This window comes from Loxodonta africana, chromosome 12 (assembly GCF_030014295.1).
Source record: "Loxodonta africana isolate mLoxAfr1 chromosome 12, mLoxAfr1.hap2, whole genome shotgun sequence".
NCBI classification, from domain to species: Eukaryota; Metazoa; Chordata; class Mammalia; order Proboscidea; family Elephantidae; genus Loxodonta; species Loxodonta africana.
The window spans coordinates 76,492,135-76,564,223 of record NC_087353.1 but is presented as its reverse complement, the minus strand read 5'-3'; the positions used below and the strand labels follow the sequence as shown (position 1 = coordinate 76,564,223).

At 42.3% G+C, this 72,089-nt stretch overlaps 1 protein-coding gene across 2 annotated transcripts; it reads right to left on the bottom strand.

Annotated features, from left to right (window-relative positions):
- Positions 1 to 16,201: 16,201 nt before the first annotated feature.
- Positions 16,202 to 67,053, bottom strand: ACSM1 (acyl-CoA synthetase medium chain family member 1). Of its 2 annotated transcripts, XM_023558812.2 has the most exons (14): positions 66,703 to 67,053; positions 58,339 to 58,549; positions 51,137 to 51,344; positions 50,427 to 50,567; positions 49,428 to 49,437; positions 48,023 to 48,166; positions 44,120 to 44,199; positions 40,378 to 40,501; positions 36,523 to 36,603; positions 35,626 to 35,727; positions 22,154 to 22,281; positions 20,218 to 20,317; positions 18,626 to 18,745; positions 16,202 to 16,371 (listed from the first exon to the last, which is right to left on the bottom strand). In XM_023558812.2, the coding sequence occupies exons 1-14, from the start codon at positions 66,892 to 66,894 to the stop codon at positions 16,285 to 16,287; spliced, it is 1,728 nt and encodes a 575-aa protein (XP_023414580.1). In that variant the 5' UTR covers positions 66,895 to 67,053; the 3' UTR covers positions 16,202 to 16,284. The 2 variants fall into 2 exon arrangements, with proteins under 2 accessions (XP_023414580.1, XP_003418931.1); XM_003418883.3 differs by lacking the exon at positions 49,428 to 49,437 and having other exon boundaries at positions 48,023 to 48,182.
- Between the last annotated feature and the right edge of the window lie 5,036 nt (positions 67,054 to 72,089).

Sequence of the window (72,089 nt, the reverse complement as noted above, 5' to 3'; positions counted from 1 at the left end):
GAAGTATAAGGAAGCTGGTTGGTTGGTCCTACTTTCGCTAGACAAACTGGTGAAAGAAAGAGATGTGCTCAGGGCTTCAGAGTCAAAGCTGAAGTGCTGCATAAACGACCTCAAAGTTTCCACTTGTGCCTTGAAAGAAGGCCTTATTACCTTGTAGAAACAGAGCTGATATTGATGAAAATCAAACCCAGAGTCTTATTGTAAGAGTCGCTGAATTACAATGCAACTCAACTGTCAATTTCAAAAGGTGCCTGAAGTTAAAGTGAGGGCATTTGTTTGGGTAGAAATGGGATTCTGAAACTTGGGATGGGGACATATGGGCAGATAATTGGGAAGCTGGAGACAATGAGCCCTTAAATTCGGTTGAATCACTCCTGCCAACAGAACCAGCCCTCTCCCTCCCATCTGAAGAGATTATTCTGTGTTTGTCTGCTAAACCACCCTGCCCAGTAAAACCATTAGCCCCTCCAGTCCCATCTAATGAGATTAACCAAGGTATGTCTAAAGTGCCTTTGTCTGAGTCATTGCCCGGGGCATCACCTGAGGCAGATGCTTTACAAGACAATGCTGAATGTTCTCAAAACATTTCCCCACCAATTTTGGCTTCTAGACCTGTACCTAGACTTGCATCCCAGCAAGCCCCAAAAGGTAAAGTACAAAGTGTGACCCAGGATGAGGTATGCTACACTCCAAAAGAATTGCTTGACTTTTCTAATACATACAAACAGAAACCTGGGGAATATGTGTGGGAATGGCTGTTAACAGTGTGGGATAATGGTACAAGGAACACAAAGATGGATCAGTCTGAGCTTATTGATATGGGTCCACTAAGCACAGATTCTTCATTCAGTGTTTCAGCTTGAGAAGTTAGGAAAGGATCTAATTAGTTTATTTGGTTGGGTTGCTAAAGCATGGATTACGTAGTAGCCTACACTAAATCAAGTTGAAGTACCAGACTTAGTATACTGCAGAAGAAGGTATCCAAAGGCTTAGGGAAACTGGCATGCTAGAGTGGATTTATCAGGTTGATGCACAGACCCACACATGGAGTGCCCAGAGGACACATTTTTTTTTTTCAATTAATTTTTATTGGGCTTTAAGTGAAAGTTTACAAATCAAGCCAGTCTCTCATACAAAAATTTATACACACCTTGCTATATACTCCTGATTGCTCTCCGCCTAATGAGACAGCACTCTCCTTCCTTCCATTCTCTCTCCTCATGTCCATTTGGGCAGCTTCTTGTCCCCTCTGCCCTCTCATCTCCCCTCCAGACAGGAGATGGCAGCACGGTCTCATGTGTCTACTTGATCCAAGAAGCCCATTTCTCACCAGTATCATTTTCCATCCCTATTCCAGTGCAATCCCTGTCTCAAGAGTTGGCCCTGGGAATGGTTCCTGTCTTGGGCTAACAGAAGGTCTGAGGACCATGACCTCCAGGGTCCTTCTGGTCCCAGTCTGACCATTAAGTCTGGTCTTTTTACAAGAATTTGGGGTCTGCATCCCACTTCTCTCCTGCTCCCTCAGGGGCTTCTCTCTTGTGTCCCTGTCAGGGCAGTCATTGGTTGTGGCCAGGCACCATCTAGTTCTTCTGGTCTCAGGCTGATGTAGTCTCTGGTTTATGTGGCCCTTTCTGTCTCTTAGGCTCATAGTTAAACCTTGTGTCTTTCGTGTTCTTCATTCTTCCTTGCTCCAGGTCGGTTGAGACCAATTGATGCATCTGAGATGGCTGCTTGCTAGCGTTTAAGACCCCAGAAACCACTCTTCAAAGTGGGATGCAGAATATTTTCTTAATAGAATTTATTATGCCAGTTGACTTAGATGTCCCCTGAACCCATGGTCCCCAAACCTCCGCCCCTGCTTCACTGGCCTTTGAAGCATTCAGTTTATTCAGGAAACTTCTTTGCTTTGGATTTAGTCCAGTTGTGTTGACCTCTCCTGTATTGTGTGTTGTCTTTCCCTTCACCTAAAATAAAACTTATCTTTGGGTCGGTATGAGTCGGAATCAACTTGAAGGCAGTGGGTACTATCTAATTAGTGAAAACCCCTCTCCCTCCCTCCCCCCTCTCATAACCATCAAAGAATATTTTCTTCTCTGTTTCAACTATTTCTCCAGTTCTTATAATAGTGGTCTCATAAAATATTTGTCCTTTTGCAACTGACTAATTTCACTCAGCATAATGTCTTCCAGATTCCTTCGTGTTATGAAATGTTCCATGGATTCATCATTGTTCTTTATCAATGATAGTATTCCATTGTGTGAATATACCATAATTTATTTATCCATTCATCTGTTGATGGGCATCTTGGTTGCTTCCGACTTTTTGCTATTGTAAACACTGCTGCAGTGAACATGGGTTTGCATATATTTGTTCGTGTAAAGGCTCTTATTTCTCTGGGATATATTCCAAGGAGTGGGATTGCTGGATCATATGGTAGTTCTATTTCTAGTCTTTTAAGGAAGCACCAGATCGATTTCCAAAGCGGTTGTACCAGTTTACGTTGCCAGCAGCAGTGTGTAAGTGTTCTAGTCTCTTCATAACCTCTCCAACATTTATTATTTTGTGTGTTTTGGATTAATGCCAGCCTTTTGGAATGAGATGGAATCTCATTGTAGTTTTGATTTGCATTTTTCTAATGGCTAATGATCATGACCATTTCCTTATGTATCTGTTAGCTACCTGAATGTCTTCTTTAGTGAAGTACCTGTTCATATCCTTTGCCCATTTTTTTAAAAAAATATTTAATACATTTGTTTTTATCCTTGTTTTTTTTTTAATAATTTTTATTGAGCTTTAAGTGAACGGTTACAAATCAAGTCACTCTGTCACATATAAGCTTATATACATCTTACTCCATACTCCCACTTACTCTCCCCCTACTGAGCCAGCCCTTCCAGTCGCTCCTTTTGTGACAATTTTGCCAGTTTCTAACCCTCTCTACCCTCCCATCTCCCCTCCAGACCGGCGATGCCAACACAGTCTCAAGTGTCCACCTGATACAAGTAGCTCACTCTTCATCAACATCTCTCTCCTACCCACTGTCCAGTCCCTTCCATGTCTGATGAGTTGTCTTCAGGAATGGTTTCTGTCCTGGGCCAACAGAAAGTTTGGGGACCATGACTGCCGGGATTCCTCTAGTCTCAGTCAGACCATTAAGTCTGGTCTTTTTATGAGAATTTGGGGTCTGCATCCCACTGATCTCCTGCTCTCTCAGGGGTTCTCTGTTGTGCTCCCTGTCGGGGCAGTCATCGATTGTGGCCGGGCACCAACTAGTTCTTCTGGTCTCAGGGTGATGTAGGTCTCTGGTTCATGTGGCCTTTTCTGTCTCTTGGGCACTTAGTTATCGTGTGACCTTGGTGTTCTTCATTCTCCTTTGCTCCAGGTGGGTTGAGACCAATTGATACATCTTAGATGGCCGCTTGTTAGCATTTAAGACCCCAGACGCCACATTTCAAAGTGGGATGCAGAATGTTTTCATAATAGAATTATTTTGTCAATTGACTTAGAAGTCCCCTTGAGCCATAGTGCCCAAACCCCCGCCCTTGCTCCGCTGACCTTTGAAGCATTCAGTTTATTCCGGAAACTTCTTTGCTTTTGGTCCAGTCCAGTTGAACTCACCTTCCGTGTATTGAGTATTGTCCTTCCCTTCACCTAAAGCAGTTCTTATCTACTAACTAATCAGTAAATAACCCTCTCCCACCCTCCCTCCCTCCCCCCCTCATAACCACAAAAGTATGTGTTCTTCTCAGTTTATACTATTTCTCAAGATCTTATAACAGTGGTCTTATACAATATTTGTCCTTTTGCCTCTGACTAATTTCGCTCAGCATAATGCCTTCCAGGTTCCTCCACATTATGAAATGTTTCACAGATTCTTCACTGTTCTTTATCGATGTGTAGTATTCCATTGTGTGAATATACCACAATTTATTTACCCATTCATCCGTTGATGGACACCTTGATTGCTTCCAGCTTTTTGCTATTGTAAACAGAGCTGCAATAAACATGGGCGTGCATATATCTGTTTGTGTGAAGGCTCTTATTTCTCTAGGGTATATTCCGAGGAGTGGGATTTCTGGGTTGTATGGTAGTTCTATTTCTAACTTTTTAAGAAAACGCCAGATAGATTTCCAAAGTGGTTGTACCATTTTACATTCCCACCAGCAGTGTATAAGAGTTCCAATCTCTCCACAGCCTCTCCAACATTTATTATTTTGTGTTTTTTGGATTAATGCCAGCCTTGTTGGAGTGAGATGGAATCTCACCGTAGTTTTAACCTGCATTTCTCTAATGGCTAATGATTGAGAGCATTTTCTCATGTATCTGTTGGCTGCCTGAATATCTTCTTTAGTGAAGTGCGTGTTCATATCCTTTGCCCACTTCTTGATTGGGTTGTTTGTCTTTTTGTGGTTGAGTTTTGACAGAATCATATAGATTTTAGAGATCAGGCACTGCTCGAAGATGTCATAGCTGAAAATTCTTTCCCAGTCTGTAGGTGGTCTTTTTACTCTTTTGGTGAAGTCTTTAGATGAGCATAGGTGTTTGATTTTTAGGAACTCCCAGTTATCTGGTTTCTCTTTGTCATTTTTGGTAATGTTTTGTATTCTGTTTATGCCTTGTATTAGGGCTCCTAGTGTTGTCCCAAATTTTTCTTCCATGATCTTTATCATTTTAGTCTTTATGTTTAGGTCTTTGATCCACTTGGAGTTAGTTTTTGTGCATGGTGTGAGGTATGGGTCCTGTTTCATTTTTTTGCAAATGGATACCCAGTTATGCCAGCACCATTTGTTAAAAAGACTATCTTTTCCCCAATTAACTGACACTGGGGCTTTGTCAAATATCAGCTGCTCATATATGGACGGATTTATATCTGGGTTCTCAATTCTTTTCCATTGGTCAATGTGCCTGTTGTTGTACTAGTACCAGGCTGTTTTGACTACTGTGGCTGTATAATAGGTTCTAAAATCAGGTAGAGTGAGGCCTCCCACTTTCTTCTTTTTCAGTAATGCTTTACTTATCCGAGGCTTCTTTCCCTTCCCTATGAAGTTGGTGATTTGTTTCTCCATCACATTAAAAAATGACATTGGAATTTTGATTGGAAGTGCATTGTATGTATAGATGGCTTTTGGTAGAATAGACATTTTTACTATGTTAAGTCTGCCTATCCATGAGCAAGGTATGTTTTTCCACTTAAGTAGGTCCTTTTTAGTTTATTGTGGTAGTACTTTGTAGTTTTCTTTATATAGGTCTTTACATCTTTGGTAAGATTTATTCCTAAGTATTTTATCTTCTTGGGGGCTACTGTGAGTGGTATTGATTTGGTTATTTCCTCTTCGATGGTCTTTTTGTTGATGTAGAGGAATCCAAGTGATTTTTGTATGTTTATCTTATAACCTGAGACTCTGCCAAACTCTTCTATTAGTTTCAGTAGTTTTCTGGAGGATTCCTTAGGGTTTTCTGTGTATAAAATCATGTCATCTGCAAATAGAGATAATTGTACTACCTCCTTGCCAATCCGGATGCCGTTTATTTCTGTGTCTAGCCTAATTGCTCTGGCTAGGACCTCTAGCACAATGTTGAATAAGAGCGGTGATAAAGGGCATCCTTGTCTGGTTCCCATTCTCAAGGGAAATGCTTTCGGGCTTTCTCCATTTAGAGTGATGTTGGCTGTTGGCTTTGTATAGATGCCTTTTATTATGTTGAGGAATTTTCCTTCTATTCCTATTTTGCTGAGAGTTTTTATCATAAATGGGTGTTGGACTTTGTCAAATGCCTTTTCTACATCAATTGATAAGATCATGTGGTTTTTGTCTTTTGTTTTATTTATATGGTGGATTACATTAATGGTTTTTCTAATATTAAACCAGCCTGCATACCTGGTATAAATCCCACTTGGTTGTGGTGGATTATTTTTTTGATATGTTGTTGAATTCTATTGGCTAGAATTTTGTTGAGGATTTTTGAGTCTATGTTCATGAGGGATATAGGTCTGTAATTTTTTTTTTTTTTTTGTGATGTCTTTACCTGGTTTTGGTATCAGGGAGATGGTGGCTTCATAGAATGAGTTAGGCAGTATTCCGTCATTTTCTATGCTTTGAAATACCTTCAGTAGTAGTGGTGTTAACTCTTCTCTGAAAGTTTGGGAGAACTCTGCAGTAAAGCCATCCGGGACAGGGCTTTTTTTTTTTGGGAGTTTTTTGATTACCGTTTCAATCTCTTTTTTTGTTATGGGTCTATGTTGTTCTACTTCTGATTGTGTTAGTTTAGGTAGGTAGTGTTTTTCCAGAAATTCATCCATTTCTTCTAGGTTTGCAAATTTGTTAGAGTAATTTTTCGTAATAATCTGATATGATTCTTTTAATTTCATTTGGGTCTGTTGTGATGTGGCCCATCTCGTTTCTTATTCGGGTTATTTGTTCCCTTTCCTGTATTTCTTTAGTCAGCCTGGCCAATGGTTTATCAATTTTGTTAATTTTTTCAAAGAACCAGCTTTTGGCTTTGTTAATTCTTTCAGTTGTTTTTCTGTTCTCTAATTCATTTAGTTCAGCTCTAATTTTTATTATTTGTTTTCTTCTGGTGCCTGATGGATTCTTTTGTTGCTCACTTTCTATTTGTTCGAGTTGTAGGGATAGTTCTCTGATTTTGGCTCTTTCTTCTTCTTGTATGTGTGTATTTATTGATATAAATTGGCCTCTGAGCACTGCTTTTGCTGTGTCCCAGAGGTTTTGATAGGAAGTATTTTCATTCTCATTGCATTCTATGAATTTCTTTATTCCCTCCTTAATGTCTTCTATAACCCAGTCTTTTTTCAGCAGGGTATTGTTCAGTTTCCAAGTATTTGATTTCTTTTCCCTAATTTTTCTGTCATTGATTTCCACTTTTATGCCTTTGCCCATTTTTTGATTGGGTTATTTGTCTTTTTGTAGTTGAGTTTTTCAGTATCATGTAGATTTTAGAGATCAGACGGTGATCGAAAATGTCATAGCTAAAAACTTTTTCCCAGTCTGTAGGTAGTCTTTTTACTCTTTTGATGAAGTCTTTAGATTAGCATAGCTGTTAGATTTATAGGAGGTCCTAGTGATCTGGCTTCTGTTCTGCATTTTTAATAATTTTTGTATGCGGTTTATGCCACGTATTAGGGCTCCTAGCATTGTCCCTATTTTTTCTTCCATGATCCTTATCGTTTTAGATTTTCTATTTAGGTCTTTGATCCATTTTGAGTTAGTGTCTGTGCATGGTGTGAGGTATGGGTCTTGTTTCATTTTTTTGCAGATGGATATCCAGTTATGTCAGCACCATTTGTTAAAAGACTGTCTTTTCCCCAATTAACTGGCTTTGGGCCTTTGTCAAATATCAGTTGCTCATAAGTGGATGGATTTATGTCTGGATTCTCAATTCTGTTCCATTGGTCTATGTATCTGTGTTGTACCAGTACCAGGCTGTTTTGACTACTGCGGCAGTATAAAAGATTCTAAAGTCAGGTAGAGTGAGGCCTCCCACTTTGTTCTTCTTTTTCAGTAATTCTTTACTTATCTGGGGTCTCTTGCCCTTTCATATGAAGTTGGTGATTTGTTTCTCCATCTCATTAAAGAATGTCATTGGAATTTGGATTGGAATTGCATGGTACCTATAGATGGCTTTTGGTAGAATAGACATTTTTACAATGTTAAGTCTTTCTATCCATGAACAAGGTATGTTTTTTCACTTATGTAAGTCTCTTTTGGTTTCTTGGAGCAGTGTCTTGTAGTTTTCTTTCTATAGGTCTTTTACATCTCTGGTAAGGTTTATTCCTAAGTATTTTATCTTCTTAGGGGCTACTGTAAATGGTATTGATTTGGTGATTTCCTCTTCGATATTCTTTTTGTTGGTGTAGAGGAATCCAACTGATTTTTGTATGTTTATCTTGTATGGTGATACTCTGCTGAACTCTTCTATTAGTTTCAGTAGTTTTCTTGAGGATTCTTTAGGGTTTTCTGTGTATAAGATCGTGTCATCTGCAAATAGAGATACTTTTACTTCTTCCTTACCAATCTGGATGCCCTTTATTTCTTTATCTACTCCAATTGCTCTGATAGGACCTCCAGCACAATGTTGAATAAAAGTGGTGATAATGGGCATCCTTGTTTGGTTCCCATTCTCAAGGGAAATGGTTTCAGACTCTCCCCATTTGGGATGATGTTGTCTGTTGGCTTTGTATAAATACTGTTTATTATGTTGAGGAATTTTCCTTCTATTCCTATTTTGCTGAGAGTTTTTATCATGAATTGAATGGGTGTTGAACTTTGTCAGTTGCCTTTTCTGCATCAATTGATAAAATCATGTGGTTCTTGTCCTTTGTTTTATTTATGTGATGGATTATATTCATTGTTTTTCTAATGTTGAACCATCCCTGCATACCAGGTATGAATCCCTCTTAGTCATGATGAATTATTTTTTTTTGATATGTTGTTGAATTCTTTTGGCTAGAATTTTGTTGAGGATTTTTGCATCTAAGTTCATGAGGGTTATAGGTGTGTAATTTTCTTTTTCTGTGGTGTCTTTACCTGGTTTTGGTATCAGGGATATGATGGCTTCATAGAATGAGTTTGGTAGTATTCTGTCCTTTTCTATGCTCTGAAATACCTTTGGTAGTAGTGGTGTTAACTCTTCTCTGAAAGTTTGGTAGAGCTGTGTAGTGAAGCTGTCCAGGCCAGAGCTTTTTTTTTTGGGAGTTTTTTGGTTACCTTTTCAATCTCTTCTTTTGTTGTGGGTCTATTTAGTTGTTCTACCTCTGTTTATGTTAGTTTAGGTAGGTAGTGTATTTCTAGGAATTCATTTCTTCTAGGTTTTCAAATCTGAGTACAATTTTTCGAAGTAATCAGATATGATTCTTCTAATTTCAGTTGGGCCTGTTGTGATATCGCCCATCTCATTTCTTATTTGGGTTATTTGCTTCCTATCCTGTTTTTCTTTTGTCAGTCTGGACAATGGTTTATCAATTTTGTTAATTTTTCAAAGAATTAGCTTTTGATCTTGTTAACTCTTTCAATTTTTTTCCTGTTTTCTAATTCATTTAGTTCTGGTCCAATTTTAATTATTTGCTTTCCTCTGGTGCCTGAGGGTTTCTTTTGTTGTTCTCTTTCTAATTGTTCATGTTGTAGGGATAGTTCTTTGATTTTGGCCCTTTCTTCTTTTTGTATCTCTGCATTTATCGATATAAATTGATCTCTGAGCACTGCATTGCTGTGTCCCAAAGATTCTGATAGGAAATGTTTTCATTCTCATTGGATTCTCTGAATTTCTTTATTCCATCCTTAATGTCTTCTATAACCCAGGCTTTTTTGAGCAGGGTATTGTTCAGTTTCCAAGTATTTGATTTCTTTTCTCTGCTTTTTCTGTTATTGATTTCTACTTTTATGGCCTTATGGTCAGAGAAGATGCTTTGTAATATTTCAGTGTTTTGGATTCTGCAAAGGCTTGCTTTATGACCTAATATGTGGTCTATTCTAGAGAATGTTCCATGTGCACTAGAAAAGAAGGTATATTTTGCAGCTGTTGGGTGGAGTGTTCTGTATATGTTTATGAGGTCAAGTTGGTTGATTGTGGCAATTAGATCTTCCATGTCTTTATTGAGCTTCTTACTGGATGTCCTGTCCTTCACCGAAAGTGGTGTGTTGAAGTCTCCTACTATAATTGTGGATCTGCCTATCTCACTTTTCAGTGCTGTTAGAGTTATGTATCTTGCAGCCCTGTCATTGGGTGCGGAACTATTTAATATGGTTATATCCTCTTGGTAAATTGGAGGACACATCTTTTACCACAACAGAGAGGAACAAATTTCTGAAGGGGTCCCCAGTGTCCTTGAAGACTGCTGTGATTGCTATATCATATATGTCAGATTTGACAGTGGGAACTGCCCTAACTCAATTAAGACACCTAAGTTTAATGGGGCTGACTGGATCCCATGGTGGTAGGGGCCAAGCGGTGGCACTCAATCAACAAAGACAAGGTGGGCTTGATTATAGTAATGGACATCGGAGTCAAAGAATAATTGGACTAGTATGGACTTACGGCATTGGCTACTTAGTCTTGGTGGCCCTTGGAGTGAAATAGATTGGAAATCTACTGAATATTTACTTGATCTGTACAAGTGAATGAATTCTAGGTCAAAGAAACAGGAGCCTAACTTGAATGACCAGAATGGAGAGTCACGGCTCCTCAATCAATTCCCAGACTTGAGTGAGCTTAAAGACCCACAACCCCTTGAATGAAGGGGAGGCTGGGTCCCCTTGAGGAAGGACTCCAGTACACTGCCAAAACACTTACAGTTTTACTGTTTCTCCCAGCCTTCCCTAAAGGGATCTATGGCCTTTTAGGAGAGTGACTGTTCATTGGGGAAGAGGAAATAACCAGACTTTTTGGGGATTACTGTGCACTGACTCTGAACAGACACTGATTCCAGGAGACCCAAAACGTCACTGTGGCCCACCAATCAGAGTGGGGGCAGATGGAGGTCAGGTTATTAATGGAGTCTTAGCTCATGTCCATCTCATGGTAGGTCCATTTGGTCCCCGATTCTAGCCTGTAGTGATTTCCCCAGTTCAGGAACACATAATTTGAATAGATATACCCAGCAACTGGCAAAACTCCCACATTGGATCTCTGACAAATGGAGTAAGGGCTATTATGGTAAGAAAAGCAACGTGGAAGCCATTAGAACTGCCCCTACCTTGGAAAATAGTAAACCAAAAGCAATACCACATTCCTGGAGGCACTGTGAAGATTACCGCCACCATCAAGGAATTGAAGGATGCAGGGGTGGTGATTCCCACCACATCCCCATTCAACTCATCTATTTGGCCTGTGCAAAAAGCAGATGAATCTTAGAGAATAACAGTGGATTATTGAAAACATAACCAGGTGGTGACTCCAACTGCAGGTGCTGTTCCAGATGTAGTTTCATTGCTTGAGCAAATTAATACTTCTCCTGGTACCTGGTATGCAGCTATTGATCTGGTTAATGCCTTTTTCTCCATACCTGTTTTGAAGGACCATCAGAAGCAGTTTCCCTTCAGCTGGCAAGGCCAGCAATACACCTTCAATTGCCTACCTCAGAGCCACATCAACTCTCCAGCCTTATGTCATAATTTAGTTCATAGGAACCTTGATTGCCTTTCCCTTCCACAAAATGTCACACTGGTCCATTACATTGAGGTCATCATTGCTGGTTGGACCTAGTAAAAAAGTGTCAGTGACTCTGGATTTATTGGTAAAACATTTGTATGCTAGTGGGTGGGAAATTAATCCCACAAAAATTCAGATGCCTTCCATCCCAGTGAAATTTCTAGTGGTCCAGTGGTGTGCGGCATGTCGAGATATTCCTCCTAAAGGGAAGGATACGTTATTGCATCTGGCTCCTCCCACAACTGAGAAGGAAGTACAACTCCTAATGGACCTCTTTAGATTTTAGAGACAACATATTCCTTATTTGGGTGTGCTACTCCAGCTTATTTCTTAAGTGACTTGAAAAGCTGCTAGTTTTGAGTGGTGCCCAGAATGAGAGAAATTTCTGCAACAGGTTCAGGCTGCTGTGCAAGCCATTCTGCCACTTGGGCCATATGATCCAGCTGATCCAATGGTGTTTGTCAGTGGCAGATAGAGATGTTGTTTGGGGTCTTTGGCAGGCACTTACTGATGAATCGCAGTGCAGACCCTTAGGATTTTGGAGCAAAGCCCTGTCATCCTCTGCAGATAACTACTCTCCTTTTGAGAAACAGCTTTTGGCTTGTTACCAGGCCTTAGTAGAGGCTGAACGCTTAACGATGGGCCACCAGGTCATGATGAGGCCTGAGCTGCCCATCATGAACTAGGTGTTTTCTGATCTGCAGAGTCATGAAATTAGATGTGCACATGGACGTGGTATATGTGAGATTGGGCCTGAGCAGGACCTGAAGGCACAAGTAAGTGGCATGAGGAATTGGCCAAAATGCCCACGGTCTCTGCTTCTCTCACATTGCCTTCCATCTCCCAGTCTGCACCTATGGCCTTATAGAGAGTTCCTTATATCAGTTGACTGACGAAGAGAAAATTCATGCCTGGTTACAGATGGTTCTGCGCGATACGAAGGCACCACTCAAAAGTGGATGGCAGGAGCAATACAGCCCCTTTCGGAGACATCCCTGAAGGACAATGGTGAAGACAAATCCTCCCAATGGGCAGAACTTCGAGTAATGCACCTGGTTGTTCACTTTGCCGGAAAGGAAAAATGGCCAGATGTGCAATTGTATACTGATTCATGGGCTGTGGCCAAAGGTTTGGCTGGATGGTCAGGGACTTAGAAGGAACATGATTGGAAAATTGGAGACAAGGAGGTATGGGCAAGAGGTATGTGAATAGACCTGTCTGAATGGGCCAGATAATTGAAGATATTTGTGTCTCATATGGAAACCCTGGTGGTGTAGTGGTTAAGTGCTGTGGCTGCTAACCAAGATGTTGGCAGTTAGAATCTGCCAGGTGCTCCTTGGAAACTCTGTCGGGCAGTTCTCCTCTGTCCTGTAGGGTCACTATGAGTCGGAATCGACTCGACAGCAGTGGGTTTGGTTTTGTTTTCTTTTTTTTTGGTGTCTCATATGAATGCTCACCAAAGGGTGACCTTGGCAGAAGAGGATTTTAAAAAGCAAGTGGATAAGATGACGCATTCCATGGAAGCCAACCATTCTCTTTCCCCAGCTACTCCCGTTATTGCTCAATGGACTCATGAACAAAGTGGTCATGGTGGCAGGGATGGAGGTTATCCATGGGCTCAACAACATGAACTTCCACTCACCAAGGCCAACTTGGCTACAGCCACTGCTGCCTGCCCAATCTGCCAACAGCAGAGACCAGCACTGAGTCCTCAATATGGCATCATCCCTCGAGGTGATCAGCCAGCAACCTGGTAGCAAGTTGATTACATTGGACCACTTCCATCATGGAAAGGGTAGGTTTTGTTTTCACTAGAATAGACGCTTACTCTGGATATGGATTTGCCGTCCCTGCATGCGATGCTTCAGCCAAAACTACCATGCATGGACTTATAGAATGCCTTATCCACTGTCATGGTGTCCGACACGGCATTGCCTTAGATCAAGAACTCACTTCATAGCAAATGAAATGCGGTAATGGGCCCATGTTCATGGAATTCAGTGGTCTTACCGTGTTCCTCATCATTCTGAAGTGGCTTGATAGAACAATGGAATGGCCTTCTAAAGACATAATTATGGCACGAGCTAGGCAGTGATACTTTGCAGGGATGGGACAGTGTTCTCCAGGAGGCTGTATATGCTCTAAACCAGTATATAGTACATGGTTCTCTTTCTCCCATAGCCAGGATTCATGGATCAAGGAATGAAGGGGCGGAAATGGGAGTGGCACCACTCACTATTATCCCTAGTCACCCACTCACAAGATTTTTGCTGCCTGTCCCTATGACCTTATGCTCTGCAGGTCTAGAGGTCTTAGTTCCAAAGGGAGGAGTGCTCCCACCTGGAGACGCAATCCTGATTCCATTGAGCTGGAAGCGAAGAATGTCACCTGGCCACTTTGGGCTCCTTATGCCTCTGAATTATCAGGCGAAGAAGAGAGTTACCCTGCTGGCTGTTGTGATTGATCCTGATTACCAAGAGGGAATTAGATTGATATTATGTAATGGAGGTAAAGAAGGGTATGTCTGGAATGCAGGAGATCCCTTAGGGTGTCTCTTAGTACTACCATGCCCTGTGATTAAAATTAATGGAAAACTACAGCAACCCAATTGCCACATGACTACTAATGGCCCAGACCATACAGGAATGAAGGTTTGAGTTACCCTACCAAGCAAAGAACCACGACCAGCTGAGGTGCTTACTGAGGGCAAAGGGAATATGGAATGGGTGGTGGAAGAAGGTAGTTCTAAATGCCAATTACAACCACATGACCAGTTGCAGAAACGAGGACTGTAATGTTATGTGTATTTCTGCTTAGTATGTGTGCATCAAATATTTTTGTTTCCGTCGCTTACAAAATATAAGTTGTAAACAGGGCTAGTATATTTTTGGTTGTATTTGTGTTCGTTGTATCATGTTAGTCCCAAGTATGACTTTTTAATTGTCTTTATTCAGAGGTTATGTATGGTTTAAGGAGATGTATATAGGTGCCAAATTGAGAAGGGGTGGACTATGATGGTTAAGATTGTGTGTCAACTTCACTGGCCAGGATTTTCAGTGTTTTGGCAGTTGTATAATGTTGTGGTCACTTCCCTGTTGAGATTTGATATGTGACCACCCCTATGATGGGATCTGCTGTGAGTAGCCAGCCAATGGAAAGGGAGTTTCCTTAGGTGTGTGGCTGCATCCACTATAAGCAGACGTTCTGGCAAGGCTTGGGGGCTTTTTGCTTGTTCTGGATCCTGCAGCTGGCTCCTGTTCATCTGACCGCCCGTTCTTGGGACTTGAGCTAGCAGCTTACCTATGGTCTTGCCTGCCAATCTTGGAATTCATCAGTCTTCCAGGCTTGTGAGCAAGAGCCCTGCTCTCTGACCTGCCTGTCTTGGGTTTGCCAGCCCCTGCAGCTACGTGAATCAGGAAAAGGCTCTTTTCCAATCCATAGACTTGGGATGTTGTAGCCTCTACCATGTTGTGAGCTATTGCCTTGATTTAAATCTCTCTCTCTATATATATATTTATACGCGTTACTGGTTTTGCTTCTCTAAAGAATCGAGCCAAAGACAGTGTATATCTGGGCATATGTGTCCTATCTAGAGGGTTTGTATGTGTCTGTGTTTTCAATCAGTGTGTGTGTTGTGATCCTTTAAGTGTTTTTGAGTGTAGATCTGTGTGTGTGTGTGTCCATCGTATGTCATTTTGTCCTGGGGGCCATCTTGCATGACTCTGAGTGTGTGTCTGTGTGTGCGTGTGCTGCCCACAATGTCTCTGTCTGTGTCTGCAGTGTGGGGCCCTGTGAGCCTGTCCATGAGCCTATACCCGTTTGCCTGGCTGGGTCTGGATGGTCCTTATCTGTCCATCTCCAAGCTTATTGTGTCTGTACACTTCCCAATGAGTGTGTGTATGTGTGTGTGCACACACCCCAGGAACACACAGCCACAGAGGGGACATCTTCGAGGGCCACCACCAGGGTGGGTAAGAGGAGACAGTAGTCCATCCTCCTTCCTCAGGCGGGGCTGGGCCCTTCTGCCCCTGCTCCCTCAGCCTCTAGTGTCCTCCTGATGGTCCCACCACATGCCCCAAGGATGGAGGGAGTGAAGGATCAGTTCATAGGCCCTCTAGCCAGGTGTGGCTGCAGAGGGTTATAGTGAGTGAGAGGGGTGTCTAGTAAGGTCTTTGGGACCCTGGGGAAGGGCTGAGGGGGTACCGGCTTCCTGCGAAAGGTGTCCCTGGGGAAGACTGGGGAGTCTGTAGGACTCTGTGTCACCGGGGTGGGGTGAGTAGCTGGGGGTTGGTGGGAGTGTTGGGGGAGTCTTGGATCCCTGCGGAGGGGTTGCATGGGGGAGATCTCTAGGGAAATCTGAGGCAGGGGGCTTCTGGGGCCCTGGTTAGGGGTGAGTGGGCAGCACACCTGGGGAAGACTGGGGGAGTTCTTGGGGCTCTTGGATTCCCAGAGAGCCCTGGTCCCTCACTCACCTTGATGGCCAGGAGCTGGGGTGGCTTCAGCAGCAGTGTTACTTTCAGGCACAAAGGTGACAGACCCACTGGATGGTGGCAGGTGCTGGGCTATCTGGCCATCACGTGCAGCCAATAAGCAAAGGCCAAGCCTCCAGACATCCCTCCTGGGCCACCTCTGGGCTCACCCTCCTGTGGGGCCCAGGAGGAGCCCAGCAGGGCCGGAGCCTGGGGCCCCACGGAATTTCTCTCTGAGCCTCAGTGTCCTTGGCCATGAGAATGGGCGCATGGGGCCAAGAAGGAGAATCCATCTGCCTTTGGATATCTTGGACTGGAGTTGGGGAGAATCACAGAGGAAGTTGTGAGAAGCACTTAGCACAGGCCCAGGCAGAGAGCAAGCCCACAAAACAGGGGTGCTGTTGACTTTGATGGTGACATTTTATTACCCCTCAGCCCCAGTCCCAGTGCTCATCTAGCCAACCCCAAAGGGACAGAGCAGTGGGAGGACAGGTAGTGACTGAATTTAACTTCAAAGAGGAAAATGCAGGAATCTAGGTGTTCATGATCCCCTTTGAAATCAACTCAACACATCTCCACCCCCACCATACTGGGGTAACTGAGGCAGCCAGGGGTGTGCCCACGTTTACTCAGTGGGCCTGTTGATTGTCAATTACATCAGCTCGAACTCCTTTTCCCGAAGTTCTTTCCGTTTGATCTTGCCAGTGATGGTTTTGGGCAGCTCTGGGACAAACTCCACCTGGATGAGAAGAAAGCAAATCCAACCTGTGTGGGTCCTGCTGTCATTTCCTTCTGTTTCCCACTCCCCAACTTGTCACCTGCACAGACCCCAGACAGGCTGACACCATGTGGTTGTCTCCATGGGGCTCACCAGATATCTCAGGTCCTCCTACTGACTCCCTGAGGGTGGATGTAGCCCCCTGACTTGCTTTGATCAAAGAACTGTGAAGTGTGTCACCTCTAGGCAGAGGAGTTTAGAACTCTTCAGATGGGAGGCTGACCACCCTGTCTTCCCGTCACCATAGCACCTGGCAGGTATCTATATGGTGGTTGTGCTTTATTCTGGTCCCAGGGTGAGGGAACGTGGAGCAGAGTTCCCAGAAGACCCATGGTAATAAACTTTCATTGCTCTAGGGCACTAAGACTTTGGGGCTGTTTGTTACCCACAGTATAACCTAGCCCACCTAATGTCGTGCATCATCTAGTCTCTGTGAGGGAGCATTGTTGTTGCTGTTAGTTGCCATTGAGTCAGCTCCGACTTGTGACGAATCCAAGGACAACAGAATGAAACGTTGCCCGGTCCTGTGCAATTTTCATGATCATTGGTATGCCCAAGCCCACTGATTGGGCCACTATGTATGCTGAGTACATTCCAACCTAGGGGGCTCATCTTTCAATGCTATATCAGAAAATATTCTGTCGTGACTCATAGGGTTTTCATTAGCTAACTTTTGGAAGTAGATTGCCAGGCTTTGTTTTCCTATTCTGACTTAGTCTGGAAGCTCCACTGAAACCTGTGCACCGTGGGTGATCCTGCTGATGTCTGCAGTACTTGTCTGCTGGCTTGTTGTGCTGTAATGGCTTGGATGTTGCTACGATGTGAACGCTGTGAGGCAGCACAGCCTAAAATGCAAAGCATCAGCTTTGTTGTTTGAGTTCCAGCTCTGCCTTTTATTAGCTGTAATTTCAGGCCATTCACTTCATGTCTTCAGGATAGTTATACCAGAGACAGCTTGTGGCAAGGATTAAATACTACATGTAGAAGATTTGCTATAGGGCCTGGCACATAGAGTAAGCGATCAATGAATGTTAGCCATATATACCAAAACCAAACCAAACCCAGTGCCGTTGAGTTGATTCTGACTCATAGCGACCCTATAGGACAGAGTAGAACTGCCCCATAGAGTTTTCAAGGAGTGCCTGGCGGATTCGAACTGCCGATCCTTTGGTTAGCAGCCGTAGCACTTAACCACCACACCACCAGGGTTTCCCCATAATATGTATAGATTGTAAAAATTCAAACAATGCCTCAAAGTATTACAAAAGAAAGAATGTTAACTCTTTGGCATCTGTATCCTTTCAAACTTTATTTTTAAGCAAATAGGATCGTACGACATAAACTATTCCATATTCTGCTTTTTTTCTCTTAATAATATACTGTTGATCATTATTATTTTTAAGTATAAAAAAATCAAATCCATTGCCTTTAATTTGATTCTGACTCATAGTGACCGTTCAAGACAGAGAAGAACTGCCCCATAGGGTTTCCAAGGCTATAATCTTTACAGAAGCAGACTGCCACATCTTTCGCCCAGATAGCAACTGGTAGGTTCAAACTGTCGACTTTTTTGGTTAGCAGCTGAGCACTTAACCACTACATCATCAGGAGGAAAAGGAGGAGCGCATGCTAATCCCATGAGTAATTGAATCACTTCTCTGTTTTGGATCAGTGATTTTCAAACCGTAGGCTGCAGCCCGTTAGTGAGTTGTAAAATGAATTTTGTAGGTTGCAAGCAGCATTTTTTAAAAATGAAGTAGAATAGAAAATACTGAATGTATTGCAAGCTGTAAGGATAAGTATTTTATTAACTTTGTTATATTAATGTATATATGTGTTGAGTTTCAATACAAAATGTATTTCTTACTATATATCACGCTAACAGTTTGGCAGCTGCTGATTTGGACTTTTTTTCTCAAATTTTGGAGGATTATAAATAACCTTCTTGCATGTATGTCTTTGGACACTTGTCTAATTTATTTCTTTCGGTTAACTTGCGAGCAGTGAGTTTCTTTTTGGTTTCTGACACAGGCTAGAGGCTCTCATTCAAGTAAGTCAGCTGCACCCCATCCGTAAGTTGAGTTGCTTCTACTGCAGTGGTAAAAGCCAGTGCTGTTGTCTACCTAGGCTTACCCTAACCACCTAGGAGGACTTGGGAGAGCTGAGCCCTGGAACCAGCCAGGAGGACCAGACCCCATCCATCTGCCATACTCACCTTCCTTGGGTACTTATACGGGGCTGTCACTACCTTCACGTGCTGCTGCAGCTCCTTGGTGAGCTGGCCCTGGTCATTGGACAGGAACTGTGGGGTCAGGACTATAAACGCCTTCACCACCTGCAGCACAGGAACGAAGTCACGGTGAGCACCAATAAATTATACCCCCACCCACTGCCTTCCAGCCCATTCCCACCCATAGGGACCCTATAGGACAGAGTAGAGCTGCCCTATAGGGTTTCCAAGTCTTTAGGGAAGCAGACTGCCACATCTTTCTCTCCCAGAGGGGTTGGTGGGTTCAGACCTTTTGGTTAACAGCTGAATGCTTAACCACTGCAACACCAAAAATGTAATGTTTAGCGAATGAACGGAAAAGCAAGTTGATGCTTGAGCCATATACTTGATATGAGCATGGCGACTTTGGAAAAGGGAAGGATCAGGTTCACATCCTACTACTTCCAATTCCATCTATGTCGTTGGAAAATTATTTCATTCTCTTAACTTCAGTTTCCTTGTCTATGAAACGGGGACCATGAAAGTTCATCCCTTACTGGGTATCTGTAAATATCCCAAGCGATAATATGTGTGAACCATCTGGCTAGTTTAAATTCATTGTTACTATTGTTATTGGTAGTAGTATAATCATAATTATTACTGTTATTGTATGTTCAGTTCCCTGGATGGAACCTTGTGAGTGATAAGTACTGGCAATTGATGATGATGGTTAATGATATCCCCAATTTAATGGCACAGTGCCTGATACATAGTAGGTTTTCAATAAATACTTGTTGAATGAAGAAATACACGCCGTGGAGCCAGATTGCTTAGATTCCCATTCAGGCCTCATCGCTTATTAGCTGTGTGATCCAGGTGAGTTATTTAACTTCTTTATGGCTGTTTCCTCATCTATAAAAACCAAGGCAAACCCATTGCCTTCCAGTTGATTCTGACTCATGGCGACCCCATGTGTTACAGGGTAGAACTGCTCCATAGTGTCTTCTTAGCTGTAATCTTTATGGAAGCAGGTTGCCAAGCCTTTCTTTTGCAGTGCAGCTGGGCCAACCTTACGTTTATAGCCAACTGTGTGCCCACCCAGGGACTGCTCCGTATGTATAAAAAGGTATAATAAGAGTCGTTAACTCATTGAAGCTCTGGTGGCACAGTGGTTAAAGAGCTTGGCTGCTAACTATAAAGTCAGCAGTTCAAATCCACCAGCCATTCCTTGGAAACCCTAACGAGCAGTTCTACTCTGTCCTATAGGGTCAGTATAAGTCAGAATCGACCTGACGGCAGTGGGTTTTCAACTCATTGGGTTGTTGTGAGGGTTAAATGAGTTGGCACGTGGTAAGTACTCGTTAAATATTAGCTGTCATCATCATCACCATCATGGTCATCATTCATAGTCACTACTTACAGTGCCACAGATGAGGCGCAGTGCCACCTGCTTACCACACAGTGTAAATCCACACACACATCAATTATGCCCTCTGCACCGTAGGACCAAGGTGGCTAGATAGTGCCTTGAAGTTTCTCCTGCTTCTGCTTCCCAGTGCCCACACGCAGACATGATCTTGCCTGTGTCCTCTACTCACCTCACCTCGAATGGGATCCGGACTGCTCACCACGGCTGACTCAGCCACTGCTGGGTGCTCTGCCAGGGCATTCTCCACCTCTGCCGGACCAATTCGGTACCTGCAAGATCAGCTTTTCCTTCCTACATGGGTTCGGAGGCAGATGCCAGGATTGGGGTGACCCATTGCCCAAATATCTGCTTTGGAGGGTCACATCTTCCCTTGGCACAGAGAATAACTGGCATACTTATCCTGACACTCATAATCTGCCTGTGTCTTGGACCCAAAAAGTGAAGATCTGGACACTCTTTGTCAAGGAACACCAATGCTTAGGTGCACCCCGGGGCTCTCAAGGCCTCAGATGACAGAGGGGGTGATGCTCTGAGTCCTTAGCTCAAGCAGCTTCCACCAGAGTGAAATTTCTCAGAAGCCTTAAATTTTATCTTAATCATTTCTGTAAATTTGGCATCTTATTCTCCAATACATGAATGTTTGCTTTAGAAATTAAAAAAAAAAAAAAAAATACTCAGTTTCCTGTAATATCCAAGAACTCTCTCTCTCTCTTTTTAGTGTAGGGTGTTTTTTTTAGGGACATGGTTCAGAGCCAGATAACCTTGGTTAAAATCTCGACTCCACCATGTGATACCTTTGAGACTTAAGGCAGCCTTCTTCACTGCTCTGTGACTCAGTTTCCTCATTCTAAAATGGGGTAAAAATAGTATCTGCCTCATACCATTGAAGGAGCCTGGGTGGTGCAAGAAGTTTATGATCAGCTGCTAATGCAAAGGTTGATGGGTCAAACCCATCTAGTGACTCTGGGGAAGAAAAGTGTGGCAATCTGTCAAGAAAACTCTATGGAACAGTTCTATTCTGTAACACATGGGGTCTCCATGAGTCTGGGGTTGACTCAATGGCAGCTAACAACAACAACAGCATAGCATTGAGGGCTGGGTTAAGTGAGTTAATAAGTATAAAGCTCTTAGGAGAGTGCTTTCACATCGTAAGTACTCTATAAAACCAAAAAAAAAAACAAACTTGTTGCTGTTGAGTCGACCCTATAGGACAGAGTAGAACTGCCCCATAGTGTTTCCAAGGAGTAGTTGGTATATTCAAACTGCCACCCTTTTGGTTAGCAGCTGAGCTCTTAACCACTGTACCGCCAGGGCTCCAAGTACTTTATAAAGTACTTAATGAAAACCAAAGAAGCATTGACTCCTTTGAATTGTGGTATTGGTGGATAATATTGAATATACCATGAACTGCCAAAAGAATGAACAAATCTGTCTTAGAAGAAGTACAACCAGAATGCTCCTTAGAAGCAAAGATGGCGAGACTACATCTCAATACTTTGGACATGTTATCAGGAGGAATCAGTCCCTGGAGAAGTACATCATGCTTGGTAAAGTAGAGGGTCAGTGAAAAAGAGGAAGACCCTCAATGAAATGGATTGACACAGTGGCTGCAACAATGGGCTCAAGCATAACAATTGTGAGGATGACACAGGACCAGGCAGTGTTTCGTTCTGTTGTATATAGGGTCGGTCGCTACGAGTTGGAAGTGACTTGACGGCACCTAACGACAACAACTATTATTGTTTCTCCTGTGACATCTTGGGCCCCACACAAGGAGCACAAGCATAAAATAAGCTCCCCAACCAATGGGGACCAAAGCAAATGTCCCCTTCCTAATCCCATCACCCCTTTAAATTGCATATCTTACTATGAGTTTATTTCCATCTTCCAAACCCACTTGAACTTAAGTTGATTGATTCTTCTGAACACACAGTTTGGGGGAGATGCACAAATAGATATCCCCTGGGGGTAGGCCTGTAGACCTGGTTCTATCTGGAATTAGGTTGAGGGTTCCCTCACTAATGCATGGAACAATGACCTGGCAAGCCAGATCCCATGAGTCATGTGAAGGTGACACCTGCTGGCTCTGGATCAGCTACACCTACCCAGAGGCATTGATGATATCATCACTTCTCCCCAGGAACCAGAAGTAGCCCTCTTCATCAATAGTCGCTCTGTCCCCGGTGTTGTAGAAGTCCCCACACTCCACTTGGGCTGTATTTTCTGGGTCTTTCTGCAAAGAGAAGAGCACCCCTCTGTTGAAGGCAGTGAGTGCAGAGCTGGTGAGCAATGACCTGGAGCTCAGATATGGATTCAAGTCCTGTCTGACTCTATCTGGCACTTGGGCAAGTTTTGTAATCTTTCCGAGTCCATTTTCTTTATGTGTAAGCATTCAATACACATTATTGTCCAACCAGTGGATGTTACTAAACCAATTTTAATGAAAATTTAAAAAAACAGCTCACTTTTGTGTGGCCCTCCACTAAAATAAAATTTCCGTTAAAACAGGAGCCCTGTTTCTTTTATGCACTTCCATAAGCTCAGTGCTCACACAGCTCCTGATACATGAGTGGCCTTAAGAAACATATATGGAACGAATTTCCTTCCCAAAACACAATCTCATTTGATCCTGTTATTTTTGTGTATGTCACTGGTATTTTTAAATTAAGCTTTTTATTTTAATTAAAATAATTGTAGATGTACATTTAGTTGTAAGAAATAATACAGAGGCAGCGGAAACTAGATTACTGGAAACAGAACAACCAGAATGGAAATAATGAGAAAGTTGACACACTTTGTAAAATGTAACCAGTGTCACTGAATGAATTGTGTATAAGTTATTAAATGGGAACCTAATTTGCTGGGCAAACTTTCACTGCAAACACAATGAAATATTATTTTAAAAAATACAGAAGGATCCTGTATACCTGTTACCCAGTTTCCCCCAATGGAAATAGCTTTCAAAGTTATAGTTCAGTATTAGCACAAGAATATCGACACTGATAAAATCCACCAAACTTACTCAGATTTACCCAGGTTTGCTTGTATTCATTTGTGTGCGTGTTTAGTTCTTTGCAAATTTATCACATACGTAGGTTCGTGTATCCAGCACTACAGCCCATATCAGATCAGTTCCATCACAACAAGGACCTCTTCTTCCTCCTCCTATGCCTGTCCCTAACCCCTGGCAATGACTAATCTGTTCTCCATTTCTATAATTTTGTCATTTCAAGAACATTATATAATGTACAGGTAAGGCTGAGAACCACTGATCTCTTCATGTATTACTCTGGATTATCTTCTTGTTTATCCAAGCTTAAATTTGAGCTACTGAGAATTAAGCCTAAGGAGGCGGGGCCAAGATGGTGGAGTAGTCAGATGCTTCTGGTGATCCCTCTTATAACAAAGACTTGAAAAAACAAGTGAAATGATTATACACGTGACAAGCTAGGAGCCCTGAACATCAAGGGAAAGTTAGGAAATTGGACTGAGTGGCAGGGGGTGGGAGAGACAGTTCAGAATCCGTGAGGAGTTGCCACACCTGACTTGGTGGGAACCTGCACGCCTCAGACACAATCCCCTGGAGCAACCACTCGGGGCTGGCACTACTGTTTGGGATGCAGTTTCCTCAGGGAGAGACAGCAAGCTGCACAGTCTACTCATACCTCTGGAACCAGAGAAGAACAGCAGTCTTGGCAAAAACTCAGTTCTTGTGTTTATTTTACCGTGCCCTTGGCCCCCAAGCCAAGCTGGCTGTCGATTTCCCTGGGCTTGAGAGTTCTGGCTGTGTGTCCTGAGCCATTTTCCCAGCCTTGGAGAAGGAATAAGTTAACAATTGGGGGAAAAGATAATCTGCCAGCTCCACTAAGCTGGGGAGCCCAGGACAGAAGTGGCTCTGTCCAGGCACAAATAGTCCACAGACTTTGAATACCTTTCACCCCTGCACGGATCTGTGTGGGCCCATTTCAGGAGATTAGACCCTTGTTAGCAGACTACAACGATGTATGTGCTTGAGATCTGATTTCAGCTGTTTCAGCTGTGCGGTGGAGAGGTGAGTTTTTGATGTTTGACACCGCTTTACCTATTAAACAGGGCCCTCACCTACCCACAGCAGGGGCCTGGGGACTGGTGGCTCCACCCACATCACCTAGCCATGACAGAGGTCCAGGGATAAGTGGTGCCTCCCAGTTCTTAAAACCAAAAGCACTGAGTGTCCATGGCCTAGCTGCAGAGCCCACCCACCTATGCTCTCTAGGGAATAGGGGCATGGTTTCCTCACATACACTCAGGGCACGGTTGTCAGCCCCCTGCCTTGTTCAGGGTGTGACCCCATGCTGCAACGAGATACCTGTGCCTGCACCAATCACCCCTGCCCCTCTAAGACTGTAGGACAGAGCCTATACCACACTCTTGATGAGCAACTACCTGTATACCTGAGCTGAATCCATACAAGAAAAGTGAATGGACTCCTAGGGTCATGTACCTGGTAACAGCTCTAGCCATCTGATGACAGGACGTTAGAGCTTCAGAGGCACAAATAACCAAGCTACCTCATACTAGCAGCCTATTTGGGCATATCAAAATGAAAAAAAGTAAGAAGCTAGGATACAGCAAGCAAACATAAAATAAACTAATACAATAACTTATAGATGGCTTGGAGACAACAGTCAATATCAAATTACATAAAGAAGCAGATCATGATCATTTCAACACGCTCTCAGAAAAAAAAGAATCAAGGAATCTTCTGGATGAAGATGTATTCCTGGAATTACCAGATGTAGAATACAAAACATTAATATACAGAGCTCTTCAAGAGATCAGGAAGGAAATCAGGCAAAACAGAACAAGCCAAGGAACACACAGATAAAGGAGTTGAAGAAATTCAGAAGATTATTCAAGAACATAATGAAAAATTTAATAGGCTGCAAGAATCCATAGAGAGACAGCAAACATAAATCCAGAAGATTAACAATAAAATTACAGAATTAGACAACTCAGTAGAAAGGCAGAGGAGCAGAATTGAGGAAATGGAAGGCAGAATTAGTGAGACTGGCGATAAAACACTTGGCACCAATATATTTGAAGAAAAATCAGATAAAAAATTAAAAAAAAAAAATGAAGAAACCCTAAGAATCATGTGGGACTCTATCAAGAGAAATAACCTATGAGTGATTGGAGTACCAGAACAGGGAGGGAAAACAGAAAATGCAGAGAGTATTGCTGAAGATTTGTTGGCAGAAAACTTCCCTGATATCGTGAAAGATGAGAAAATATCTGTCCAAGATGCTCATTGAACCCCACATAAGGTAGATCTCAAAAGAAAGCCACCAAGACATATTATAATCAAACTTGCCAAAACCAAAGATAAAGAGGGAATTTTAAGAACAGCTAGGGATAAACAAAAAGTTGCCTACAAAGGAGGATCAATAAGAATAAGCTTGGGAGGCAGGGCCAAGATGGCGGAGTAGTCAGATGCTTCCAGTGGTCTCTCTTACAACAAAGACCGGAAAAAACAAGTGATTGGATTATATGTGTATAACAAGCTAGGAACCCTGAACATCAAAGGGCAAAGTTAAGAAATCAGACTTAGTGACGGGGAGGGAGAGACGGTGCAGAAGCAGTGAGGAGTTTCTGGACCTGACTCCATGGAAGCACCTCATCCCTGATCCTCAGCTGTGAATGTGGTGCGGCTGGCGATAGCGTTCGGGATGCAGGTGCCTCAGCAAAAGAATGCAAGCGAAGTGGTGCAGCCCCAATCCCCTGGTGCAGCCGTGGCAGGGCCGAGCCAGAGCACAGAATCTACGCATGCCTTCAGAATTCTGAGATAAAACAGTGCTCTCAGCACAGAATCACTTATCTTGTGCTGAAAAAAATTTTCAGCACAAGATAGGTGATTCTGTCTAATTTACAGTGTGGATCTAATAGCTCCTCCTTTTGAGTGAACTCTCTTCCATCTATCTGATCCCTCCTCCCTCTGCCCCAGTGGGGCTTCAGTGACAGCTGATTTTCCTGGGCCTGAAATAGATCCTGCTGTGCTCCCTGAGCCATTCTTCCAGCCTTGGAGAAGGAACAAATTAACAAACAGGAGAAAATAATCTGCTGGCTCCACTAATCTGGAAACTTAGAGCAGAAGTGGCTCCTGTCCAGGCACAACCTGTCCATAGACTTTGAATGTCTTTCACACCAGCATGGACCCACGTGGCCCCAGTACAGCAGATAGGATCTGGCTGTTATATTGCAAGGGTGAATGTCCTTGAGGTCTGACTGTAACTGTTTCAGCTGTGTGATGGAGAGGCAGGTTTTTGACATTTGATACCTCTCTGCCTATTAAACAGAGTCCTCACCTACCCACAGCAGGGGCTTGAGGACCGGTGGCTCCACCCATGCCACCTAGCCACCCGTGACAGGGATCCAAGGATAAGTGGTGCCTCCCAGTACTTACAGTTAAAAGCACTGGATGCCTATGGTACAGCTGCAGAGCCCACTGACCAGTGCACTCCAGAGAACAGAGACATGCCTTCCTCAAGGACACTCGGGGGAAGACTGTCAGCTCCCTGCCTTCCTCAGAGTGTGACGCCCCCCTATGGCAACCAGAAACCTGTGCATACACCAATCACCACTGCTCCTCTAAGATCGTAGGTGAGAGCCTGCACCACACATTAGGTGACTGAATACCTGGACACCTGAGCTGAATCTATACAAGAATAGTGAATGGATTCCTAGGCTCATATACCTGGTAACAGCTCTAGCCATCTAGTGACAGGACATTAGTGCTTCAAAGGCTTCAATAATCAAGTTAGCTCACTCTAGTAGCCTATTCAGTTATATCAAAACAAAACAAAGCAAGAACCTAGGACACAGGGAGCAAACATAAAATAATACAATAACTTATAGATGGCTCGGAGACAACAGTCAATACCAAATTGCTTCAACAAACTCCCAAAACAAAGAATCAAAGAATCTTCCAGATGAAGATGTTCTCCTGGAATTACCAGATGTAGAATACAAAACATTAATATACAGAGCTCTGCAAGACACCAGGAAGGAGATCAGGCAAAACACAGCACAAGCCAAAGAGCACACACATAAAGCAGTTGAGGAAATTCAGAAGGTGATTCAAGAACATAATGAAAAATTTAACAGGCTGCAAGAATTCATAGAGAGACAGCAATCAGAAATTTGGAAGATTAACAATAAAATTTCAGAATTAGACAACTCAATAGAAAGCCAGTGGAGCAGAATTAAGGAAATGGAAGTCAGAATTAGCAAGATTGAAGATAAAACACTTAGCAACAATATATTCAAAGAAAAAATCAGATAAAAGACTTAAAAAAAAAATGAAGAAGCCCTAAGAAACATGTGGGACTCTATCAAGAGAAATAACCTACGAGTGATTGGAGTACCAGAACAGAGAGGGATAACAGAAAATACATAGAGAATTGTTGAAGATTTGTTGGCAGAAAACTTCCCTGATGTTGTGAAAGATGAGAAGATATCTATCCAAGATGCTCATTGAACCACGTACAAAGTAGATCCCCAAAGAAAGTCACCAAGACGTAATCAAACTTACCAAAACCAAAGATAAAGAGAAAATTTTAAGAACGGCCGGGGATACACAAAAAGTCACCCACAAAGGAGAGTTAATAAGAATAAGCTCAGACTACTTGGCAGAAACCATGCAGGCAAGAAAGCAATGGGATGACATATAGAAAGCATTGAATGAAAAAAAATTACCAACCAAGAATCATGTATCCAGCAAAACTGTCTCTAAAATATGAAGGTGAAATTAGGACATTTCCAGATAAACAGTTTAGGGAATTTGCAAAAACCAAACCAAAACTACAAGAAATATTAAAGGAAATTCCCTGGTTAGAAAATCAATAATATCAGATATCAACTCAACACTATAACACAGGACAGAGCACCCAGATATCAATCGAGATAGGGAAATCACAAAAATAAGTCGATTAAAAGACTCTCAAAACAGGGAAACAGCGATGACGTTGTGTAAAACATGACAACATTAAATCAATAAAAAAAAAGGGACTAAATAAAGTAGTCTTAGATCTTTCATATGGAGAGGAAATCAAGGCGATACAGAGAGATAAAAGTTCGGTTTAAACTTAGAAAAATAGGGGTAAATGTTAAGGTAACCACAAAGGAGACTGACAATCTTACAAATCAAAATAAAATACAGGAAAAACATAAAGACTCAGCAAAAACAAAATCAACAACAATGAAAAAGAGTAACACACAATTTGGAAAGAAAAACTACTCAGCACAAAAAGTTAAAGGGAAAAAAGAAACTGTCAACAACACGCAAAAGAAGACATCAAAATTACAGCGCCAAACTCACACCTATTCATAATCATGGTGAATATAAATAGACTAAATACACCAATAAAGAGACAGACAGTGGCAGAATGGATTAAAAAAATCATGATCCGTCTACATGCTGTCTACAAGAGACACACCTTAGACTTAGAGACACAAACAAACTAAAACTCAAAGGATGGAAAAAAATATATCAAGCAAACAACAATCAAAAAAGAGCAGGAGTGACAATACTCATTTCTGACAAAACAGACTTCAAAGTTAAATCTACCACAAACTATAAGGAAGGACACCATATAATGGTTAAAGGGACAGTATACCAGGAGGATATTACCATATTAAATATCTATTCACCCAATGACAGGGCTTCAAGATACATAAAACAAATTCTAATAGCATTGAAAAATGAGATAGCTCCACAATAATACTAGGAGACTTCAATACACCACATTCAGTGAAGGACAGAACATCCAGAAGGAAACTCAGTAAAGACACAGAAGATCTAAATGCCACAATTAGCCAACTTGACCTCATAAACATGTACAGAACATGCCACCCAACAGCCGATAAGTATACTTTCTTTTCCAACACACATGGAACATTCTCTAGAATAGACCACATATTAGGTCATAAAGCAAGGCTTAACAGAATCCATAGGAAACCCTGGTGACGTAGTGGTTAAGTGCTACAGCTGCTAACCAAGAGGTCGGCAGTTTGAATCCACCAGGTACTCCGTGGAAACTCTATGAGGTGTTCTACTCTGTCCTGTAGGGTGACTATGAGTTGGAATCAACTTGACAGCAGAGGGTTTGGGTTTAACAGAATCCAAAACATGGAAATATTAGAAAGCATCTTCTTTGACCATAAAGCCATAAAACTAGAAATCAATAACAGAAAAAACAGGGGAAAGAAATCAAACACATGCTAAGAAATGATTGGATTATAGAAGAAATTAAGGACGGGATAAAGAAATTCATAGAATCAAATGAGAATGGACCTTTGCTACCCACTTACAGTAGTGCTCAGAGGGTTTAAATGCACACATTTAGAAGAAAGGGCAAAAATCAAAGAATTATCCCTACAACTTGAACAAATGGAAAGAGAGCAACAAAAGAAACCCTCAGACACCAGAAGAAAGCAAATAATAAAAATTAGAGTAAAATTAAATGAAATAGAGAACAGAAAAACAATTGAAAGAGTTAATAAGACCAAAAGCTGGTTCTTTGAAAAAATTAACACAATTGATAAACCATTGGCCAAACTGACAAAAGCAGGAGAGGAAGCAAATAACCCGAATAAGAAATGAGATGGGCAATATCACAAGACACCCAACTGAAATTAAAAGAATCATATCAGATTACTATGAAAAACTGTACTCTAACAAATTTGAAAACCTAGAAGAAATGGATGAATTTCTGGAAATATACTACCTACCTAAACTAACACAGAGGTAGAACAACTAAATAAGCCCATAACAAAAGAAGAGATTTTGAAAACGTAATTCAAAAACTCCAAACAAACAAACAAAAAAGCCCAGGCCTTGACAGCTTCACTGGAGATTTCTACCAAACTTTCAAAGAAGAGTTAATACCACTACTACTAAAGATATTTCAGAGCATAGAAAAGGAGGGAGTACTCCCAAACTTATTCTGTAAAGCCAGCATATCCCTGATACCAAAACTAGGTAAAAAAAAAAAAAAAAAGACACCACAAAAAAAGAAAATTACAAACCCTGGTGGCGTAGTGGTTAAGTGCTACAACTGCTAACCAAAAAGTTGGCAGTTTAAATCCACCAGGTGCTCCTTGGAAACTCTATGGGGCAGTTCTACTCTGTCGCATAGGGTTACTATGAGTTGGAATCGACTCGACAGCAATGGGTTTGGTTTTGTTTTGGTTATATCCCTGATGAACTTAGATACAAAAATCCTCAACAAAATTCTAGCCAACAAAATTCAACAACATATCAAAAACTAATTCACTGTGACAAGTGGAAATCATACCAGGTACGCAGGGAGGGTTCAGCATTAGAATAACAGTCAACGTAATCCATCATATAAATAAAATGAGACAAGAACCACATGATCTTATCAATTGATGCAGAAAAGTCCAACACACATTTGTGATAAAAACTCTCAGCAAAGTAGGAATAGAAGGAAAATTCCTCAACATAATAAAGGGCATTTATACAAAGCCAACAGCCAACAGCCAACATCATCCTAAATGGCGAGTCTGAAAGTATTCCCCTTGAGAATTGGAACCAGACAAGGATGCCCTTTATCACCACTCCTATTCAACATAGCAGTAGAGGTCCTAGCCAGAGCAAGTAGGCTGGATAATGAAATAAAGGGCATTCAGATTGATAAGGAAGAAGTAAAATTATCTCTATTTGCAGATGACATGATCTTACACAGAGAAAACCTTAAAGAATCCTTAAGAAAATTACTGAAACTAATAGAAGAGTTCAGCAGAGTATCACAATACAAGATAAACATACAAAAATCAGTTGGATTCCTCTACACAAAAAAAGAGAACATTGAAGAGGAAATTACCAAATCAATACTGTTTAAGGTAGCCTACAAGAAGATAAAATACTTAGGAACAAATCTAACCAGAGACATAAAAGACCTCTACAAAGAAAACTACAAGACGCTGTGCCGAGAAACCAAAAGAGACTTACATAAGTGGAAAAACATACCCTGCTTATGGATAGGAAGACTCAACATTGTAAAAATGTGTATTTTACTGAAAGGGATCTATAACTACGATGGAATTCCAATAACATTTTTTAATGAAATGGAAAAACAAATCACCAACTTCATATGGAAGGGAAAGAGGCCCCAGATAAGTAAAGCATTACTGAAAAAGAAGAACAAAGTGGGAGGCCTCACACTACCTGATTTTAGAACATATACTGCCACAGTAGTCAAAACAGCCCAGAACTGGTACAACAGATACATAGACCAATGGAACAGAATTGAGAACCCAGACATAAATCCATCCACATATGAGCAGCCGATATTTGACAAAGGCCCAAAGTCAGTTAAATGGGGAAAAGACAGCCTCTTTAACAAATGGTGCTGGCATAACTGGATATCCATCTGCAAAAAAATGAAACAAGACCCATACCTCACTCCATGCACAAAAACTAACTCAAAATGGATCAAAGACCTAAATATAAAGTCTAAAACAATAAAGATCATGGAAAGAAAAAATAGGGACAAGGCTAGGAGCCCTAATACATAGTATAAACAGTATAGAAAACATTACTAACAATGCACAAACACCAGAAGAGAAACTAGATGACTGAGAGATCCTAAAAATCAAACATCCAAAGACTTCACCAAGAGTAAAAAGATTACCTACAGACTGGGAAAAAGCCTTTTTTTTTTTTAATTAATTAATTTATTTTTATTGTGCTTTAATAAGTGAAAGTTTACAAGTCAAGTCAGTCTGTCATCCAAAGATTTATATTACTGTCCCCCAAATGAGACAGCACACGCCTTTCCTCCATTCTCTGTTTTCGAGTCCATTTGGCCAGCTTCTGACCCCCTCTGCCCTTTCATCTCCCCTCCAGAAAGGAGACGCGAACATAGTCTCATGTGTCTACTTGATCCAAAAAGCTCATTCTTCACCAGTATCATTTTCTATCCTATTGTCCAGTCCAATCCCTGTCTGAAGAATTGGCTTTGGGAATGGTTCCTGTCTTGGGCTAACAGAAGCTCTGGGGACCATGACCACCAGGGTGCTTCTAGTCTCAGTCAGACCGTTAAGTCTGGTTTTTTTACGAGAATTTGGGGTCTGCATCCCATTGTTCGCCTGCTCCTGCAAGGGTTCTCTGCTGTGTTCCCTGTCAGGGCAGTCATCGGTTGTAGCCAGGCACCATCTAGTTCTTCTGGTCTCAGGCTGATGTAGTTTCTAGTTTATGTGGCCCTTTCTGTCTCTTGGGCTCGTAATTACCTTGTGTCTTTGGTGTCCTTCCTTCTCCTTTGCCCCAGGTGGGTTGAGACCAATTGATGCATCTGAGATGGCTGCTTGCTAGCATTTAAGACCCCAGATGCCACTCACCAAAGTGGGATGCAGAATGTTTTCTTAATAAGTTTTATTTTGCCAGTTGACTTAGATGTCCCCTGAAACAATGGTCCCCAAACCCCCGCCCCTGCTACGCTGGCCTTCGAAGCGTTCAGTTTATTCAGGAAGCTTCTTTGCTTTTGATTTAGTCCAGTTGTGCTGACCTCTCCTGTACTGTGTGTTGTCTTTCTGGGAAAAAGTTTTTAGCTATGACATTTCTGATCAGTGTCTGATCTCTAAAATCTACATGATACTGCAAAAACTTAACAACAAAAAGAGAAATAACCCAACTAAAAAGTGGGCAAAGAATTTGAACAGGCACTTCACCAAAGAAGACATTCAGGCAGCTAACAGATAGATGAGGAAATGCTCATGAGCATTAGCTATTAGAGAAATGCAAATCAAAACTACAATGAGATACCATCTCACTCCAACAAGGCTGGCATTATTCCAAAAAACACAAAATAATAAATGTTGGAGAGGTTGTGGAGAGACTGGAACACTTATACACTGCTGCTGGCAACGTAAACTGGTACAACCACTTTGGAAATCGATCTGGCGCTTCCTTAAAAGACTAGAAATAGAACTACCATACGATCCAGCAATCCCACTCCTTGGAATATATCCCAGAGAAATAAGAGCCTTTACACGAACAAATACATGCAAACCCATGTTCACTGCAGCAGTGTTTACAATAGCAAAAAGTCGGAAGCAACCAAGATGCCCATCAACGGATGAATGGATAAATAAGTTATGGTATATTCACACAATGGAATGCTATGCATTGATAAAGAACAATGATGAATCCATGAAACATTTCATAACACGAAGGAATCTGGAAGACATTATGCTGAGTGAAATTAGTCAGTTGCAAAAGGACAAACATTGTATGAGACCACTACTATAAGAACTCAAGAAATAGTTTAAACACAGAAGAAAATATTCTTTGATGGTTACAAGGGTGAGGAGGGAGGGAGGGAAAGGGTATTCACTAATTAAATAGTAGACAAGAACTATTTTAGGTGAAGGGAAAGACAACAGACAATACAGGAGAGGTCAGCACAACTGGACTAAATCAAAAGCAAAGAAGTTTCCTGAATAAACCAAACGCTTTGAAGGCCAGAGTAGCGTGGGCAGGGGTCTGGGGACCATGGTTTCAGGGCCATCTGGGTCAATTGGCATAATAAAACCTAGTAAGAAAACATTCTGCATCCCACTTTGGTGAGTAGCGTCTGGGGTCTTAAACTCTGGCAAGCGTCCATCTAGGATACATCAATTGGTCTCAACCCACCTGGAGCAAAGGAGAATGAAGGATACCAAAGACACAAGGTAATTATGAGCGCAAGAGACAGAAAGGGCCACATAAATTAGAGACTACATCAGCCTGAGACCAGAAGAACTAGATGGTGCCTGGCTACAAATGATGACTATCCCCACAGGGAACACAACAGGGAATCCTTGATGGAGCAGGAGAGCAATGGGATGCTGACCCCAAATTCTCGTAAAAAGACTGGACTTAATGGACAGACTGAGACTAGAAGGACCCTGGATGTCATGGCCCCCAGACCTTCTCTTAGCTCAAGAGTGGAACCATTCCCAAACCCAACTCCAGATAGGGATTGGACTGGAGTAAAGAAAATGATACTGGTTGTGGAGTGAGCTTCTTGGATCAAGTAGATACATGAGACAATATGGGCAGCTCCTGTCTGGAAGGGAGATGACAGGGAAGAGGAGGACAGAAGGTGGCTGAATGGACATGGGGAATACAGGGTAGAGATAAGGAGTGTGCTGTCTCATTAGGGGGAGAGCAACTAGGAGTACATAGCAAGGTGTATATAAATTTTTGTATGACAGACTGACTAGATTTGTAAACTTTCACTTAAAGCACACACACACAAAAAAAGAATTAAGGGTAAGGCCTGCAGGTTTGTTTTGGAGTAATAGTATCACAAGAGCAGAGGCACCCCCTTGAGGCCATAATGTGAGGCCAATGGTGACACCAGGAGAGCCTCCAATGACCTTGACTTTAGAGAAAGGAGATGGAGTCTGATCAGATTGCAAGGTATAGTCAAGTCACCTTTCTATGGACAATTGTGGAAGCTGAGAATTTCTCGCTAGTGGCCACTATAAACCTACGAGGGCTGAGGTTTGTTTGGATGAAGAGTTTCAGCAGGTTTCCCTATAGCCTTTCTCTGCTTTCTATAACCCTAGGGTTTCTCATTTAGGACTCCTTCCCCAAAAGAAAGAGTGAGGGCTTTGGGCCCAAAAGACATAGGTTTGAATCTTGATCAGCCATTTATTTGATATGGGAAAGTCACAAAACGCTTCCAAGCTGCAGTTTTTCTTCTGCTGTGTTTGGGTTGGACTGTATCTCAAAATATGTGTTGGAATCCTAACCCCTATATCTATGGATGTGATCTTATGTAAGGATTGGGTTTTCTTTGTTAGGTTAATTAGGACATATTAGTGTAGAGTATGTCTTAGAGCTAATCACTTTTGAGATATAAAGAGAGCAGATTAGGCACAGAGACAAGGAAGCACAAATCGGGGAAAGATAGATGCCACGTGGAGATCGCCAAGGAATTGAGGAACAAAGACTTTCCCCCAGATCGGATAGCAAGAGAATCTTCCTGTAGAGCCCTGTTAACCTGAATTCAGACTTATAACCTCCTAAACTGTGAGGAAATAAAATTCTGTTCTTTTAAGTCACTCACTTTCGCTATTTCGTTACAGCAGCACTAAGAAACTAAGACACTCTGTAAAATGGGGATAATAATGCCCCCTGGAGGCTTACGGAGGTTAAGTGATTGCTCACACCCTATTGCTGGTAAGCGTGGTGGTTAGTATTTGAACCCTGTGTGTTTGAACCTAAAGCCTATGTTCTTAACCACAGAAGGTCATTGGAGCCCAAGTCTGGCAGTCCTGAAGCCAGTGTTCTTTCTACCCCATCAATCAATCCTTAGTGACAGATGGTCGGAACAGGCAGGGATGTGGGAGTGCATTATGAGCTTTGGGCTCTGGGGAGGTGTCCGTCAGAGAGCTGTCACTGTGTTGGAATGATGGAGGAAGATCTGAAGAAGTTGCAGGATGCAGACTTGCGTCTAACCCTTACCATCCACATGGCTCTCTGCAGAGGTTCTGGGGGCCAGGGTGGGAGCAGATGGCATGTCCTTACCTCATAGCACATGAAGAGACCTGTGGGTCTGGTGGGCTTGATCCTGATGCCAATGTTTCCTTCGGTATTGGGAGGCAGGATGTTGCCATTTTCGTCAATGATCTGGAGCAAGAGGTCTGTGAATCCCATCGTGTAGGGCTCCCCCAACCCTACTGGCCCACCCAAGCAGCACCTGGCTCATTCATGTGTGATCGACAGGGATAATGGGTGGGGGTAGTGGTGGGGGAGCCCCATTGAAAATATAATCTAATGGTCCAAAGTGTTTGAAACCAGCAAATGGTGAAACCCCAGTCATGAATGTATTTGGTTCATGGGCATATGTTGTTGTTGTTGCTGCTGTTGAGTCGGCTCTGACTCATAGCGACGTTATGTATAACAGAACGAAACATTGCCCAGTCCTTGCCATCAAACACGAACATGTAAACCCAGTAAATCCAGTGCCATCGAGTCAATTCCGACTCATAACGACCCTATAGGACAGAATAGAACTGCCCCATAGAGTTTCCAAGGAGCAGTTGGCGGATTCAAACTGCCGACCCTTTGGTTAGCAGCTGTAGCACTTAACCACTACACCACCAGGGTATTGCAAATGTTTCTTTCTGCTAGAAAACACTGTTCAAGGAAAACTGAAGGCACTAGGTTGTGGAAACACTTGCCAGTACTACCTCCAGGTACTCTGTTCTTATTCATTGTGTGATGCTGTAGCTGCCAAGGCAAGCTGCATTAGAGCCCACAACACCGCAGTTCTCAATGGAAACCTCCATAGGAAATTGGATGAAACATAGTGAGAGAGGAGGAAGGACAAGTTGGGAAGGGAAGTATGGCTGGTTATGACACCTGGTGTTGAACACAGTTCAACCTATCTACTCTCTGCCAATGAATGCACTTGGGCCAGACCTGGACGTCAAAGGGTGAGATGGCCTTCCCCAAGGAACCCGGCTTGATCTTCATTCCCCTGAGAACACCACACAGTATTCCCTGTTAAAAAAAAGAAGAGGACTAGGATTGGCAAAAGAGTTCAGGCTGGTTGCCACGCAGCAAGAATCACACACCGAATCCTCTGGCTCACAGATGTCGTTTGATGCTGCACAAACAGCCCGTGTTGGGAAGCAAGAAGGTCCACATTCTGGTCTCCGTGCTTTGAACCAACTCTACTGAGCTGACATTTGCTGCACCCGACATGGGCTGGCCCTGTTGCAGATAGTGGCTAGAGTCCTCAGGAGTTCATAGCCTAGTGTGGAGGCAAAGAAAGAAGCAGAGGAGCAAGGCTGGAGGCATGTAATGTGGGATGTGGGGTGCCTGTCATATGCCAGGAACATGCCAGTTTGCCAGGGGGAGCCATGAATCCATTCAACAAACATTTACTGGTTGCTGTTGGATGGTGACAGGAATCTTGCCTCAACCACTTCTCAGGTTTATGTGAAGGATCTGATCTCGCTTGCTAGTCCCTCTGGTAGCAATGCCCAAGGAGCCCTGGTGGTGTGATGGTTAAGCACTCGGCTGCTAACCAAAAGGTTGGCAGTTGGAACCCAGTAGCTGCTCTGTGGGAGAAAAGACTTGATCTGCTCCTGTGAAGACTACAGCGTAGGAAACCCTACTGTGCCCTATAGGGTCTCTACGAGTCAGAATCGATTGGAGAGCATGCAACAGCAGCTATGCCCCACCCCCTTTGTCTTCCTGATGAACTTTATTCCTTCCTGACAGTTCTTTCGAATGTCAGTCTTTCTATGGCTAAGAGCTTTACAATCAAAGAGACCAGGGTGTAAGTCTTGACTCCACTACTTGAGAGTCGTGCCATTTATCTCCCTTAATCTCTTCCTCTCCAAAAGTGGAATAGTTATAATACTTACCTCTCAAGAGTGCTTGTGAAAACTCTTAATAAGTGCCTGGCACACACTAAGTGTTCAATAAATGTTGTTGTTAGGTGCTATCAAGTTGATTCCAACTCATAGCAACCCCATGTGGCAGGGTAGAACTGCCCCATAGGGTTTCCTAGGCTATAATCTTTTTTTTATTGTGCTTTAGGTGAAAGCTTACAGCTCAAGTTAGTTTCTCATAGAAAAATTTAAGCACACATTGTTATGTGACCCTAGCTGTTATCCATATAATGTGACCGCACATTCCTCCTTTCTGCCCCGGATTTCCCGTGTCCATTCAATCAGCTCCTGTCCCTTTCTGCCTTCTCTTCTTGCCTCTGGACAGGAGCTGCCCATTTAGTCTTGTGTATCTACTTGAAACTAAGAAGCACACTCTTAACGAGTATTGTTTTATGCCTTATAGTCCAGTCTATTTTGTGTCTGAAGAGTTGGCTTTGGGAATGGTTTTAGTTCTGAGTTAACAGAAGGTCTGGGGGCCATGTCTTCTGGGGTTCTTTCAGTCTCCGTCAGACCATTAAGTCTGGTCTTTTTCCATGAATCTGAGGTCTGCTCTATCAGGGACTCTCTGTTTCATTCCCTGTCAGGGCGGCCATTGGTGGTAGTTCTTCTGGTCTCAGGCTGATGGAGTCTCTGGTTTATGTGCCCCTTTTGTCTCTTGGGCTAATATTTTCCTCGTGTCTTCGGTGTTCTTCATTCTCCTTTGCTACAGGTGGGTTGGGACCAATTGATGCATCTTAGATGGCCATTCACTAGCTTTTAAGACCCCAGATGCCACTCGCCGAAGTGGGCTACAGAACATTTTCTTAATCAACTTTGTTATGCCAGTTGACATAGATGCCGCCTGAAACCATGGTCCCCAGACCCCCTAGGCTGTAATCTTTATGGGAACAGCTTGTCAGGTCTTTTCCCTCATGGAGTTCCTGGGTAGGTTTGAACCATGGACCTTTCAGGTGGCAGTGGAGTGCTTAGCTATTGCACCATGATCACTTCTAGCTATTACTCAGCCTCCAAGAAAAGTCAGTTGGAAGATTCTCCTTCTGTAGTATTTCCCCCCATGCTTCTACTGTAGTCCACAGGACATTATAATTATTTCTGTTTCCATTGGTAGGTCATGAGCATCCTGAGAATAGCAACTGCCTCATTCATCTCTGCGTTCCCAGCATGTAGCACACTACCCACCTAATTACAACAACAGTAGTTACAATGTGAGCACAAACTATGGTCTGGGGACCGTGGCCAGAGCTTTATATACTTCTTTACATATACCTTATCACAGCCCTGTGAGATCAACATTGCAATTCTCATTTCAGAGGTTAGGAAGCTAAGCCTCAGGAAGGTTGAATGATATGTCTAAGGTATTATACCTATAATTAGCAGGGCTTGGACTTGAATCCATTCTGAGTTCCTAGGAGATGAAGCTCTTTCTCCTCTGCCATGTCGCTGTTCATACTGTTGTTATTAGCCGCCATTTAGTCAGCCCCCAACTCGTAGCTACCCCACGCACAATGGGACAAAACACTAGCTGGGCCCGGTCCCATGCCATTCCCACGTTAGGTTGTGGATTGTACCATTATGATCCATAGAGTTTTCATTGGCTGATTTTTGGAAGTAGGTCACTAGGCTTTCTTCTAGTCTTTCTTCCTTAGTCTGGAAGCTCTGCTGAAACTTGTTCAGCATCGTGGGGGCAACTTGTCAGCTGCTTAGCATCATAGCAATACACAAGCCTCCACTGACAGACGGGTGGTGGCAGTGTCCAAGATATATTGATGGGAAATGGAACCCGGGTCTCCCACATGGAAGGCAAGAATGCTCACACTGTAGGTACGTGAAAAATGTTGTATGGATGAGTGAATAGGTGTGGAAGTGCTTTGAGAAATGAAGCACCATCTGGGTGTAAGGCAATATTCTGCTGTTGCAAATGATTGATGCAAAGGGACTGGTTCGTGAGTGTAGTGCCCAGTTCTTCACTCCCTACTCCCACCTTGCCCAAACACAAACTCAAGTCAGGACCTGTTCCTGGCCTAGAGGCAGACCAATTAACTGATTTATTTTTGTTGCAAAAATCTATCAGACATACGGGAACTGGGACTAGAGCATCCATTTTGCTATAGGGTCTGAGATGGGATGGGAGTTATCCCTCCGTCAACCAGATGGATAGTAGGAAGATGAGGGGAAGGGCTTCCATCTGGCATGGAAAGTGGATTAAGAATGTGTTGAAAGAGTGATACCCACCAACCTCATCAATGGTAAAATTCTTGAGGTTTGAAACCTACATGATATTCTAAATACTCTGCCCACCTGGGGGCTTAGTGACTAGTGCCCTCTTTGGGACCCTTGTGTGTGTGTGTGTGTGTGTGTGTGTGTGTGGGCACACATGTGTCTTTGGTGTACACAGAAATCTCTCCCCCCCCCACCTGCTAATGTCCCACCATCAGACCTGTGCGTTGTCATCAGAAACACCCAGAAATGAACTTCTGGAGTCCTCTCCTACGCTGCCTCTGTGATTGCTACCTTGAGAAGGGATGGTGGAGTGGGCAGGACTTGTTGGTGGCCATGTTTTGCAGAACACCTCCTATACTACTACCATGCTTGGGTTCCCTTTAGCTAACGATCATAGGAACAATGGCAAAATGTCCTCAGACCCCTTTTAAAGTTCTTTCCAATCGTTTTCAGCACCTTGGTCCCTTGATAAGTTGATGAGTTGTGAATTGCCTTTCTGCAAACTGATTTTGGGCAAATTAGCCTAGAGCTCTTGAGCCTTCCATATGCTTCTAGCAATCTTGTACCTCTGAACACCCTTGTGGCCTGACTGAGCTCATCTGGGCTTAATGGCTGAGCACACCCAGATTGGCCCAGAAGTGCACTGTCCACCTACCGTTTCCGACTGTCCGTAGGCCTCGTGGATCAGAATGCCTGTCAGTTTTTTCCACTTCTCTAGCTCCTCGGGTAGCAGAGCCTCCCCGCCAGTACTGCAGTGCTCCAGGGCTGGGAACTTGAGACTGAGGGGAGCACAAGGAGTCACAGATTTTGGGTAGGGCCTTGGAGGCTGCCCCATGCCCAATTGCACTAAAAGCAAATGCAGTTTTGTAACCTGGATTATTCAACCTCTTCTTCCTTACTTTCTTACACACCTTCTAGGCATTGTCAAGTGGGTGAGGGAGAAGACCTCAAGGACATGCTAGAATGATAATAAAACTGTACTGCCTTCCATGGAGGGTATGTGTGATGGTTAGTGGTACGTGTTTAGTGGTACATATCAACTTGGCTAGTCTATAACCCATAACCCATTGCCATTGAGTCAATTCCAACTCATGGCGATCCCTTGTGTTACAGAGTAAAATTGCTCCATAGGGTTTTCTTGGCTGTAATCTTTACAAAAGCAGATTTCCAGGCCTTTCTTCTGTGGTGCTGCTGGGCAGGTTCAAACTGCCAATCTTTAGGTTAATACTTGAGGCTAGGTTTTTTTTTTTTTTTATAGTACCCAGTTATTTTATCAAACACTAATCTTGTTGCTGTGAAGGTATTTTGTAGATGTGGTTAACGTCGACAGTCACTTGACTTTAAGTAAAGGAGACTGACTTTGATAATGTGGGTGAGCTACATCCAGTCATTTGAAGGCCTTAAGAGCAAAAACTGAGGTTTCTCAGAGAAGAAGAAATTCTTGCTCAAGACTGCAGTGCTAACTCCTGCCCAGCCTACTAGCCTGCCCTACAGATTTTGGATTCAAGAACACAATGTTTGTATCAACTCCTGCTGAGTTTCCAGCTTGCTGGACTACCTTATAGATGTCAGACTTGTCAGCCCCCACGATAGCATGGGCCAATTCCTTAAATAAACTTCTTTATATATATGTATTGGTTCTTACTGGTTCCATTTCTCTGGAGAACCCTGGATTGATATAGTGGTATGTTAACTGAAGGGGTTTTTATATCCCTGAGTGGGATGTGAAAGTTAGGGTTTGGAAATGAATTGCTCAAGACATAAGGGAGGACAGGACTGAGTGAGGGAGAATGGAGAAGGGTCACAGGTGGCAGCATTGAGAGAAGGGATTTTGGAAAGAAGTCAGAAATGAACATTTGCAGTAGTTTTCTGGGTGCATTGTGTGATATAAACCGACCCCCAAAAATCTTCCATAAAGAATACAAAAACAATCACAAAATAATGATTGGGTTTCCTGAAGAAGATGAGGAAGTGATTGAGGGCTGAGTAACAGCTGGTATGGGGCTGAGTCAGGCCAGATCTTGGGGATAAGGGAGATAACAGGAATCTTATCACCTTTTCATCTTTGTCACTCTCTTGTACGTACAGAGTTAAGAGTGAGGAGCCAGAGGGCTAATTTCATTTAGGGTGTGTCAGGAAGTTAACTTTACCCAAAGAATTTGGTCTTTGTCCTTTGTTCCTGAGAGATAACCTCCAAAACCTTGGACTTTCCCGGATGATTGAAGAGTCATTGATTGAAGCGCCTTTGATGACCTCAGCTGAAGGTTAATGACTCATGTTGGGTTGGGGCAGACTACAGCAGAAAGACCCACTTCGTGGTGTGCTGTCTACCTCAAGATATCGACCAACCTCAGAGGAGAGAGGCTAGAGTTTGAATTACATAATGAGACCCCCCCAATAAATCTTGGATACTGAAGTTCCATAGCCTTCCCAGTTGGTATAGATGTTGATGTTTGTGAGGAGATAGTGCATTTAAGACACAGAAGCTCTGTGTTGAGAACCCTCACCTTAAGCGTCGTTTGTTCGTATCCTTTTTGCCATCATAAAGCTGTAATCATAAGTACAGCATTTTCCTTGAGTTCTTGAGTTGTTCTAATGAATTATCAAACCCAAGGGAGTAGTGGAAGCTAGCAAGTCAGAAGCAGGGAGCTTGGGACCCCTGAACTTGTGGCTAATATCTTGGGGGGGTAGAGGGAACCCCTGAATTTATAATCAGCAGATCAGAAGTGATGATGTTGTACAGGGGACTCCAAGATTGTGTCTGGCGTATGAGGTCTTGGGCAGACTTGGCTGTCTGGAGGACTGTGCCTTTTGTCATGTGAGGTCTGACCTAGCTCCAGGTAGTTAGGGTCAGAGGAAGAGATGCTGCCTGTCTATTTGGTGTCAGAGCAGAAGTGAGGCAGAGGGGAACAGAGTTGAGTGGGAACTGAATTGATCTCATTCAGTTGGTGTGAGAAGTAGAATTGATTTGATATTTATACAGGCTATCTTCCTCATTCTTCTAGAGCTTTGCCCAAAGTGGGCAGTATCTTGGGTAGGGTCATTGGTCAGGCACATGCCCTGATTGAATTTTTCTGAGCTTGGACAAAGGCCACCATCTGAAGAATGATGTAAAAAGCAGCTGTAACGTGAACTTTGAAATACACATGGAAACAGAACCCAGCTAGACTGAGGTTCCACGAATACAATGAAGTTGCATTTCAGCGTTAGTTTTCAGAAACGTAGTCATTAGATTTGATGTTTTAACTCTTACACCTAAAATAACATTAGCACTGATTTTTGAAGTTCAGTTTCAGCCATTTCAACTTCAGAGTCTCTAAAAGTTACATAAATGCCCATGAGGTTCAAAGAGCAGATTTCAGTTTGGCTAAAAATTAACACTCCAACACAGGGAAATTCAAAAACCAAACTACAATAAGATCACACTGCATACCCACCGGATTATGAGGTATTAAAAATTAAAAACTGACAACAGCCAAAATTGGCAAGGGTATAGAACAACAGGAATTCTCCTAATCTTCTAGTGGGAGCATAAATTGGTTCAATACTTAAGAAAATATGTGGCAGTGTACAGTGTTAATGTGACCTCGCCATTGCTCTGCTAGAAAAAGCCCTACAGAAATGTCTGCTTGTTTGCACCAGGGTACATGTATAAGAGTTCAATGCGGCATTATTCATCAATAGCCCCAAACTGAAAGCTACCTAAATATCAATTAGTGGTAGAATTGATTTTAAAAATTGTGCTATTTTTATAAAATGGAATATTAGGCAGCAATGCAAATAAACTAGCTATAGCCGTATTCCACAGCATGGGTACATGTTAGAAACATAATGTTGAATGAAAGAAGCCATATAGAACAGAATGATGTATGAAACATATATAAGGTTTAAAGGCAGGTATATCTGAATTATTTGTTTAGGAATATTTCATTAAAAGGTAAACTATAATGGAGAATAAGGAGGTGAACACCATAAAAGTCAGTATAGTGGTTTCCTTGAGGGGGGAGACATATGGAGGTCTCTGGGATACTGGCAGTGTTCTATTTTTGTGACTTAGTTGGATGGTTACACAGGTATTTTCTTCCAGACAGTTCATTAACCTGTACATTTATGTTCTGTGCATTTTTCTGTATGTCTGTTATTTCACAATAAAAATATTTTAAAAAGAATAAACCCACAATGATGCAAGGCCGACTGAGTGTTTCTCTAGGTTCTCTGGGTCTGGAGTCAATGAACTAATTAGACTGGCTGATGATTTTCACCATCGTCACTTAAAACACATTCAGGCACACGTGCACAGACTACCCTCAAAGAACCAAAGGAGAAAACAACCATGATGCCTCAGATTACTTAAAATCCTACCCAGAGACTGACGTTACCAGCCACTTCTACTATACCTGGTGAAATTCTGCTGCATAATCATTCTATAAATGGTCGGTGCACCAAGGCATTGGGTGATGGGGTATTTGAAGAACATCTGGAAAGTGAGAAGAGAAGGGATTGTATTTTTACAATTAAGATAAAAACTCTCAGCCAATTCTTAGCACTGTAGTTCTGACCTCACCTCTAAGAAAGCCCGTTTATTGACTTGTTAATTTATTCAATATCTGTATATTGAGCCTGAATTTTGTACATGGCATTTGGTCTTGTGCTGTTGGGGAAAGTAAGAAGAATAAGATAAATCCCCAACTCTTATGGAGACCAAAAAAAGCCCCATTGCTGTAGAGTCAGTCCTACAGAATAGAACTGCCCCATGGGGTTTCCAAGGAGCAGCTGGTGGATTTGAACTGCCTACCTTTTGGTTAGTAGCCAAGCTCTTAACCACTATGCTACCAGGGCTCCTCTTAGGGAGAGTAGGTACTAATAGAAGGGGTAAGACCGGACTCAAATGATAAGGCAGAATTTGGTAGGTATCATGAGAGAGATGGAAACCCTGGTGGCGTAGTGGTTGAGCGCTACGGCTGTTAACCAAGGGGTTTGCAGTTCGAATCCGCCAGGCGCTCCTTGGAAACTCTACGGGGCAGTTTTACTCTGTCCCGTAGGGTCGCTATGAGTCGGAATCGACTCGACGGCAGTGGGTTATGAGAGAGATTTGAAGCCTATCCTTAAGGACATAAAAATACAATTGATTTTGAGTCAACTTCGACCCATGGTGATGGTGATGTCATGATGATGGTGTGTCAGGGTAGAACTGTGCTCCATAGGGTTTTTTTTTTTGTAAAAATTTAGATAACACATTTGACAATTCAACGTTGTTTACGCGTGCAATTAAGTGACACCAATTACATCAATCATGTTGTGCAACTATCACCAATATCTATTGGGTTTTAAATGGTGATTTTTCAGAAGTAGATTGCCAGGCCTTTCTTCTGAGGCACCTCTGGGTGGACTCAACCTTTCAATTAGTAACTGAGTACATTACCTATTTTCACCACCCAGGGAGTTTATAAAGACAGAGCAGATTATATTCCTTCTGGTTGGGTTGCCTGGGAGTGGGGGTTTGAAGGAAGAGAGGGCATTTAATTGGGGCATTAACAAAAGGAGAGGGTGTCTACAGGCAGAGAAGTAGGAGAGGCCTCTGAAAATAGATGGAATAACTGGAGCAAAGTCTCAGGGGCTGAAGAAACATTTAAGCGTAGTCAAGTAATATGGTTTATTTAGATATATAGGAACTGAACAAGAAATAACATTTAAGCAGGATGAGGTTAGTTGGAGCCAGATTATGTAGGGTCAAAAACGTCTGAGCTTTAACTTCGTTTGGCTGGAAGTGGGATGCTTTCTGGGTTTTAGATCAGGGTGGAAATATGCTAGGAGAGTGAGAAACAGTAAAGACGAGAATGTGGGTTTTGAGGTCTTCCTGGTCAGAATTTAAATCCTGACTCTGTTACTTAAATTTTCTGCAACTCTGCTTCTTCCTCTGTCAAATGGGACTATCCACTGCTTGCAGCACCATGATGTGACATAAAGGGCACTTTGGGGAAACCTGCCTCCACTCTGGCTCCTTTCTTCCCCTTCAGTATCTTGACAGGCCCACGTGACCCTTTTTTTTTTCCAGTAAGCTACTTTGAAGTGGCTTTCTGTTACATACACCCAAGGGAGCAACGCTAAGCACGTAAAGATTGAAGATAACATGTGTCAAATGTCTTTTCCAGAGCCTGATGCTTAATAGGTGGTCACCAAATATTGGCTATGATTATTGCAGACTAAGTTGTAATTTTGAGCCCTGGTGGTACAGTGGTTAAAGCACTCAGCGGTTAACTGAAAGGTCAGCAGTTCGAACCCACCAGCTGCTTAGCTGGCGAAAGATATGAGTCTGCTTCCATAAAGATCTCCAGCCTTGGAAACCCTTTGGGGCAGTTCTACTCTGTCTTATAGGATTGCTATAAGTTGGAATTGACTCGACGCCAGGGGGTTTTAAGTTGTAATTTCTAACTCATCTGGGTGCTTTGCAGCTTCCGGTGGCAGAGAGATAGAGAGCAGGAGGCTCTTGTAGCATATCTGGCAGGAAGGACTCATTTGGGGGAGTGGGCAGAGAGGACATGGAAGGAATATTTTGTTTTGTGAACTTTGGTTAGTGAATTTATAATTAACTTTGTTTTTCATTTTAGCCAACATTTTCTATCTTCAATCAGAGGAACTGAAAAAATAAATTAAAATAAAAACATTATTATTCAAAATTCACAAAAGTAATCAGTGGAAAATAAATCTGAATAATTAAACTTTCAAATACTGTTTTTTTTTTTGTACATTGGTAGCATTAATACTTTTGAAATTATCTAATCTTAAAACTACACTAAGACTTTTGGGACACCCTATATAGTGGAGAATGAACCCTGGTGGTGCGATGGTTAAGCACTCGGCTGCTGACGGAAAGGTGGGTGGTTCGAATCCACCCAGAGGCTCTGAGGGAGAAAAGACCTGGCGATCTGCTTCTGTAAAGATCGCCTCTACCCACCAAAACAAAACAAAACAAAACAAAAACAAAACCTCTTGCTGTCAGGTCGATTCAGACTCACAGTGACCCTACAGGACAGAGTAGAACTGCCCCATAGGGTTTCTAATACTGTAATCTTTAAGGACGCCTACTGCCACATCTTTCTCCTGCTAAGCGGCTGTTGGGTTAGAAGTGCTGACCTTTCTGTTAGGAGCTGAGTGCTTAACCACTGCACTACCAGCCTAGGGAGCCCTATATGTTCAGTTCTAATTTGATTCTGTCACTTGGGGTCGGAATCAACTCAGTGGCACCAAACAACATACAGTGAGGGAGAATTAGACCTGGTGAGAGGGGGAAAGGGTGGAGTCATTATTGTCTTTTCTGCAGCTTTAAACCTGTTGAGTTTGTATTTCGTTCTCCAGACTTGCTGGACTTGAAGAATTAAAGAGGCCCTTTTAAAGAGTTAGACTTAAAGAGACTGGGAGATGCCACCTGGAGAGGCCCCCACCCTGGTTGAAAGTTCTCTCCCCTTTGACCTCATTTGGTATGCACAAACATTTTTCCCTGCTTGCTCACAAGTTTTGTTTCAGACATTAAACAAAGCCCTTTTGAATAGATAAGTTTAAATGTTTGGGCGTTCCTTATGTCCTGCTCTGATATGACCTGATGGTATGTCCAAATATATAAAGGATCCTTTGTTTTGTTTCTCTCTCTCTGTTTGTCTCATAAAAACTCCCAGCCTTTCTCTGTCCAGCAGAGCATGTCTCACTGAGACTGTGCTGCCAGTTCATGAACCTTTTCTGAAACCATATAAACTCTGGAAAATTAACTTCATCAGAACTTTTTAAGAAGCCTTAGAGACTGGCTGGAGGTAGGCAGTAAATCATGATCACAGGCAGGAGGAGAAATTGGCAAAACTGGGATAAGAAGTTCCATTTGTTATATTCCAAGCTCTCTGCTTTTGAACACTTTACTATACTAAGTAACACACAACACAATACACACACACACACGCACACACCCATGCTAGCTATCTGGTTGAGCCAGGAACCAGAATCCAGGAGACCCAGGCTTATTCTGGTTGTTTTAATTTCTGTTTCTCAAAATGTATGTTCCAGGTCTCATGTCCCCATAGATCTGGGGAAGGGCCCAGAAATAGGCATTTTCATCAAGGTTACATCTTGATGTGATTATGATACGGTGACTGTGATTCAGTGCTCCACACTTTGAGAAACCCAGAACCGGGATTATATGCTGCTAACGGGCTTCTTGCCTAAGGAAAATATTTCTCAGGAGAGTCCAGCTTTTGGCCTTGAAACATTGATTTCTTCCAACTTTGTTGATACTGAAAGGTTATTCTGCTTACCTGTACAATGATCTTGGGGTCAAACTGGGGCAGATGATGGATGAAAACTGTAGCACCTGCTGTCCATGGTTCAAGCAGGGCCCCTAGGATAGCCATAATCCAGCCTGGGTCTGACAGGCACCAGATGATATCAGACGTCTTCAGCTGTAGAAGTTTCCTGCTAGCTCCAAAATACAGTCATCTCAGCTGTGTGATTGGGAGCTGGGGACTCTGATTTTCAGGTAGGAGTACATCCCTCTTACTCCAATTCATGTGATTTATATGGGGCTGATCCACCCCTCTCCCCCAGGTCCCAAATGTGTGCTAATTAATCAGTCATATTTCCCAGGAACAGAGCTGAGAGATGGAGAGATGAAAACCTAATGCAGGTGCTCTCCAGACATGTCTGAAGCCAAACCCTGGACTTCTCTCTTTCATGAGCCAATAAATTCCCTTATTTCCTTTTTGGCTTAAAGAGGTTTATGTTGGGTTTTCTGTCATTTGCAATAGACAGAGAATCCTAATTAAGACACTCTCTTGGCGAGAGAGTGGAAGCAGTTATCCTAAGGGCAATAATTTATCCGTGGTTGGAAGGTGTCATGGGGGAGGTTTCTTATTTCTCTACCTGAATTCTATAGCCTCTGAGGGAGCTTTGTGTGTATGGCTCCTTAAGGAAACAAGACTAACTCTCCTACTTGCTGGCTTTGGCTTTGAGGAGCTTTTCTATTAGTGGGGAGTGGCTTTGATGAGTCATCCACACTCCCTCATCCTATCTCTCTTAGGGTTGTGGCACATCCATAGAAAATTACTAGTTATGGGGTGGTGGTGGCGGGGGGTGTGAACCTTTCTTCTGAGCTTCAGTACTTCCTCCGATTACCCACTGGACTGCGTATGTCTTCTGGGATGTGTCTCAGGCAACTCAAGCTGGCAGATCATAATCTCTCCTGCCTTCCTTGAGCTGATTCTCCTCCAGTGTTCTCTGTATTTCATTGAATGTCATCACCATCCATGAAACTGTCCAAGCTAGGAACTTAGGAGTCAGCCTTGACTCCCTCCTCTTTCTCACCTTCCACATCTAGCCAGAAGCTCTTGTTGACTCTATTTCCTAACATCTCAAAAAATCTCAGATGTACTCAATTCTTTCGTCTCTCTGCCACCTGGTCTAGGCCACCACCATCTTGCAATTGGATTATTCTAAGAGCCTCTAACTGGTCTTTCTGACTCCATTCCCACTTTCTCCAACTCATTCTCCATCCAGCAGCTACAGCATTCTTTTCAAAACATAAACCTGATCAGTTCACCCTATTGATGAAAACCTCTCACTACCTCCCCATCGTTTTCCTGACAAGGTACAAACTCCACACTACAGCCCACGAGGCCATGCATGATCTGCCCCCTGTGTACTTTTCTAGCTCTTCCCGTGGGCCCCTCTCCAGCTGAGAGGCACCAGCTATCCTTAAATCTTCGTAGTTCTCAGAATACTACTTTTTATATCTATGTGCCTTTGCACATATTGGAGCCCTAGTGGCGCAGTGGTTAAGAGCTGTGGCTGCAAACCAAAAGATCGGCAGTTTGAGTCTACCAACCACTCCTTGGAAACCCTATGGGGCAGTTCAACTCTGTATGAGTCAGAATCGACTCAATGGCAATGGGTTTGGTTTTTGCACATATTGATTCCACTGCATGGAAAGCCCTGCATTCCTCTCACTCACATTCTTCCTGGGCTTTTGCTACTTAAACACACAAACAAAGAAACCCCAGCTTGTTGCCATGGAGTTGATTCCAACTCATGGTGACCCCATGTATTGCAGAGTAGAACTGTGCTCCATCAATTAGCTCAAAAACCCACTGACCACAAGAAGCCTTCACTGACTCCAGTTCTGGTTTAGTAATTTAGAAAATATATAGAATTAGGTCTGGTCTGAATATTACTAGTTTGGGACCAGAGCGGCGGGCAAGAAGAGGTTTGATTGAGGGTGGACTAAACCATTAACCCTGAGGTGAGTGCTTCAGCCTCTCTGTGTTGCTTGGTTTACTTTAGGGGCTGTGGCTTAGGGTATGGTTTGGTTCCAGGTATGTCTCCCCAAGCAGCTTATTATTTGGAAACCCATCTCTGATTTGCCCATAATGGAGGAGAGGAGGGGACCTGCCACCTCAGGCACCACTGCAAGAACCATGCTATCATTCACCACCAAACTCTGGAGGCACTTATTTGTGTGGTTTGAAGAATTCCCACTGCCTCTACCCACACACACGTCACACACATTCTTCATGCATATTCTCCGCACACTGCACCTGCGTATCCTTCATATACACATATCTACCCTCTCTACACAGACACATACACCCTACACTCTGTGCACACACACACACACACCACTCCAGATCTGCGACCCATCCTCTAAGTTGGTGTCCTGTTTCCTACCATGAAGGGAGGGAGGATCGTAAGGCAAGTCCGTGGCTGTGTTTTGCCATCTTGGGGAAGCCTGTGGTTCCACTGGTGAAGAAGATGGCCATGGGGTCCATTGTCTTTGACTTAATACAGGTGTGGTCTGGAGAAGCTGATCTGCAAAGGGATTTAAGACAAAAGAAGAAAAGTCATATTTGCTGTTTTTCCGCCCTCTGAAGAAGCAAAGGAAAGAATATGAGGCTTGGAGTTAGGAAACTAGGGGTTTCCAACACTGGAGGGAAAATAAGCTCTCTTGGTCTTAGGCGTCATACTGACTTTATGGGTAATTTGGACAAGTGGACTGCCAGTTATTCATTTGAAAAATGAGGAAAATACAGTGATTAAAAAAAAATTTAACAAATACTTAAATAGCACTTACTATGTCCCAGGCAATGCTTTAAGTGATTTATAATTATGAACTCCTTTAATGTTCAGAGTAACCCTAAAGGGTGATTACTGCTCTGATTCCCATTTTGCAGATGAGAAAACAGGCTCAGAGAGGTTAGATAATGTGCCTGAAGATGTAGCACTAGCAAGTGGTGGAGCCAGAATTCAAACCCAGACAGTCTGGCCTTCAACCTGTTGAGCTGCCCATCACTTGGCTGCCTGTCTCCCAGCACTTGGGAGCAGATGGTATCTCCCACTGATCTGCAGAGAGTACAGTCATTAAGTGACCAGAAACTCACTTGATCAGTGACCAGAAGTCCAACCACCCTTCACGGCGGTGGTCAGACACCAGGAGCTTAGTTATCAGAGAGGGGCACTCAGAAGCCACAGAGTCCACTTCTGGGGCAAAGGTATCTGTGGTCACGATGCCCTTAGCTTCAGACTTTTGTAGTCGGTAGAGAATGTCCTTGGCTGTCATCAGGGTGGTCCCAGGCATGAAGATGATCCCTGGGGATAAGAAAGGAACTGTTTGCTTTCTGTTACTCTTTCACAATTATGGGTCTCAGTTCTGATTGTCTGCTTGGAAATCTCCTAATCTCTTGCTATGCAAAAATATGATCAGGGAACGAATAGCATTACCACTACTGTAATGGATTGAATTGGGTCCCCCAAAAATATGTGTATCAGTTTGGCTAGGCCATAATTCCCAGTACTGTGTGATTGTCCACCATTTAGTCATCTGATGTGATTTTCCTGTGTGTCATAAATCCTATCACTATGATGTCGATGAGATGGATTAGCAGCACTTATGTTGATGAGATCTGCAAGATTAGATTGTGTCTTAAGCCAATCTCTTTTGAGATATAAAAGAGAGAGGTGAGCAGCGAGACAGTGGGGATCTCATACCACCAAGAAAGCAGTGCCAGGAGCAGAGCCTGTCCTTTGGACCTGGGATTCCTGTGCAGAGAAGCTCCTAGACCAGGAGAAGGCTGATGACAAGGACCTTCCTCCAGAGCTGACAGAGAGAGAAAACCTTCCCCTGGAGCTAATGCCCTGAATTTGGACTTGTAGCCTCCTAGACTGTGAGAGAATAAATTTTTATTTGTTAAAGCCATCCACTTCTGGTGTTTCTGTTATAGCAGCACTAGATAACAAGACAACCACCTAAGAGCTGATTTGAAGTGCAAAATCTCAGGCTGTGCCCCAAACGTACTGAATCAGAATCTGCATTGTAACAAGACCCCCAGGTGACTCCTATAGACATTAGCATTTGAAAACCCTGCCCTAACTTCTACTACAGATGGGTCCAGCCAGAAGACAGGTGGTCCTTACCTTACTTACATAGCTTTACACTGGACCTGGGAATATATATATGAGTAGGACAGAGACATCAGGATTAGCTGCATCTCTGCCCCCTTATCTTTATTCCTCCACTTCCCTCTCTGTTAGTCTCTTGATGTCATCTCGTATCTTCTCTCTTCCTTAATTCTGCATATCCAATTAATTGATAACCATATTGTCCTTTGCATTTTTCTGCCTGCCTTTCCATCTCCACCATTAACAATTAGTTCAGGCCATTGTGTGCCCAAATGAACTCTAACTTCTCCACCGGATACCCTTTCCAGAATCCTCCTGCCACCTCCTACTATACAATTGCTTGTTTACTTTCCATAAAGCACTTGTTTCCCCCTTCCACCCCCCAAGTTTTTTTTTTTTTTTCATTCCTGCACTAACACCTGTAACCTCTCTCCAGGAAAAACCAAGCTCTCCATCATGACATTTAAGACACTGTCCACTCCCCATCTGTCTCATTTATCTAGTGCTGCTATAATAAAAATACCGTAAGTGTATGGCTTTAACAAACAGAAATTCATTGTCTCACAGTTTAAGAGGCTAGAAGTCTGAATTCAGAGTGCCGGCTCTAGAGGAAAGCTTTCTCTCTCTGTTGGCTCTGGAGGTCCTTGTCTCTTCCCCTTCTGCTTCCTGGTTCCTTGGAGATCTCCATGTGTCTTGGCATCTATCATACCCCATCTCTGCTTCCTAACTTGCTTGTTTAATCTCTTTTATATCCCAAAAGATTTTTACTCAAGATACACCCTACATTAATCCTACCTCATTAATGTAACAAAGACAATCCATTTCCAAATGGGATTATAACCACAGGCATAGAGGCTAGGATTTACTGCACATATTTTGGGGGGACACAAGTCAATCCATGGAGCCCTGGTAACTCAGTGGTTAAGTGCTACAGCAGCTAACCAAAAGGCTGGCAGTTTAAATCCAGCAGGTGCCCCTTGGGAACCCTATGGGGGCAGTTCTTCTCTGTCTTATAGGGCTGCTGTGAGTTAGAATTGACTTGGTGGCAATGGGTTTTTTTTTTTTTTAATTCAATCCACAACACCGCCTTTCTCTTCCACAAATCGCATTCCCTATTTCAAAAGGGCCATTCTTCACGTAGGCTATTCCTGACTCTCAACCTTTTCATGAGCTGTGCCCATGTCTTAAATGTCCTTCCTTTGCTTCAACTCTTCCTCAATTCTGTTTATCCCAGAAAACGCAACTCAAATCTTGGATTTTGCATGGGTGGTCTCTTAGCTATACAGATGATGACATGATTTTTATTCTCCATACTCCATCTGCCATTGCTGTTAATTTTAATTCCATATGATCTTGCTGACTTAATTGACCATTTTATGTGTGAGACAATACATGAGAGAGAATATATAAGGAAGAGAGAGCGTGATAGAGTGTTGCATGAGCATGCAGGATAGGATAAGAAGTGATTCAAAAATGAATCCACAAGTCCCATACCCATTGCCACTGAGTTGATTCAGACTCATAGTAACCCTAAAGGACAGAGTAGAACTGATGATGACCCCATGTGTGTCGGAGTACAACTGTGCTACATATGGTTTTTAATGGCTGATTTTTTGGAAGTTGATCATGAGGCCTTTCTTCTGAGGAGCCTCTGGGTAGACTCGAACCTTGAATCTTTCCATTAGCAGCCGAGCTCATTAACCATTTGTACTACCCAGGGACTCCAGGTAATTAAAAGGGGGGAAAGAAAGCTTTTCTTTACAAAAGAATGCTAACTAATAAATATAGAAGGAATAATCAAAATAGAAGTCACCATTTAAAACCACCATAGTAATATTCAGTTTAATCAGGAATCACTAATGGCTAAACCATTGGATGAAAGAGTGTGGGTAAACAGGATATTTACACATTCTCATAAGAATTACACCACAAATTACTTATTCTCTACAAAGGAGAAAAGGTTCCTTTACAAAGGAGAGTCTGGTGGACACCGACTTGCTCAGATGATCAAACAGTGCCACTGATGATGGGACAAACTGACTTCATGTACTCTCTGATGTGATACGCTAAGAAAGACACATATCTTCCTTGTAATACTGCCAAAAATATTTATACTCAAAACATTTAAAAAACCTGAATGTAATCATGAGCAAAGAGGCAGAAATACAAATTTTGAGGGACATTCTGCAAAAACAATTTGTACTCTTCAAAAATGTTGAGTAAGAGCAAGGAAACTGAGGCACTTGACTAAAGTAAAATGGCTGCTTCAGAGTTTGGGACCCTACTCCATCTTTTTTTTTCCCAACATATATATATGTGTGTGTGTGTGTGTATTATTGTAATTTAGATGAAGGCTTACAGAGCAAATTAGCTTCTCATTAAAAATTAATACACATATTATTTTGTAACATTGGTTGCCAACCCCATGACATGTCAACACTCTCCGCTTCTTGACCTTGGGTTCCCCATTACCAGCTTTCCTGTCCCTCCAGCCTTCTCATCTTTGCCCCTGGGCTGGTGTGCCCATTTAGTCTCCTCTTATATTATGGGCCTACATAAGCTTTGGCTGAAGGACGAACCTCAGGAGTGACCTCAGTCCTGAGCTAAAAGGGTGTCTGGGGGCCATACTCTTGGGTTTCTCCAGTCTCTGTCAGACCAGTAAGTCTGGTCTTTTTTTGTGAGTTAGAATTTTGCTCTACATTTATTTCCAGCTCTGTCTGGGACCCTCTATTGTGATCCCTGTCAGAGCAGTCGGTGGTGGTGGGGACTTACTCCATCTTGCCTTTCTTTATATATATATATAATTGTTTCACAGGAACTATCAAGACCCTTCCTGACACAATGTCTCAGGAAGAAGACCTAGATGTTGACTCTTATCTAGGTCTCCTAGGCAACTGCTCACAAGAAAAATTACACTTGGGCAAGCTGTTTCTTTTTATTTATTTATTTTTGCTGTTGAAAATATACAGAGCAAAACATATACCGATTCAACATTTTCTACATGTACAATTCAGTGACATTGATTACATTCTTCAGGTTGTGCAAACATTCTAACCCTCCTTTTCCAAATTGTTTCTGCCTTATTAAAATAAACTCACTGCCCCCCATGCTTCCTGTCTAACCTTGCAAGTTACTGTTGTCAATTTGATCCCATACAGATAGTTGTTATAAGAGCACAATCCTCAAGGCAGACATTCTTTACTAGCTAAGCTAAACTATTGCTGGTTTAAACAAGATTTTAGAGGATATTTTTAGTTTAAATTTTAAAGATTATCTCAGGACAATAGTTTTGGGGGTTCATCCAGCCTCAATGACTCTAGAATATCTGGATTCCCTGAAAATTTGAAATTCTGTTCTGCATTCCCCCCCTTTTTTCAATTGTACTTTAGATGAAGGTTTATGGGAAAACTAGTTTCTCATTAATACACATATTGAGCAAGCTGTTTCTAAGAGTGAAATGTCCTTCAACCTTCTCCCTCCTAGCATCACTTCTAGTAATCTGACTTGCATAAATCTAAGTTTGTAATGTCCAATCAGAATAGTACAGCTCAAGTCGTTTGTTCTCACCCTTTAAAAGGTCTCTGCACCAACTAGACTGGCATTAATTCAAAAATCACAAAATAATAAATGTTGCAGAGGCTGCGGAGAGACTGGAACTCTCATACACTGCTGGTGGGATTGTAAAATGGTACAACCACTGTGGAAATCCATCTGGCGTTATCTTAAACAGTTAGAAATACAACTACCATACAAACCAGAAATCCCACTCCTCGGAATATACCCTAAAAATACAAGACCCTTCACACAAACAGATACATGCACACCCATGTTTATTGCAGCTCTGTTTACAATAGCAAAAAGCTGGAAGCAACCAAGATGTCCATCAGCGGACGAATGGGTAAATAAATTGTGGTATATTCACACAATGGAATACTACGCATCGATAAAGAACAGTGACGAATCTCTGAAACATTTCATAACATGGAGGAATCTGGAAGGCATTATGCTGAGCGAAATGAGTCAGTTGCAAAAGGACAAATATTGTATAAGACCACTATTATAAGATCTTGAGAAATAGAAAAAACGGAAAAGAACACATACTTTTGTGGTTACAAAGGGGGGAGGGAGGGAGGGAGGGAGGGAGAGGGCTTTTTATTGATCAATCTGTAGATGGGAACTGCTTTGGGTGAAGGGAAAGACAACACTCAAAACAAGGAAGGTCAGCCTAATTGGACAGGATTAAAAGTAAAGAGGTTTCCGAGATAAAATGAAAGCTTCAAAGGATAGCGAAGCAGGGGCTGGGGTCTGGGGAACTTGGTTTGAGAGGACTTCTAAATCAATGGGCAAAACAATTCTATTATGAAAACACTCTGCATCCCACTTTGAATTGTGGCACCTGGGGTCCTAAATGCCAACAAGCAGCCATCTAAAATACATTAATTGGTCTCAACCCACCAGGAGCAAAGGCAAAGGAAGAACACCAAGGTCACACGACAACTAAGAACCCAAGAGACAGAAAGGGCCACTTGAACCAGAGACCTACAATATCCTGAGACCAGAAGAACAAGTTGGTGCCCGGCCACAATCGATGTCTGCCCTGTCAGGGAGCACAAGAGACAACTCCTGAGGGAGCAGGAGACCAATGGGATACAGACCCCAAATTCTCATTAAAAGACCACACCTAATGGTATGATTGCGACTAGAGGAATCCCAGAGACAATGCTCCCCAGAACTTCTGATGGCACAGGACAGGAACCAACCCCGAAGACAAATCATCAGGCATGAAAAGGACTGGTCAGTGGGGGGGAGAGAGATGCTGATGAAGAGTGAGCTAATTAAATCAGGTGGACACGGGAGAGTGTGTTGGCAACTCTTGACTGGAGGGGGGATGGGAAGATAGAGAGAGAGGGAAGAAGGTAAAATTGGCACGAAACGAGAGACTGTAAGGGCTGACTCAATAGGGGGAGAGCAAGTGGGAGAAGGGAGTAAGATGTATGTAAACCTACATGTGACAGACTGATTGGAATGGTAAATGTTCACTTGAAGCTTAATAAAAATTTAAAAAAAAAAAAAAAAAGGTCTCTGCAGCTTCTCCATTTTGGAAGTGTTTATTCTCTCTGTAAAATTAGATGTTTTCCCTGTTCCAGACTGTTATCAAACCTACAATAAAATCTCCTTGCTTTACTTTAATGGAGTGAATGTTTATTACTCTTAAACAATGTCATTGTCATGCAGAAAAAGCTGGGGAGACTAAGGAGACATGTCAACTAAATGCCATGCATGATCCTAGATTGGATTTTGGGTTTAAAGACAAAAAGTAGCTATAAAGGGCATTATCAGGACAATTGAGGAATTTTGACTCTGTGTGTATATCAGATATCTGTATTGTATCAATGCCAGAGTTCTCGTGTGATAACTGCGTTGTGGTTATGGGAAGGAAATACCTTTGCTCTTAAAAAAAAAAAAAAAAATTCTTTTTTTTTTCTCTTAGCAGATGCATATTCCAGTGTTTCTGGGTGAGGCGTCACAATGTCTATAACTGATTCTCAAAGGACTCAGAGAAAAAGGGAGAGAGAGAGAGGGAGAGACAGAGAGAGGAAGGAGAGAGGGAAAGAGAAGAGAGGAGAGAGAGAAGGAGAGAGACAAAGAGGGAAAGATTGTGGCAAAATGTTAAAAATTGATGAATTAAAAAAAGTGAAAATGTCTGAGAGTTTACAAATGAAGGATGTAAGAGAGAGAGAGTGAGTGTATGAGGTTGTGTTTGAGAGTGTGTGAGTGTGAGGAGAGAGTGAGTGAGAAAGAATAAGAGAATTTATGAGGCCATATGAAAAAGAGAAAGACTGTGGTAAAGAAGGAACCCTTGTGGCATAGTGGTTAAGAGCTTTGGCTGCTAACCAAAAGGTCAGCAGTTTGAACCCACCAGCCACTCCTTGGAAACCCTTTGGGGCAGTTCTACTCTGTCCTATAGGGTCGCTATGAGTTGGAATCGTCTTGAAAGCAATGGGTTTGGATTTTCTGGTTGGTGGTGAAGAATGAGGTAGGGGAAGAGAAAGTGTTTTCTCCCCAATTTGGTCTGCTAATTCTCAGAGGCAGGGAGGTTTGTTCTGTAGTCCCAGTATGAGGAGTTGGAATTAGAACCCTAGGCTAGCTCTGAGGTCCATTGGGGTCCCCTTGAGGCACTTACCTGTTCGGATGCACCCCACAGTCACCAGCCACCACTCAGGCACTCGAGGCAGAACCAAGGCCACACGATCTCCCTGCTGCAGGCCACAGGTCTGTGAGAAGACGTTAGCTACGCGGCGGGTTAGGTCCGTCATCTCTGTGAAGCTCCACTTCACTTCATCCCCTTTGCTGTTCACCCACCACAGAGCTGGGCTGGGATGTCTCTTTCCCTCCTGGTGAAGATCATACACAGCATGTTACTTCCTCCTTCAAGGGAAAAGGCACTTATTTTGCCAATCTACTACCATAGTCACATTCTAGCGTGGACATAGCTCAAGGGCTACTTATAGAGCCAAGAAAAGTTGGGAGTGGGATGGAATTCAGCCAACTTCTGGCCTACTGTAGCTGTCCCGTCCCCATCCCCATAAGACCATAAATAATCTTCACATCACCTATTGAAGATCTGAAACTCCATTCTTCAAAGGGTCTATCTTAGTCCCATGTGGTTAGGAGGCACCTCTCTGTGCCTCAGTTTTCTCATGTATGAAATGGGGACAATAATACTATCCATAGGACAGTAAAGTGTAAATGAGTTAATTAAATGAGTAAAGTGCTTGTAACAATGCCTGGAATATAGTAGGCCCTCAGGAAATATTATTATTATTGCAATAAAATAAGATAAAAAGAACATAACTTAATTTCTCAACTCTAGGGAATTAGTTTTAAAAATTAAGGTACTTCTCTATGATCCAGTAATCCCACTCCTTGGAATATATCCTAGAGAAATAAGAACCATCACATGACTAGATATATGTACACCCATGTTCATTGCAGCAGTGTTCGTAATAGCAAAAAGATGGAAACAACCTAGGATGAATGGATAAACAAATTATGGTATATTTGCACAATGGAATATTACACAACAATAAAGAACAATGAGAATCCGTGAAACATCTCACAACCTGGATGAATCTGGAAGGCATTATGCTGAGTGAAATTAGTCACAAAAGGACGAATATTGTATGAGGTCACTATTATAAGAACTCAAGAAAAGGTTTAAACACAGAAGAAAACACTCTTTAATGGTTAAGAGGCTGGAGAGGGAGGAGAGGGGAATTCACTAACTAGGTTGTTGTTGTTGTTGTTAGGTACTGTCAAGTCAGTTCTGACTAATACCAACCCTATGTACAACAGAATGAAACACTGCTGGGTCTTGCTCCATCCTCAAAATTGTTGCTATGCTTGAGCCCATTGTTGCAACCACTGTGTCAGTCTGTCTCACTGAGGGTCCTCCTCTTTTTGGCTGACCTTCTGCTTTACCAAGCATGATGCCTTCTCCAGGGACTGATCCCTCCTGACAATATATCCAAAGCGTGTGAGACACAGTCTTGCCATCCTTGCTTCCAAGGAGCACTCTGGCTGTAGTTTTTCCAGGACAGATTTGTTCGTTTTTTTGGCAGTCCATGGTATGTTCAATATTCTTCTCCAACACCGCAATTCAAAGGCATCAATTCTTCTATGGTCATCCTTACTCATTGTCCAGCTTTCACGCGCATATGAGGTGATTGAAAACACCATGGCTTGGGTCAGGCGCACCTTAGTCCTCAAGGTGACATCTTTGCTTTTTAACACTTTGAAGAGGTCTTTTGCAGCCAGTTTGCCCAATGCAATGGGTCATTTGATTTGTTCACTGATGCTTCCCTGGGTGTTGATTGTGGATCCAAGTAAAATGAAATCCTTCACAGCCTCAATCCAATCTTTTCTCCGTTTATCATGATGTTGCTTATTGGTCCAGTTGTAAGGATTTTTGTTCTCTTTATGTTGAGGTGTAATCCATACTGAAGGCTGTGGTCTTTGATCTTCATCAGTGAGTACTTCAAGTCCTCTTCACTTTCACCAAGCAAGATTGTGTCATCTGCATATCACAGGTTGTTAATGACTCTTCCTCCAATCCTGATGCCACATTCTTCTTCATGTAGTCCAGCTTCTCAGATTATTTGCCAGCATACAGATTTAATAAGTATGGTCAAAGGGTACAACCCTGGTCAACATCTTTTCTGATGTTAAACCATGTAGTATCCCCTTTTTCTGTTTGAACAGCTGCCTCTTCATCTATGTACAGGTTCCTCATGAGCACAATTAAGTACTCTGGGATTCCCATTCTTCGTGATGGTATCCATAATTTGTTAAATCACAGCCGAATGCCTTTGGATAGTCAAAAAAAGAAAAAAAAACACAGATAAACATCTTTCTGGTATTCTCTGCTTTCAGCCAGGATCCATCTGACATCAGCAATGATATCCCGGGTTCCAAATCCTCTTCTAAATTTGGCTTGAACTTCTGGCAGTTCCCTGTCCATGTACTGCTGCAGCCGCTTTTGAATGACCTTCAGCAAAATTTTGCTTGCATGTGATATCATTGATATCATTTGATAATTTCTGCATTCATTTGGATCACCTTTCTTGGGAATAGGCATAAATATGGATCTCTTCTGTTCATTTGGCCAGACAACTGTCTTCCAGATTTTCTGGCATAGATGAGTGAGTGCTTCCAGCACTGCATCCGTTTGTTGAAACATCTCAATTGGTATTCCATCAATTCCCAGAGCCTTGTTTTTCACCAATGCCTTCAGTGTAGCTTGGACTTCTTCCTTCAGTACCATCAGTTCCTGATGATATGTTACCTCCTAAAATGGTTGAACTTTGACTAATTCTTTTTGGTATAGTGACTCTGTATTCCTTCCATCTTCTTTTGATGCTTCCTGCGTTGTTCAATATTTTTCCCGTAGAATCCCTCGGTATTGCAACTGGAGGCTTGATTTTTTTCTTCAGTTCTTTTAGCTTGAGAAATGTTGCATGTGTTCCTCCCTTTTGGTTTTTTATTTCCAGGTCTTTGCACATGTGATCATATACTTTACCTTCTCTTCTCAAGTCACCCATTGAAATTTTCAGTTCAGCTCTTTTACTTCATCATTTTTTCCTTTTACTTTAGCTTCTCGACGTTCAAGAGCAGGTTTCATAGTCTCTTCTGACATCCATTTTGGTCTTTTCTTTCTCTCCTGTCTTTTTAATGACCTTGCTTTCTTCATGTGTGATGTCCTTCCACAGTTTGTCTGGTCTTTAGTCATTAGTGTACACTGTGTCAAATCTGTTCTTGAGATGGTGTCTAAACTCAGGTGGGATATACTCAAGGTCGTATTTTGACTTGTTCTAATTTTCTTCAGTTTCAACTTGAATTTGCATATGAGAAATTGATGGGCTGATGCGCAGTCAGTCCCCGGCGTTGTTCTGACTGATGATATTGAGCTTTTCCATTGTCTCTTTCCACAGATGTAGTCGATTTGATTCCTGTGTATTCCATCTGGTGAGGTCCATGTGTATAAAAAAGCTGCCGTTTATGTTGTTGATAAAAAGTATTTGCAATGAAGAAGTCGTTGGTCTTGCAAAATTGAATAATGTGATCTCCAGCATCATTTCTATCACCAAGGCCATATTTTCCAACTACCAATTCTTCTTCTTACACACCAACCACTAAGGCCAAAGATGAAGAAATTGAAGACTTTTATTGGTGATTGGAACTAGCTAGTAGGCAAGAATTATCTTAGGTGAAGGGAAGGACAACACACAATACAGGGGATGTCAGCACAACTGTACTAAACCAAAAGGTGAGACGTTTCCTGAACACAACCAAACACTTTGAGGGACAGAGTAGCAGGGGTGAGAGTCTGGGGACCATGGTTTCGGGGGATATCTAGGTCAATTGGCATAACAAAGTTGATTAAGAAAATGTTCTGCATCCCACTTTGGTGGATGGCCATCTAAGATACGTCAGTTGGTCCCAACCCACCAGGAGCAAAGGAGAATAAAGAAGACCAAAGACACAAGGAAAATATCAGCCCAAGAGACAAAAGGGCCACATAAACCAGAGACTCCATCAGCCTGAGACCAGAAGAACTATATGGTCCCCGGCTACAACCAATGACAGCCCTGACAGGGAACACAACAGAAAATCCCTGACGGAGCAGGAGAAAAGTGTGTTGCAGAACTCAAATTCACGTAAAAAGACCAGACTTAATGGTCTGACTGAGACTAGAGGAACCCCAGAAGACATGGCCTTTGGACTCTCTATTAATCCAGAACTAAAATTATTCTCGAAGCCAATTCTTCAGACAAAGGTTAGACTGAACTATAAAACATAAAATAATGCTCGTGAAGAGTGTGCTTCTTAATTCAAGTAGATACACGAGACTAAATGGGCAGCTCCTGTCCAGAGGCAGGATGAAAAGTCAGAAAGGGATAAGAGCTGGTTGGATGGACATGGGAAACCAGCATAGAAAGGGGGAGTGCGCTGTCACATTATAGGGATTGCAACTAGGGTCACATAAACAATATGTGTATAAATTTTTGTATGAGAAACTAACTTGAGCTGTAAACTTTCACTTAAAGCACAATTTAAAAAAATTTAAGATACTTCTATATAATAAAACCAATAAAACTTTCGCAGATATTCTTTTGCAATAAGAAATGTTCACAATATAATATTAGGTTAAGAAAGTAAAATCATATTCATACAATAACCTAAATTTATATAGTAATATTATTTATTCAATAGATATTAAGGTCTCATTATGCATTAGGCACTGTTCTTAGGCCACAAGAACACATTAGTAAACAAGATAGACATATATACATGTACCAAAGTATGATTTTGAGTATATCCCACCTGAATTTACAGACTATCTCAAGAATAGATTTGACACAGTGAACACCAATGACTAAAGACCAGATAAGTTGTGGAATGACATCAAGGACATCATATATGAAGAAAGCAAGAGGTCATTAAAAAGACAGGAGAGAAGAAAAGATCAAATTGGATGTCAGAAGATTCTCTGAAATTTGCTTTTGAATGTTGAGTAGCTAAAGCAAAAGGAAAAAATGATGAAGTAAAAGAGCTGAATCAAAGATTTCAAAGGGTGGCTCAAGAAGACAAAGTAAAATATAATGACACGTGTAAAGACCTGGATTTAGAAAACCAAAAGGGAAGAACATGCTTGGCATTTCTTAAGCTGAAAGAACTGGAAAAAAAAAAAAAATTCAAGCCTCAAGTTGTAATATTAAAGGATTCTATGGGGAAAATTTTGAACGACACAGGAAGCATCAAAAGAAGATGGAAGGAATACAAAGTCACTGCACCAAAAAGAATTGATTGACATTCAGCCATTTCAGGAGATAGCATATGATCAGGAACTGATGGTACTGAAGGAAGAGGCCCAAGCTGCACTGAAGGCATTGGTGAAAAACAAGTCTCCAGGAATTGACGGAATATCAATTGAGATGTTTCAATGAATGGATGCAGCGCTGGAAGAGCTCACTCATCTATGCTAGGAAATCTGGAAGGTAGCTACCTGGCCAAACAACTGGAAGAGATCCATATTTATGCCTATTCCCAAAGAAAGGTCATCCCACCAAATGAGGAAATTATCGAATAATATCATTAATATCACAGGTAAGTAAAATTTTGCTGAAGATCATTCAAAAGTGGCTGCAGCAGTACATGGACAGGGAACTGCCAGAAGTTCAAGCCAAATTTAGAAGAAGATGTGGAACTAAGGATATCGTTGCTGATGTCAGATGGATTCTGGCTGAAAGCAGAGAATACCAGAAAGATGTTTATCTGTGTTTTTTTTTCTTTTTTTGACTATCCAAAGGCATTCGGCTGTGATTTAACAAATTATGGATACCATCACGAAGAATGGGAATCCCAGAGTACTTAATTGTGCTCATGAGGAACCTGTACATAGACGAAGAGGCAGCTGTTCAAACAGAAAAAGGGGATACTACATGGTTTAACATCAGAAAAGATGTTGACCAGGGTTGTACCCTTTGACCATACTTATTAAATCTGTATGCTGGCAAATAATCTGAGAAGCTGGACTACATGAAGAAGAATGTGGCATCAGGATTGGAGGAAGAGTCATTAACAACCTGTGATATGCAGATGACACAATCTTGCTTGGTGAAAGTGAAGAGAACTTGAGGTACTCACTGATGAAGATCAAAGACCACAGCCTTCAGTATGGATTACACAAAACAAAAATCCTTACAACTGGACCAATAAGCAACATCATGATAAACGGAGAAAAGATTGGATTGAGGCTGTGAAGGATTTCATTTTACTTGGGTCCACAATCAACACCCAGGGAAGCATCAGTGAACAAATCAAATGACCCATTGCATTGGGCAAACTGGCTGCAAAAGACCTCTTCAAAGTGTTAAAAAGCAAAGATGTCACCTTGAGGACTAAGGTGCGCCTGACCCAAGCCATGGTGTTTTCAGTTACCTCATATGCATGTGAAAGCTGGACAATGAATAAGGAAGACCAAAGAAGAATTGATGCCTTTGAATTGCAGTGTTGGAGAAGAATATTGAACATACCATGGACTGCCAAAAAAACGAACAAGTCTGTCTTGAAAGAAGTACAACCAGAGTGCTCCTTAGAAGCAAGGGTGGTGAGACTACATCTCACATGCTTTAGATGTATTATCAGGAGGGATCAGTCCCTGGAGAAGGACATCATGCTTGGTAAAGTAGAGGGCCAGTGACAAAGAGGAGGACGCTCAATGAGATAGATTGACACAGTGCCTGCAACAATGGGCTCAAGCGTAACAGCAATTGTGAGGATGGTGCAGGAGTGGGCAGTGGTTCGTTCTGTTGCACACAGGGTTGCTATCAGTTGGAACCAACTCAAAAGCACCTAACAACAACAGCTTTTTAAAAAATTATTATCAATTTTTATTTTCTTGGTGTCACGAAGTTTTCTAAAATGACCATTTTTTCTTTAAAAGACTTTTTTTTTAATTTTCAGAGGAAAACATGTTCAGAGTAAAATTTCAGGCAATGAAGAAGCTTATGAAGTAAGCAGAGAAATATCCTTCACATTCCTTATTGCATTTTCACTCTCCAAAGGTCAACATGGACAAGTTTTTGATGTGTGTTCATCAAGAAAATTTTTTTCCATGTTTGTACAATCATGATCCTAATCAGATGGTAGGAACAAAGTAGTGTAGCTTTTCTTAGATTTATATGTATATATGTGCATGTTTGTATATGTGGAGTTCCTGGGTGGTGCAAATGGTTAATATGCTCAGCTGCTAACCAAAAGGTTAGAGGTTTGAGTCCACCCAGAGGCTCCTCAGAAGAAAGGCCTCGTGGTCTACTTTCAAAAAATAGGTCATTGAAAACTTTATGGAGCCTAGTTCTACTCTGACAAACATGGGGTCACCATGAGTTGGAATTGACGGCAAATAAACAACAACTACAACGATTGTCACCACGAAATAAGTTTATGCTTCGGAGGCAGACATTCTGGCCTCAAATCTCAAATTTACTATTCACTATGTGATAGGAACCCAGGTGACATAGTGGTTAAGCTCTTTGCTGCTAACTGAAAGGTTAGCTGTTCAAACTCACCAGCCATTCTGTGGGAGAAAGATGTGGCAGTCTGCTTCCGTAAAGATTTACAGCCTTGGAAACCCTATGGGGCAGTTCCACTCTATCCTGTAGGGTCACTATGAGTCAGAATCGACTCGCTGGCAGTGGGTTTTGTTTTTGGGGGGGTACTTTGACTCCATCTCAGGTGAATTACCTCCTCTGTCCAAGGATGTTCACACTGTGGACATTGGCAACTGGGATTTAGTGGCTGGAAACACCACCTAGTGTCTATTCCAACTCCTAGTGTCACCGCTGCATCTGTCTTGGTCTGCCTCCTGGGAAAATATAATCACTTGAATTTTTCTTCAGAGACAAGGAAACCTCTAGAGGCCACAAGAACCGGTTTCTTGGGATATACCATAAAGCCACACTCAGGTAGGGTAGGGATGACTCCAGTTAGACCTGCCACCCTCATAGGAAGGTGGATGACATGACTTAGGCAAACATGTCAAATGCTTATGTACACATCCATGTCCTCCTTCTGGGTATGTCCTGACACCAAGCCCAATTCCTGTTAAACTTAAAATACCACTAGTTGAAAGTGAGACTAATGGTACTAACATGAACTTGTGCTAACCTTGTGATTAGAACTTTGCATTGCCAACAATTATGGAGCACCCTCTGTGTACCAGATGTTTTCACCTATATCTTGTTCATTGCATGAGACTGCGTAAGAACCCTATATCATCCCTGTTTTACAGATGAAAGCACTGAGGGTCAGAGAAGTGAGGAAGCGGCCAGGCTGGGAATTGAACCCCAAAGTAGAAGCTTCTTCCATAATACTGGTAAACTGAGGCAGAAGCTGTCCTTGGTTCAGTTCTCGTCTGCCTAGTAGGAAGAAGATAAGACCACTGAGGCCATTTGTATTCCTCACCCCAAAAAGGATAACCCCTCACCTTCTCCATTTGAGTCCAGTAGTCCAGCACATCCCTCGCAAAGTTAAATTCCTCAGGTGTATCGTAGTCATCCCATTTTGGGGCTTCAGGTCCTGACACAGACCGGCAGCGCAGGTGCTGAGGGGCAGGGTGGAAGCTGTGGCAGGATTTGTGGATGGCCCAGACAACCCGAAACCTCATTAGCCACTGCATTGTGGGGCAGTCCTCAGGAAACAGGAACAGAATTCTCAGGTCACCACCTGCCTTGGAAAGAGATGGCTAAAGGTTGGTCATGCAGCAGGAATTAGCTCCACAAAATGAATGCATACTCCTGGTTAATTGCCAGAGTTATAAGTTTCTTTCAGCATCCGAATTTGGAGGACACAGCATATTGATTTAGGTGGGAATGGGAGTGCAACTGGTTAATGTGCTCAGCTCCTAATCGAAAGGTTGGAGGTTCAAGTCCACCCAGAGGCAGCTCAGAAGAAAGGCCTGGCAAGTTACTCCCCAAAAATGAGCCACTGAAAACCTTACAGAGCACAATTACATTCCGACACACGTAGGGTTATCATGAGTCTGAATCGACTCAGTGGCAGCTGGTGGTGGTGTAGCCCAGAGTACCCTCACTGAAGTGAACTTCGTTCTTATCTCCCCAGATGCGAAACCACAGGCAGGAATGCTGGCGAGGGGCTTCAGCTATCAGATGAGGTGGGCACACATTCTTGGGGGGTCTTCTCCTTCCCCGAACCACCTAGGATTTAAGTTCTGGAAGACAGGCATGTGGCCATCCCCTTATGTTAGGAACTTAACATTTTGAATGTCCTTACCCATATTCCCCTTACTCTGGAGAGTTCTCTTTCCCCAAGTGCAATCATGTGGTTCCCATGGAAGTGGCCATATTTTTAGATGATCCCATCCCTGGACCAAAGTTGATTAGTCCAGGGTTGAGCATCGGGCTGGATCAAATAGTCATTCCCCAGGATTTTTGAGCCCAAGCTGGGAGCGGGGGGTGGGGTGGGGGGGTGGGGGTCATAATCCTTCTCCAAAATTTTTGTGTTCAGTACTAAAGGGTGTATAAGGCAGCCTCTTTCTGGTGGAAGCCATAAAATGCACATTTTGGGAACTGTCATGTGGACAAAGTATGCAGGAGAGAATGAAGCTGATGTGCAGAAAGAAATAGAGATGAGGGCCAGAGAGAACCCTGCAGGCATTCAAGCCCCTAGCTCATATTGTTCCTGAAGCGAACTGCATCCCTGCCCCACTAGTCATAATACCTTCCTTTATATTCTGCAAGCCCATATTTCTCCTTTGCCTGAGATTGGGTACTGTCACCTTGAGACTATAAATGCACTAATAAATATACACCTTCCTACTTAGGACAGGGAAACCCTGGTGGCATAGTGGTTAAGAGCTCAGCTGCTAACTAAAAGTTTGGCAGTTTGAATCGACAGTCGTGCCTTGGAAACCCCATGGGGTAGTTCTACTCTGACCTATAGGGTCCTTATGAGCCAGAATTGATGGCAACAGGTTTGTTTTTCGTTTTGGTTTATTCAAGATAGAGGAGCCCTGGTGGCACAGTGGTTAAGCACTTGGCTGCTAACTGAAAGGTTGGTGGTTCAAATCCATCAGGTGCTCAGTGGGAGAAAGATGTGGCAGTCTGCTTCTGTAAAGATTACAGCTTTGGAAACCCTAAGGAGCTGTTCTACTGCGTTGTATAGGGTCACTATGTGTTGGAATCAGCTCAATGGCGTAGGGCTTTTTTTCTTTTTTTTTTGTACTCAGGGCAGACACAGCACCTTCCCTGTGGGACTGGGATGTAGTTTTGGGGTCTTTCCCAGGCCAGTATTCTAGGCAGCCATTACCAATCCATCAGAGTTGACACATGAAATGGAAACTTTTTGCCACCCCAGATACCGGTAAATACACCCAACATAAGACAGGACCCTCATTTATTAGGGTCTTTCTTCAAGTTTGATTTTGAAAATTAAGCTAGAACTATCCATTTTATTCCATAAAAATGTTGACTGAAATAAACCATTTTGCACACAGCTTGGAGATGGGAGCACTTTGTCACCACAAACAAGTTCCTCTCAGTTCCAACAATAAGATGATACTGTTTGACAAAAAGACCCATAGAATGAGCCTGTAAAATGTGACTCAATTTACATTGAAGAAGTTTGTACCAGGGCTTCCAGTTAGAACCCCTGCCGAGAATGTGCATTTCCACCCCTGATGTACTGAATTGGAATCTACAGTTTAACAAGATCCCCAGGTGATTCTTACATATAATAAATTTTGAGAACCACTGCTCTACTAGTGATTCTAAGAATTCGTCCCTAACCAGCAGCATTAGCATTGTCTAGAAACTTGTTGGAAACCCTGGTGGCATAGTGGTTAAGTGCTATGTCTGCTAACCAAGAGGTCAGCAGTTCGAATCTGCCAGGCGCTCCTTGGAAACTCTGTGGGGGCAGTTCTACTCTGTCCGGTAGGGTCGCTATGAGTCGGAATCAACTCGACGGCAGTGGGTTTGGTTTTTTCTTTTTTGGGGGGGGAACTTGTTAGACATGCAAATTCTCATCAGGGACTTGAACCAGAATGAACTGGTTGGAAGCCCTGGTTTATACTTATAAAACCCTAACCAACCAAACAACAGCAACAACAAAACAAACAAACAAACCCTTTGCCCTAGTCAATTCTGATTCATGGTGACCTCATGTGTTACAGACTAGAGCTGATCAGTAGGGTTTCCTCGACTATAATCTTTATGGATGCCAATTGCCAGGTCTTTCTTCTGCAACACAGGGGGGTGGGTTCAAACCACCAACCTTTAGGTTAATGGGTGATTGCAAACTGCTTGTACCAAAACCTAACCCCAGTTAAATTTTGGTTGCTACTCCCAGAACCCTGCTATGTATTCCTGATAGGAGAAAAAAAAAAAGATAGGAGAGTCACTGCTAAATACACCTTGGGTTACTATCTGCAGAAAGCGGTGACATAGGAAAAGCTCATCTCTTAGAGATGGCTTGTCAGCACCAAGCCTTGGGCCAGATGAACTAAAGTATGTCCCCTTCCTCTTTAGTACCTGTCAATCAGTGGTGCTGGCTTTTTTTTTTTTTTGTCTGGCCCTTTTTTTAATTGTATTTTAGATGAAGGTGTACAGAACAAACTAGTTTCTCATTAAACAGTTTGTACACTTATTGTTTTATGACATTGGTTAACAACCCCACAACACGTCAACATTCGCCCTTCTCAACTACGAGTTCCCTGTTACCAGCTTTCCTGTCCCCTCCTGCCTTCTAGTCCTTGCGCCTGGGCTGGTGTACCCCTTTAGTCTCATTTGATTTTATGGGCCTGTCCAATCTTTGGCTGAAGGGTGAACCTTAGGAGTGACGTCATTACTGAGCTAAAAAGGTGTCCAGGGACCATACTCTCAGGGTTTCTCCAGTCTCTGTCAGGCCAGCAAGTCTGGTCTTTCTTTCTGAGTTAGAATTTTGTTCTATATTTTTCACCAGCCCTGATCAGGACCCTCTATTGTGATCCTTGTCAGAGCAGTCAGTGGATCAGGGAGGTGACCTGAGTAAGGGTGGTATTACAATCTCACTGTAATCCTTTCAACATAAAATTACAATCACAAAATGGTCGATAACCACACAATACTGGGAATCATGGCCTATCAAGTTAATACACATGTTTTTGGGGGGGACATAATTCAATTTATGACAGGACCACAACAGAATATTTTCTGATATAGTGTTGGAAAACCAGCCCCCTAGGTGGGAAGGTACTCAAAACAAAAGGCTTGAGCACACCAATGATCATGAAGACAGCACAGAACCAGCCAACATTTCATTCTCTTGTCTTTGGGGTCACGCACTGTGCTCCTGCCACTGCTTTCTTGGTGGTACGAGGTCCCCCTGTCTCTGTGCTTGCTTCTGCCTTTTATATCTCAAGAGACTTCCTCAAGACACAATCCAGTCTTGTAGATTGAGTCCTGTCTCACTAACACAATTGCTGCCCATCTTCCCTCGGCATCATAGGGGCAGGATTTACAACATATAGGAAAATCACACAGTACCTGGAATCATGGCCCAGCCAAACTGATACATTTTGGGGGGGCATAACTGAATCCATGACACCTGGTATGAATCCTGCTTGGTTGTGGTGTATTATTTTTTTGATATGATGCTGAATTCTACTGGCTAGAATTTTGTTGAGAATTTTTGCATCTATATTCATGAGATATAAAAAAAAACAAGATATACTGATCTGTAATTTTCTTTTCTTGTGGTGTCTGCCTGGTTTTGGTATCAGGGTTATGTTGGCTTCATAGAATGAATTCAGAATTATCATTTCCTTTTCTGTGTTCTGAAATATTTGAGTAGTACTGGCATAAGCTCTTTGAATGTTTGGTAGAATTCTTCAGTGAAGCCATCTGGGCCAGGGCTTTTTTATGTTAGGAGTTTTTTTTTTTTTTTTTTAAATTACCTTTTCAATCTGTTCTCTTATTGTGAGTCTGTTCAGAATTTCAACATCATTTTGTGTTAGTTTGGGTATGTAGTGTGTTTCTAGAAATTTGTCCATTTCCTCTAGGTTTTCAATTTTTTTGGAGTATAGTTTTTCATAATATTGTTATGATCCTATTTATTTCAGTTGGGTCAGTTGCAGTGTCCCCCATTTCATTTCTTATTTGGGTTATTTGTGTCCTCTCTTGTTTTTCTTTTTTCAGTTTGTCTGGTGGTTTGTTGATTTCGTTGATCCTTTCAAAGAACCAACCTTTGGTTTTGTCGATTCTATTGTTTTTCTCTATCTCATTTATTTCTGCTCTGATCTTTATTATTTCCTTTCTTCTAGTAGCTGTGGGCTTCTTTTGCTGTTCTCTTTCTATTTGTTCAAGTTGTGTAGCTAACATTTTGATTTTGTCCCTTCTTTTTTGATGTGTGCATCTATTGCTATAAATTGACCTCTGAGGACTGCCTTTGCTGTGTCCCAAAGATTTTGGTATGATGTGTTTTCATTTTTGTTTGATTACAGGAATTTTTTTATTCCATCTCTGATTTTTTCTATTACCCAGTGGTTTTTAAGCAGGGTATTGTTTAGTTTCCATGTAATTGAAAAATTTTTTTCCTTCTGCTTGCTGTTGTTAATTTCTACTTCAATGGCATTGTGGTCATGGAAGATACTCTGTATTGTTTCAATGTTTTGGATTTTGTTGAGGGTTGCTCTGTGTCCTAAGAGCTGGTCTATTCTGGAGAACATTCCGTGTGCACTGGAGAAGGATGTGTACCTTGCAGCTGATGGGTGGAGTGTTCTATATATGTCTATGAGGTCAAGTTGGCTGATTGTGCTGTTTAGCTCTTCTGTATCTTTGTTGAGTTTCTTTCTAGATGTTCTGTCTTTTACTAAGAGCA

What these genes read in the sequence shown, in the direction of transcription:
- ACSM1 (XM_003418883.3), bottom strand. Translation starts at nt 66,894, where the DNA reads ATGCAGTGGCTAATGAGGTTTCGGGTTGTCTGGGCCATCCACAAATCC. An exon ending in ACCCCAAGATCATTGTACAG is followed by an intron (nt 44,200 to 48,022) that starts GTAAGCAGAATA and finishes CTCACTTTCCAG; the next exon opens with ATGTTCTTCAAATACCCCAT. An exon ending in GATATCATCAATGCCTCTGG is followed by an intron (nt 20,318 to 22,153) that starts GTAGGTGTAGCT and finishes CTGATCTTGCAG; the next exon opens with GTACCGAATTGGTCCGGCAG.